Source organism: Helianthus annuus, chromosome 14 (assembly GCF_002127325.2).
Source record: "Helianthus annuus cultivar XRQ/B chromosome 14, HanXRQr2.0-SUNRISE, whole genome shotgun sequence".
Taxonomy (NCBI): domain Eukaryota; kingdom Viridiplantae; phylum Streptophyta; class Magnoliopsida; order Asterales; family Asteraceae; genus Helianthus; species Helianthus annuus.
In genome coordinates, this window is record NC_035446.2 from 153,201,116 (window position 1) to 153,273,204 (window position 72,089).

At 37.6% G+C, this 72,089-nt stretch overlaps 2 protein-coding genes and 1 non-coding gene across 3 annotated transcripts; all 3 read left to right on the plus strand.

Moving 5' to 3' along the window:
- Positions 1 to 25,765: 25,765 nt before the first annotated feature.
- On the plus strand, positions 25,766 to 26,981 carry LOC110904486 (putative RNA methyltransferase At5g10620). The gene has a single exon (XM_022150331.2). It carries the CDS (start codon positions 26,337 to 26,339, stop codon positions 26,910 to 26,912), a length of 576 nt encoding a protein of 191 aa, XP_022006023.1. The 5' UTR covers positions 25,766 to 26,336; the 3' UTR covers positions 26,913 to 26,981.
- A 772-nt stretch (positions 26,982 to 27,753) lies between these two features.
- On the plus strand, positions 27,754 to 27,825 carry TRNAP-AGG. Its single transcript has one exon. It is a non-coding gene; the product is annotated as a tRNA-Pro (tRNA).
- A 30,000-nt stretch (positions 27,826 to 57,825) lies between these two features.
- On the plus strand, positions 57,826 to 59,366 carry LOC110907629. Its single transcript, XM_022152581.1, has 2 exons — positions 57,826 to 58,403; positions 58,469 to 59,366. The coding sequence occupies exons 1-2, from the start codon at positions 57,826 to 57,828 to the stop codon at positions 59,364 to 59,366; spliced, it is 1,476 nt and encodes a 491-aa protein (XP_022008273.1).
- The last annotated feature ends 12,723 nt before the right edge of the window (positions 59,367 to 72,089 follow it).

Sequence of the window (72,089 nt, forward strand, 5' to 3'; positions counted from 1 at the left end):
ACTAATATTTGTTGGGCCTAAAGAGAACGATTGTGATCTGTGAGATCATCTCATCATCTAGACATCTACAGTTGATCTACACCTGTATTCTTCTAAAGCTAAAAAAAAGGGTGAAATTGTTAATTGTGGGACCTAGCTATAAAGTTTTAAAATTTATACGAGCTAAACTAGTAAAATTTATCGGCACGATATCTCGAGGAAAATGTACACTCATTCAGTTACGCAAAAAGTTATGGTATGCCAAGAAAATAAAGTCGTGATATGTTCAAAAGATATCGACACATGTTTAAATTGATCGAAACCATAAAAACGAATTCCGATACCGGTAAGGATGTTGTTTGGCTGGTATTGACTTGGTTCACTAATGTACCGGTACTCCATGAAAATTAAAGTCGTGATATACCCAAAATGTTATCGACACGTGTTTTACATCAATCGAAAACCTGAAAAAGAACATAGATATAGGTACTGATAATGGTTCATTTGGAATTTGTTCGGTTTGTTACGGTTATGTACTCGGTATAGCTTGCGATATCGAAAAAAACACCACATCTCCAATTTCAATAAATAATATATCGGAAATTTAAGTAAAAAATCAAACATAACTGTGTATTTATTAAGTTATGAACACAAGTTATCAAATAAAAACAAAATTATAAATGAGCTAAAAGTGTACATTATTTATAATATAAATAAATTTGTAATTAAATAAAAATCTGGAAAAAAAACTTGTTATTGTTCATGGAAACAGTTTTGTATATATACTAGTAGGCTATGCTTGTGCATTGTGTTGGTTCGTATTAAATAAAATTTATATTAATACGTAAATAAAAATAAGTAAATCGCAACTGATATTCAAAATTATATAGAACATTATATTTGAAAAGAAACAAAATATGTTATATCAATAAAAAACGAATACCGAAACTATTTTAGATAATATCGATACCGAAGTTGTTTAGTCGACAGCGGTTCAATTCGTTTTGTTTATGGCACGGTACCGACAATCAGTATAATTTGCGACATAAAAAAATACATTGTTTTGAACACTATGTCACTATTCCATTATCAATATAATACCGGACAAATGAAAACAAATTTTAAACACAATTGCTTATTTAGGTTTTAGAAAAAAAGTTAATAAACGCAATGAAGTGAGAATTTGTAACACCTCGAAAAATTCCGTCCAATAATGTCTTGACACATGTCATAAGGTTCCGGTATGTGAAAATATACTTTAGAGGGACTAAAAGTGACAAACAGTGAAAACTATGGAACGTAAGGGTCCAAAGTGTCAACAATGGATAAATAGACTCTATGATAACCCTACATAATGTTCATAACCTTAAACGGATGGTTCATGGATCATACGACGCGGAAATTGCACAAAAGTGAGGAATTACAAACTATAGGGGCCAAAAGTGTCAACATGTTGAATTTATACCTCTGAGTGAACTTTTGGCAGACACGAAGCTTTATAATGCTAAAATATACTCACTAGAATATGTGGTAAAAATTTCGTGAAGTTTCGATAACGTATGAGAAAGTTATGGTCAAAACCGTACTTGAGGGGTTAAAAGCGTCAACGTCGAATTTCATGGCTTTTCGGTTGAGCGCAAAGTTATCCGAGGACATTACCATGTTGGTAAATGTCCCAAGGTTCTTAAAAACCAAGTTTGGGGGTTTACGAGTCAAAATAACTAGCCGAATCATCGCGTGCGAAGACAGGGACCAAAACTGCCAATAATTGGCAAAGTTTGACAGCAGCAGAAGCCAGGCGGCCCGCCTGGACAGGCCTAAGCGGGCCGCGACCCAAGCCCAGATACAGAAATTCGCGAATTCAGCTGATTTGGCCCGAATTTTTAGTTGATACCAGCTCATTTCACCTCCAAATGCTCCAATTAAATCCCATGCATGCCTATGGCAACAGTAACCTATCCTCAACCTCTGATTTCCTCTTTAAATCAGATCAAAGATCATTTCTTTGGCATTTCCTTTGTGATCAAGAAGCTCTCAATTTGCAAGAACACTCTCAAGGCATTCTGGAGCAATTCTGAACGACAAGGCAACATCCTAGTGTTAACTAAGCTTCATTAGGACCTTTGTAAGCTTCTATATCAGTTTGTAATTCGTTCTTGCATTGATTAATTGCTAAAAGTCAAACCATTGTTCTTGAACTTTGCTTTCTGATTAAACGAGTTTTACTCAGTCATTTCTCAAATTGAAACCACATATATGTTGGTATTTATGTGGGAAACAAACCCTCAAAAGGGTATTCTCTGATTCCCACTTATTGCATGCTAATTGTCGAGTCGAAGGCGTTCTTAAAAAGTCAACAGAAGTTCTTTTTGCAAAAATAAGCTTAAATGGTAATGTAGAGGACATGCAATCTGTTTGATCATCGTAAATAACTTATAATATATATAAGAATGTGTTTTACCATGATCAACTCGACAATCTTTAGTATAAATACGAATCGGAACCGAAAGTCTTGTAAAACGACTTTTTCGTAGACTATTGATTCGGATTCGTACATGCATGTTTGAGATCTGTATTGGAGAGTATTTTTGACCATTTTTATTTTGGTAAAACTCTCTGGAATTTTTGTTGCTTGAGTCTATACTTAGCCGATTCATTTGCATGTTTCCGATTATGCTTAAAAGTTGACTATTTTGCCCTTTTTGATATAAAACGTGATTTTTGGAAAAGTGAAAGAGTAGAAATCTTTATTTCTAATATATAAACTTGCACCAAAAATTTGAGATCAGTTGGTGGTCCAGATTTTGAGTTATGGCCGATATCGTAAAACTATATCTTAAAGTTACATAAACGGCGCATTTCGCGTATAACCTATTTCAGGCCACGTTTTGATACAAAACTTTTTACCCACTGATGTTATATATTATTTTGGGAATTTTGATGATTTTTATTTAATTTTTGGCTGATCGGATCTTAGATCGCTTAGTCGATTCGGTTAATGCCGGTTTTGACTATTTAAGCCATAAAATGAGTTTTACACATCCTTTTGACCCGAAACCTTTTTCTACTGATTTTATATGTTAAATAAATTATTTTGAGCCTTCTGGAAATGTAAAAATCTCAGCTTTCTTATTAAAACCCGGAAACGGCTCTAAATCGTATTTTAAGCGTTTTAGCGCATAGTAAGCGTTATACCCGTTTTAAACATATAAGACTCATACCTACTGATGTATTTGGCATATTTTCATATAATAACAGTAAGTATAAGTATATGAACCCAGATTTCCAGTTTTGGCATTTTTAGCCCTTGTGAAATTACTAAAATATCCCTACGGTGCATAGTTTGATTTTAAATGTTAAGTTTGGTATATGGGTCATACCCTACTGTTATAATATGTTAAATGGAGTATATTTACTGTATAAACCAGACCCGAAACTCAGATTTCTAATTTGACTCTTTTATAATCTTTTAAATGACCAAAATGCCCTTCTAAGGCATAAATTGAGTTTAAAATTATTCCGGGCAATATAGAACATAAATTACTGATGTTATAGCATATTTAAAGCATATTATCTCAGGGAACTTGCATTTGACTCTTTTGGCTACCCGTAACGCCCTTTTTGCGTTCGGTTCGGTTTACGTAACTAGTTTGCGTAAATTGACCGAAACGGGTCAAACGTTATCATTTTTATCTCAAAATCCAGAATGTATTTAGTATACCCATATTATACAAGTATTCAAACTTGTCGGATCTAAATCACATTCTATCCGGTCTTTCGCTTAATCGTGCGCTTGTACCGTTTCGTCCTTAAAACTAACCGGTCTAAGCTAAAGCTTAAATAAAAGACCCGTTAGGAAATCTAATAGGTTATTATAAACCTTTGTTCCAGATTAGGAGGCCCAGTAAAAGCTACCTACACTTACTGTTTGTGATTCATACTTGCTCAGGTAAATACAATTTTGACTTATTTTCCCTATACGGGCTTGGGGTACGGTATTTAAAATACCGCTTGATCGGGCGCACAAGTCCTGCACCTTATGGGTGTACAGTCTTGAATAGCTTGTGCGACTCGTTTAAACAGTCTTGTCTTACTTTAGGCTTTGGGGGGTTATTGACCGTGTCCCGGATATCCTTGGCATTATCTTACGAGATGGCCACGACCAGAGCACGGGGTGTAGGCGTACACCCGGCGTGTATAACTCTTTAATGTGGTGTGTCGTTTAACCTTTAGCCCGGACAGCAGATCCCGGGCCACCATAAGTACGGGTACATGTAAATCGTTCACAAGTTTATATTGCATAAATATCCCAAGTTAATAAAAATATTTATGCCTTGTGCATTTAAATCAATTTTCAATCATTTTCAAAATGAGTCAGTCGATTTGTATTTACCAGTGTAAACTGACGTATTTTTCCAAAAGGTTAAGTGCAGGTACTATACGAACTAGGCTGGCTGTTTCCTAAGAGCGTCCACTATAGTCTCGCAAGCTCGGACGACAAATAACTGTTGAACAATTTTATCTTATTTTATTTGATCCGCCTGTGGATCCGTTTCAACTACTTATGATGTTATTATGTCATTTTAATTAAAGTTGAAATGTATCTATTCTGCTTCCGCTGTGCATTATTATATTGTGTTGTTTGTCTATGACGATGCCAACTACGTCACTGTACCCCACACCGGGCCCACCGGTGACACGTGGAGATCGGGGTGTGACAGGTTGGTATCAGAGCCAACGCTGAGTGAATTAAACACTAGTCTTTTGTGTTTGATCTCAGTTACACAATCGCACATTCCTCGATTTTCGAGTCTAGACAAAGAACTTAGGAAATGTTCGACATTTCGTTTATTTTATCTTTATTTTTATTATTAGCTTTGTCTTATATATTTTGTTGTGCAACTTGTTTAATTTTTGACAGGTTCATCATGCCGCCACGTATGCGAGGACGAGGAGGATTCGCCACATCACATGACCACGAGGCAGGACCCTCACACAGGCGAGCCCCATCAGCTTCGCACAACACTGCAGCCCATGATCTTTGGAGATCATTCGTCGAGCCAGCCAGGCACTCGGTATCTTTGAGCACCTCGCCATCCCTACCCCACTCCTTTGGGCCCCACTCTGAAAATGGGCCCCACGACTCCCATGGATCTTTCATTCCATTACACCAGTCACCTCACCACTACCCAGCACCAGCTTATCAGGGCCTATACAACCCTGATGCTTACTTGGATGAACCAGTGGGTCATAACCCACTAGGACCTGAAGACCACTTCTCTGGTGGTAACGAGATGGAGGTCGACGAGGACACTGACCCTTCCCTGCCACCGTCCGGCACGCCTAACCATCCCATCGAGATATCGGATGGGTCACCGTTTAGGGGATCACCCTACAATGGTGTTGACAGCTATGAGGAGAGGTTTAAACAACATGATTGGTTTTACACCCCCAGCCAGCACAACTCTCTCATGCACCAGTCTTACCACGGTTCTCCCGTGCACTCTCAGCACCACTCTCAGCAGCAGCAGCTTCAGCAGCCGCCTTTGCAGCAGGACCCATCTGAGGCCTTTTGGCCCGACGTGATCACTCCGTCGCCACCACCACCACCGGTTTTGCCTCCTCCGCCTCAGAGGCCAAGGAGGAACACGCGTGTATGTCTACGCGAGGAGGGATTCGCATTGCCACCCCTCGACATTCAGGTAGCGGCCGCTACTCGCCGCTCCACGAGGAGTCAGAGATGGGAGAGTCTCAGCATCCCGTCTCAGAGGTTACTTCTGCGACTATTGCGCCACTACCGCCGCAGAACTTTGGAGAGCCCATCCCTGCGTATGCTAGCGCAGCGCAGTTCAACCCTTTCGAGCCGATTTTTCCTCCCGGTTATGATTATACGGGAGATCCCTACTGGTTAGCTTCAGGCTACAACCCTCTCAACCAGGAGAGTGCTTTTGGAGGTCCCTGGGCTACGGGACAATCCGCTTTTGGATTCCCACCGCAGGGATACCAGCAGCCGCAGCCTCCACAGCTACAGCAGTATCAGCCACCGCCGCCGGCGCCGATGATGTCGCCACCGCAAGTCCAAGAAATCCTGCAAGGGATACACGACGTGCGACGGGAATTGCAAAATGATCGCCGACACAACCGCGGTATGTTCAAGAAGATGGTTGACTTGATTAAGGGTAAGAGTAAGAAGGATTATTAAATCCTTTGTTGTTAGCTCTTTTACTCATGTCCCTGCGTGGACATTTATTCCTGTATTCTACCCCTGCGTGGGTATATTTCTCTTATTCTACCCCTGCGTGGGTATGTTGTTCTGTTAACCCCTGCGTGGGTTTGTTTTGTTTTAATTATTGTTGTTGTTATTGGTTTAGCCCCTGCGCGGGCATGTTATTCATGTTATTTGGATTAAAGTCCCGTTTAGGGCAAAGATGTACTAGTTACTTTATTTAAAATTGAAATGGTTAATTTGAATTTCTCATTTTATTTATGTGCATGAATATAATAATTAAAATAAATGGAAAATATCAATTTTTATTTGATTTGCCATTTTAATAAGAATCTTAGTAAGGTAGAACCTAGCTTGAATGCCTTATTTACAGGCCTAGCCAATATGGTAAAACCTGGTTGAAAAGATTCAAATCTCTGTTAACATCTGTAAACATGTTAACATTCCTGGCCAAGCGTGACCTGTAAAATCACACAAGCCACCCATTTTAATAAATTATCTACAGATTATATCTGTACACAAGTCTGTTTATGACTTGATACCTACGGGTTATGACTATGTCATATAGTGGCAGATGTGGTTTATGACTCCCTGCCTAGTAAAGGATTATTTGTTTAATTATACAATGCTAATCCTATAAAAATCTAAATTTATAATTTAGTAAGTTGTCCGAAGTGACTAGGCCTATTGTGCCAATATATATTTCATTCCATAATATAGTTGCTAATGAAAGCCCTGAATGAAATTAAATAAATTAACTATTATGGTTCTTAATACCATGGTTAATAAATCGTCTAGAACGATAATATTGTTAGGTTTCTAAATAAGACCTTGTCCTTTTATGTAGCTTAAAGCTACATGGCCAAATCGGAGGAGACCAACAGTCATTCTGGAGAACACCCAGATAATACCAGGATTCACGTCACTGGTGAAGAATTGCAAGCACTGATAGATAACGCTGTTGCCAAAGCTATGGATAGGCAATTCAGGGAATCTAGCGGTACTCGGAGTAGGACCCGAACAGTATCGCACGTAAAACCCAAGACTCATTCTGAGGCTCATAGTAAGCCACCTTCTAAAAAGAGTGAGCCGAAGAAAGATGAGGAGGATAATCACTCCTCCAACCACAGCAGTATTCCTAAGCAAGCAGTCAAGCTGAAGCATGATACGCACAGCAAGTCCTGTACGTACAAGTATTTCGTTTCATGCAAACCCAGGGATTCTACTGGGGAAAAAGGAGCAGTTGATTGCATGACGTGGATTGATGAGATGGATACTGTGGTTGATATCAGCGGGTGTGCTGATAGGGACGTCGTGAAGTACGTGTCCCAGTCGTTCAAGGGAGATGCGTTAGCATGGTGGAAGTCACTCCTACAAGCTGCCGGTAAGGCCACACTGTACGGTTTGTCATGGGAACAGTTTGTGGCCCTGATCAAAGAGAATTTCTGCCCGCAGCATGAGGTCGAAAGAATTGAATCGGATTTCGTATCTCTGGTTATGAAGAACCTCGATTGTCAAGCGTATCTTACTACATTCAACACTTTATCTCGGTTAGTGCCTTATCTGGTGACCCCGGAGCCGCGAAGGATTGCTCGATTTATTGGGGGTCTGGCACCGGAGATAAAGGCAAGCGTCAAGGCTTCAAGGCCTACGACATTTAGATCCGTAGCTGATCTATCCCTCTCCCTCACTCAAGATGTAGTCAGATTAAGAGCTATGAAGAGCTCAGAGGAAAACAAAAGGAAACGTGAGGATGACACCTCACGAAGATCTGAGAAACGACACAGAGGGAACAACGACCATAAGAAAGGGTCGGGGTTCAAGAAAGGAGATCAGTCGGGTGAAAAACCCAGATGCAAGAACTGCAAGAGACACCATTTTGGGAAATGTCGTTTGGAAGCGAATTCCCAGTCTCATGAAAAGCGATGTGGAATCTGCAAGTCCACAGACCATAAAGCTTTAGATTGCAAGAAAATGAAGGATGCAACTTGTTTTGGTTGCAACGAGAAAGGACAAATCCGGCCAAATTGCCCAAAGAATGCAAAGAAAGCTGACGACGGGAAGAAGACTAATGCGAGAGTCTTCAGAATGGACGCCAAGGAAGCAGTTCTAGACGACAACGTCATTACAGGTACGTTTCTTGTAAATGATGTTTTTGCTAGAGTCTTGTTTGATTCAGGGGCTGATAAGTCGTTTGTAGATGATAAGTTTTGTAAATTGTTGAACCTTCCTGTTAAAACCTTAAGCGTGAAATATGAGGTGGAATTAGCCGATGGAACCATAGAAACCGCCTCGACTGTTCTAGATGGATGTGTTATATCCATTAGGAATCATTCTTTCCCGTTATCCTTGCTTCCCTTTAAGCTAGCTGGATTCGACATAGTGGTAGGCATGGATTGGTTATCGCATAACCAAGCCCAGATTCTGTGCAATAGAAAGCAAGTGATAGTGAAGACTCCGTCTGGTGAGTCACTTACTATCCAAGGAGATACTCAGCATGGATTGCCTGAGCAAGTGTCCATGCTCAAGGCATCCAGATGTATGCAGAAGGGATGTGTCATTTATATGGCACAAGTTACCATCGATGAGCCGAAGCCGAAGATTGAAGATATCCCTGTTATCTCAGAATACCCCGAAGTATTTCCTGAAGAACTACCCGGTTTGCCACCGGATAGGCAAGTGGAGTTTCGGATAGACATCATTCCAGGCGCTGCGCCTGTAGCAAGAGCACCATATAGATTGGCACCAACGGAGATGAAGGAGTTGAGGATGCAGTTGGATGATCTATTAGCTAAAGGTTTTATTAGACCTAGCTCATCTCCTTGGGGAGCACCAATCTTGTTCGTTAAAAAGAAGGATGGATCGATGCGTCTGTGCATCGATTACCGTGAGCTTAATAAGGTCACTGTCAAGAATAGGTATCCGTTACCCAGGATCGACGATCTGTTCGATCAGTTACAAGGAGCAAGTTATTTCTCCAAGATCGACCTGAGGTCAGGTTATCATCAGCTGAAGGTCAAAGATGAAGATGTGCACAAGACAGCGTTTAGGACTCGTTATGGACACTACGAGTTCCTAGTGATGCCATTTGGGCTCACCAACGCACCAGCCGCATTCATGGATCTCATGAATCGTGTCTGCAAGCCCTATCTAGATAAATTCGTTATCGTCTTTATTGACGACGTCCTTATCTACTCGAAGAGCCAAGCTGACCATGAGAAACACCTTCGTTGTATTCTCAAACTTCTGCATCAAGAGAAGCTTTATGCCAAATTTTCGAAGTGTGAATTTTGGCTTCGAGAAGTCCAATTCCTTGGACATGTAGTAAGCGAGCGTGGTATCCAAATAGATCCCGCTAAAGTAGAAGCAGTCATGAACTGGCAGGAGCCGAAGACTCCTACCGAGATTCGCAGTTTCCTCGGATTGGCAGGATATTATAGGCGATTTATTGAGAACTTTTCAAGAATTGCTGCGCCCCTAACTTCGTTGACTCGTAAGAAGATTAAGTTCGATTGGGGCCCTAAGCAGCAGGAATCCTTCGACATCCTGAAGAAGAAGTTGAGCAACACGCCAGTGTTGACACTGCCCGATGGCATAGAAGATTTCATAGTGTATTGCGATGCATCGCACACTGGTATGGGCTGTGTACTCATGCAGAAAGGCAAAGTCATTGCCTACGCTTCTCGCCAGCTCAAGGTGCACGAGAAGAACTACACCACCCACGACTTGGAACTGGGTGCTGTTGTATTTGCTTTGAAGCTATGGAGACATTACTTGTACGGAACCAAGTGTATAATTTATTCGGATCACAAGAGTCTTCAACACTTGTTCAATCAGAAGGAATTGAACATGCGACAAAGGCGATGGATGGAAACTTTAAATGATTATGACTGCGAGATAAGATACCATCCAGGCAAGGCAAATGTAGTTGCCGACGCCTTAAGCAGAAAAGAAAGGGTGAAACCAATCAGAATCAATGCCAAGCGCATTGAAATAAGGAATAATTTGAATGAAAGGGTGTTAGCTGCACAGAAGGAAGCTGTGTTGGAAGCTAACTATCCTGAAGAGAAGTTGGGAGTAACTGAGGAGCAGTTATCCTACGACAAGGACGGAATGCTTAGATTGAATGGACGAATATGGGTTCCAGTTTATGGGGGACTTCGGGAAGTTATCCTCCAGGAAGCCCACAACTCTAAATATTCCGTTCATCCTGGAGCTGATAAGATGTACCAGGATTTGAAAGCAAACTACTGGTGGATTGGTTTGAAAAAGTCAGTAGCCGAGCATGTAGCTAAATGTTTGACTTGTGCGCAAGTCAAGGCTGAGCATCAGAAGCCGTCAGGTTTGCTTCAACAACCTGAAATTCCCAAGTGGAAATGGGAAATGGTGACAATGGATTTCATCACCAAGTTGCCAAAAACGAAAAAAGGAAATGATACCATATGGGTCATAGTGGATAGACTGACTAAGTCAGCTCATTTTCTACCCATCAAGGAAACGTATAGCTCCGATATGTTAGCTCAATTATACGTCGATAAGATTGTAGCGTTACATGGTATACCTATATCTATTATCTCCGATAGAGATACTAGATATACGTCGCATTTTTGGAAGAGTTTCCAACAATCGTTGGGCACTCGTTTGAATTTTAGTACGGCCTATCATCCTCAGACTGATGGTCAGAGTGAGCGTACTATTCAAACTTTGGAAGACATGCTTCGTGCATGTGCGATCGACTTGGGTGGTAGTTGGGATAAGAACCTACCACTGATTGAATTCTCCTACAACAATAGCTACCATTCCAGCATAAAGGCTGCGCCTTTTGAGGCCTTATACGGTAGAAAGTGTAGATCGCCCATTTGTTGGGCAGAAGTTGGAGAAGTCCAACTGTCAGGACCAGATATCGTTTTTGAAACGACGGACAAGATCGTTCAGATCCGCGATCGATTGAAAGCTGCCAGGGATAGGCAGAAGAGTTATGCGGATCCTAAGCGCAAAGACTTTCACTTCGATGTAGGTGATAAAGTATTGCTTAAAGTATCGCCCTGGAAGCGTGTGATGCGATTCGGTAAGAAAGGCAAGCTAAGCCCGAGATACATAGGACCTTTCGAGATTATCGAACGTGTCGGATCAGTTGCTTATAAGTTAAACTTGCCTGAAGAACTTAGCGCTATTCATAATGTGTTCCACATCTGTAATTTGAAGAAGTGTTTCGCTGACGATTCACTGGTTATACCGCATACGGATATACACATAGATGAGAGTTTGAAGTTTGTGGAAAAACCTTTGTCGATTGAGGATCAACAGGTGAAAAAGCTTCGAAGGAAGCACATACCTATTGTAAAGGTCAAATGGGATGCCCGTAGAGGTCCCGAATATACGTGGGAAGTGGAATCCACGATGCAAGAGAAATACCCTCATTTGTTTCAGTAAATCTCGAGGTCGAGATTTCTTTTAAGGGGGTGAGGATGTAACACCTCGAAAAATTCCGTTCAATAATGTCTTGACACGTGTCATAAGGTTCCGGTATGTGAAAATATACTTTAGAGGGACTAAAAGTGACAAACAGTGAAAACTATGGAACGTAAGGGTCCAAAGTGTCAACAATGGATAAATAGACTCTATGATAACCCTACATAATGTTCATAACCTTAAATGGATGGTTCATGGATCATACGACGCGGAAATTGCACAAAAGTGAGGAATTACAAACTATAGGGGACAAAAGTGTCAACATGTTGAATTTATACCTCTAAGTGAACTTTTGGCAGACCCTAAGCTTTATAATGCTAAAATATACTCACTAGAATATGTGGTAAAAATTTCGTGAAGTTTCGATAACGTATGAGAAAGTTATGGCCAAAACCGTACTTGAGGGGTTAAAAGCGTCAACGTCGAATTTCATGGCTTTTCGGTTGAGCGCAAAGTTATCCGAGGACATTACCATGTTGGTAAATGTCCCAAGGTTCTTAAAAACCAAGTTTGGGGGTTTACGAGTCAAAATAACTAGCCGAATCATCGCGTGCGAAGACAGGTTCCAAAACTGCCAATAATTGGCAAAGTTTGACAGCAGCAGAAACCAGGCGGCCCGCCTGGACAGGCCTAAGCGGGCCGCGACCCAAGCCCAGATACAGAAATTCGCGAATTCAGCTGATTTGGCCCGAATTTTTAGTTGATACCAGCTCATTTCACCTCCAAATGCTCCAATTAAATCCCATGCATGCCTATGGCAACAGTAACCTATCCTCAACCTCTGATTTCCTCTTTAAATCAGATCAAAGATCATTTCTTTGGCATTTCCTTTGTGATCAAGAAGCTCTCAATTTGCAAGAACACTCTCAAGGTATTCTGGAGCAATTCTGAACGACAAGGAAACATCCTAGTGTTAACTAAGCTTCATTAGGACCTTTGTAAGCTTCTATATCAGTTTGTAATTCGTTCTTGCATTGATTAATTGCTAAAAGTCAAACCGTTGTTCTTGAACTTTGACTTTCTGATTAAACGAGTTTTACTCAGTCATTTCTCAAATTGAAACCACATATATGTTGGTATTTATGTGGGAAACAAACCCTCAAAAGGGTATTCTCTGATTCCCACTTATTGCATGCTAATTGTCGAGTCGAAGGCGTTCTTAAAAAGTCAACAGAAGTTCTTTTTGCAAAAATAAGCTTAAATGGTAATGTAGAGGACATGCAATCTGTTTGATCATCATAAATAACTTATAATATATATTAGAATGTGTTTTACCATGATCAACTCGACAATCTTTAGTATAAATACGAATCGGAACCGAAAGTCTTGTAAAACGACTTTTTCGTAGACTATCGATTCGGATTCGTACATGCATGTTTGAGATCTGTATTGGAGAGTATTTTTGACCGAAACGGGTCAAACGTTATCATTTTTGCGTTCGGTTCAGTTTACGTAACTAGTTTGCGTAAATTGACCGAAACGGGTCAAACGTTATCATTTTTATCTCAAAATCCAGAATGTATTTAGTATACCCATATTATACAAGTATTCAAACTTGTCGGGTCTAAATCACATTCTATCCGGTCTTTCGCTTAATCGTGCGCTTGTACCGTTTCGTCCTTAAAACTAACCGGTCTAAGCTAAAGCTTAAATAAAAGACCCGTTAGGAAATCTAATAGGTTATTATAAACCTTTGTTCCAGATTAGGAGGCCCAGTAAAAGCTACCTACACTTACTGTTTGTGATTCATACTTGCTCAGGTAAATACAATTTTGACTTATTTTCCCTATACGGGCTTGGGGTACGGTATTTAAAATACCGCTTGATCGGGCGCACAAGTCCTGCACCTTATGGGTGTACAGTCTTGAATAGCTTGTGCGACTCGTTTAAACAGTCTTGTCTTACTTTAGGCTTTGGGGGGTTATTGACCGTGTCCCGGATATCCTTGGCATTATCTTACGAGATGGCCACGACCAGAGCACGGGGTGTAGGCGTACACCCGGCGTGTATAACTCTTTAATGTGGTGTGTCGTTTAACCTTTAGCCCGGACAGCAGATCCCGGGCCACCATAAGTACGGGTACATGTAAATCGTTCACAAGTTTATATTGCATAAATATCCCAAGTTAATAAAAATATTTATGCCTTGTGCATTTAAATCAATTTTCAATCATTTTCAAAATGAGTCAGTCGATTTGTATTTACCAGTGTAAACTGACGTATTTTTCCAAAAGGTTAAGTGCAGGTACTATACGAACTAGGCTGGCTGTTTCCTAAGAGCGTCCACTATAGTCTCGCAAGCTCGGACGACAAATAACTGTTGAACAATTTTATCTTATTTTATTTGATCCGCCTGTGGATCCGTTTCAACTACTTATGATGTTATTATGTCATTTTAATTAAAGTTGAAATGTATCTATTCTGCTTCCGCTGTGCATTATTATATTGTGTTGTTTGTCTATGACGATGCCAACTACGTCACTGTACCCCACACCGGGCCCACCGGTGACACGTGGAGATCGGAGTGTGACAGGTTGGTATCAGAGCCAACGCTGAGTGAATTAAACACTAGTCTTTTGTGTTTGATCTCAGTTACACAATTGCACATTCCTCGATTTTCGAGTCTAGACAAAGAACTTAGGAAATGTTCGACATTTCGTTTATTTTATCTTTATTTTTATTATTAGCTTTGTCTTATATATTTTGTTGTGCAACTTGTTTAATTTTTGACAGGTTCATCATGCCGCCACGTATGCGAGGACGAGGAGGATTCGCCACATCACATGACCACGAGGCAGGACCCTCACACAGGCGAGCCCCATCAGCTTCGCACAACACTGAAGCCCATGATCTTTGGAGATCATTCGCCGAGCCAGCCAGGCACTCGGTATCTTTGAGCACCTCGCCATCCCTACCCCACTCCTTTGGGCCCCACTCTGAAAATGGGCCCCACGACTCCCATGGATCTTTCATTCCATTACACCAGTCACCTCACCACTACCCAGCACCAGCTTATCAGGGCCTATACAACCCTGATGCTAACTTGGATGAACCAGTGGGTCATAACCCACTAGGACCTGAAGACCACTTCTCTGGTGGTAACGAGATAGAGGTCGACGAGGACACTGACCCTTCCCTGCCACCGTCCGGCACGCCTAACCATCCCATCGAGATATCGGATGGGTCACCGTTTAGGGGATCACCCTACAATGGTGTTGACAGCTATGAGGAGAGGTTTAAACAACATGATTGGTTTTACACCCCCAGCCAGCACAACTCTCCCATGCACCAGTCTTACCACGGTTCTCCCGTGCACTCTCAGCACCACTCTCAGCAGCAGCAGCTTCAGCAGCCGCCTTTGCAGCAGGACCCATCTGAGGCCTTTTGGCGCGACGTGATCACTCCGTCGCCACCACCACCACCGGTTTTGCCTCCTCCGCCTCAGAGGCCAAGGAGGAACGCGCGTATGTCTACGCGAGGAGGGATTTGCATTGCCACCCCTCGACATTCAGGTAGCGGCCGCTACTCGCCGCTCCACGAGGAGTCAGAGATAGGAGAGTCTCTGCATCCCGTCTCAGAGGTTACTTCTGCGACTATTGCGCCACTACCGCCGCAGAACTTTGGAGAGCCCATCCCTGCGTATGCTAGCGCAGCGCAGTTCAACCCTTTCGAGCCGATTTTTCCTCCCGGTTATGATTATACGGGAGATCCCTACTGGTTAGCTTCAGGCTACAACCCTCTCAACCAGGAGAGTGCTTTTGGAGGTCCCTGGGCTACGGGACAATCCGCTTTTGGATTCCCACCGCAGGGATACCAGCAGCCGCAGCCTCCACAGCTACAGCAGTATCAGCCACCGCCGCCGGCGCCGATGATGTCGCCACCGCAAGTCCAAGAAATCCTGCAAGGGATACACGACGTGCGACGGGAATTGCAAAATGATCGCCGACACAACCGCGGTATGTTCAAGAAGATGGTTGACTTGATTAAGGGTAAGAGTAAGAAGGATTATTAAATCCTTTGTTGTTAGCTCTTTTACTCATGTCCCTGCGTGGACATTTATTCCTGTATTCTACCCCTGCGTGGGTATATTTCTCTTATTCTACCCCTGCGTGGGTATGTTGTTCTGTTAACCCCTGCGTGGGTTTGTTTTGTTTTAATTATTGTTGTTGTTATTGGTTTAGCCCCTGCGCGGGCATGTTATTCATGTTATTTGGATTAAAGTCCCGTTTAGGGCAAAGATGTACTAGTTACTTTATTTAAAATTGAAATGGTTAATTTGAATTTCTCATTTTATTTATGTGCATGAATATAATAATTAAAATAAATGGAAAATATCAATTTTTATTTGATTTGCCATTTTAATAAGAATCTTAGTAAGGTAGAACCTAGCTTGAATGCCTTATTTATAGGCCTAGCCAATATGGTAAAACCTGGTTGAAAAGATTCAAATCTCTGTTAACATCTGTAAACATGTTAACATTCCTGGCCAAGCGTGACCTGTAAAATCACACAAGCCACCCTTTTTAATAAATTATCTACAGATTATATCTGTACACAAGTCTGTTTATGACTTGATACCTACGGGTTATGACTATGTCATATAGTGGCAGATGTGGTTTATGACTCCCTGCCTAGTAAAGGATTATTTGTTTAATTATACAATGCTAATCCTATAAAAATCTAAATTTATAATTTAGTAAGTTGTCCGAAGTGACTAGGCCTATTGTGCCAATATATATTTCATTCCATAATATAGTTGCTAATGAAAGCCCTGAATGAAATTAAATAAATTAACTATTATGGTTCTTAATACCATGGTTAATAAATCGTCTAGAACGATAATATTGTTAGGTTTCTAAATAAGACCTTGTCCTTTTATGTAGCTTAAAGCTACATGGCCAAATCGGAGGAGACCAACAGTCATTCTGGAGAACACCCAGATAATACCAGGATTCACGTCACTGGTGAAGAATTGCAAGCACTGATAGATAACGTTGTTGCCAAAGCTATGGATAGGCAATTCAGGGAATCTAGCGGTACTCGGAGTAGGACCCGAACAGTATCGCACGTAAAACCCAAGACTCATTCTGAGGCTCATAGTAAGCCACCTTCTAAAAAGAGTGAGCCGAAGAAAGATGAGGAGGATAATCACTCCTCCAACCACAGCAGTATTCCTAAGCAAGCAGTCAAGCTGAAGCATGATACGCACAGCAAGTCCTGTACGTACAAGTATTTCGTTTCATGCAAACCCAGGGATTTTACTGGGGAAAAAGGAGCAGTTGATTGCATGACGTGGATTGATGAGATGGATACTGTGGTTGATATCAGCGGGTGTGCTGATAGGGACGTCGTGAAGTACGTGTCCCAGTCGTTCAAGGGAGATGCGTTAGCATGGTGGAAGTCACTCCTACAAGCTGCCGGTAAGGCCACACTGTACGGTTTGTCATGGGAACAGTTTGTGGCCCTGATCAAAGAGAATTTCTGCCCGCAGCATGAGGTCGAAAGAATTGAATCGGATTTCGTATCTCTGGTTATGAAGAACCTCGATTGTCAAGCGTATCTTACTACGTTCAACACTTTATCTCGGTTAGTGCCTTATCTGGTGACCCCGGAGCCGCGAAGGATTGCTCGATTTATTGGGGGTCTGGCACCGGAGATAAAGGCAAGCGTCAAGGCTTCAAGGCCTACGACATTTAGATCCGTAGCTGATCTATCCCTCTCCCTCACTCAAGATGTAGTCAGATTAAGAGCTATGAAGAGCTCAGAGGAAAACAAAAGGAAACGTGAGGATGACACCTCACGAAGATCTGAGAAACGACACAGAGGGAACAACGACCATAAGAAAGGGTCGGGGTTCAAGAAAGGAGATCAGTCGGGTGAAAAACCCAGATGCAAGAACTGCAAGAGACACCATTTTGGGAAATGTCGTTTGGAAGCGAATTCCCAGTCTCACGAAAAGCGATGTGGAATCTGCAAGTCCACAGACCATAAAGCTTTAGATTGCAATAAAATGAAGGATGCAACTTGTTTTGGTTGCAACGAGAAAGGGCATATCCGGCCAAATTGCCCAAAGAATGCAAAGAAAGCTGACGACGGGAAGAAGACTAATGCGAGAGTCTTCAGAATGGACGCCAAGGAAGCAGTTCTAGACGACAACGTCATTACAGGTACGTTTCTTGTAAATGATGTTTTTGCTAGAGTCTTGTTTGATTCAGGGGCTGATAAGTCGTTTGTAGATGATAAGTTTTGTAAATTGTTGAACCTTCCTGTTAAAACCTTAAGCGTGAAATATGAGGTGGAATTAGCCGATGGAACCATAGAAACCGCCTCGACTGTTCTAGATGGATGTGTTATATCCATTAGGAATCATTCTTTCCCGTTATCCTTGCTTCCCTTTAAGCTAGCTGGATTCGACATAGTGGTAGGCATGGATTGGTTATCGCATAACCAAGCCCAGATTCTGTGCAATAGAAAGCAAGTGATAGTGAAGACTCCGTCTGGTGAGTCACTTACTATCCAAGGAGATACTCAGCATGGATTGCCTGAGCAAGTGTCCATGCTCAAGGCATCCAGATGTATGCAGAAGGGATGTGTCATTTATATGGCACAAGTTACCATCGATGAGCTGAAGCCGAAGATTGAAGATATCCCTGTTATCTCAGAATACCCCGAAGTATTTCCTGAAGAACTACCCGGTTTGCCACCGGATAGGCAAGTGGAGTTTCGGATAGACATCATTCCAGGCGCTGCGCCTGTAGCAAGAGCACCATATAGATTGGCACCAACGGAGATGAAGGAGTTGAGGACGCAGTTGGATGATCTATTAGCTAAAGGTTTTATTAGACCTAGCTCATCTCCTTGGGGAGCACCAATCTTGTTCGTTAAAAAGAAGGATGGATCGATGCGTCTGTGCATCGATTACCGTGAGCTTAATAAGGTCACTGTCAAGAATAGGTATCCGTTACCCAGGATCGACGATCTGTTCGATCAGTTACAAGGAGCAAGTTATTTCTCCAAGATCGACCTGAGGTCAGGTTATCATCAGCTGAAGGTCAAAGATGAAGATGTGCACAAGACAGCGTTTAGGACTCGTTATGGACACTACGAGTTCCTAGTGATGCCATTTGGGCTCACCAACGCACCAGCCGCATTCATGGATCTCATGAATCGTGTCTGCAAGCCCTATCTAGATAAATTCGTTATCGTCTTTATTGACGACGTCCTTATCTACTCGAAGAGCCAAGCTGACCATGAGAAACACCTTCGTTGTATTCTCAAACTTCTGCATCAAGAGAAGCTTTATGCCAAATTTTCGAAGTGTGAATTTTGGCTTCGAGAAGTCCAATTCCTTGGACATGTAGTAAGCGAGCGTGGTATCCAAGTAGATCCCGCTAAAGTAGAAGCAGTCATGAACTGGCAGGAGCCGAAGACTCCTACCGAGATTCGCAGTTTCCTCGGATTGGCAGGATATTATAGGCGATTTATTGAGAACTTTTCAAGAATTGCTGCGCCCCTAACTTCGTTGACTCGTAAGAAGATTAAGTTCGATTGGGGCCCTAAGCAGCAGGAATCCTTCGACATCCTGAAGAAGAAGTTGAGCAACGCGCCAGTGTTGACACTGCCCGATGGCATAGAAGATTTCATAGTGTATTGCGATGCATCGCACACTGGTATGGGCTGTGTACTCATGCAATTGCCTACGCTTCTCACCAGCTCAAGGTGCACGAGAAGAACTACACCACCCACGACTTGGAACTGGGTGCTGTTGTATTTGCTTTGAAGCTATGGAGACATTACTTGTACGGAACCAAGTGTATAATTTATTCGGATCACAAGAGTCTTCAACACTTGTTCAATCAGAAGGAATTGAACATGCGACAAAGGCGATGGATGGAAACTTTAAATGATTATGACTGCGAGATAAGATACCATCCAGGCAAGGCAAATGTAGTTGCCGATGCCTTAAGCAGAAAAGAAAGGGTGAAACCAATCAGAATCAATGCCAAGCGCATTGAAATAAGGAATAATTTGAATGAAAGGGTGTTAGCTGCACAGAAGGAAGCTGTGTTGGAAGCTAACTATCCTGAAGAGAAGTTGGGAGTAACTGAGGAGCAGTTATCCTACGACAAGGACGGAATGCTTAGATTGAATGGACGAATATGGGTTCCAGTTTATGGGGGACTTCGGGAAGTTATCCTCCAGGAAGCCCACAGCTCTAAATATTCCGTTCATCCTGGAGCTGATAAGATGTACCAGGATTTGAAAGCAAACTACTGGTGGATTGGTTTGAAAAAGTCAGTAGCCGAGCATGTAGCTAAATGTTTGACTTGTGCGCAAGTCAAGGTTGAGCATCAGAAGCCGTCAGGTTTGCTTCAACAACCTGAAATTCCCAAGTGGAAATGGGAAATGGTGACAATGGATTTCATCACCAAGTTGCCAAAAACGAAAAAAGGAAATGATACCATATGGGTCATAGTGGATAGACTGACTAAGTCAGCTCATTTTCTACCCATCAAGGAAACGTATAGCTCCGATATGTTAGCTCAATTATACGTCGATAAGATTGTAGCGTTACATGGTATACCTATATCTATTATCTCCGATAGAGATACTAGATATACGTCGCATTTTTGGAAGAGTTTCCAACAATCGTTGGGCACTCGTTTGAATTTTAGTACGGCCTATCATCCTCAGACTGATGGTCAGAGTGAGCGTACTATTCAAACTTTGGAAGACATGCTTCGTGCATGTGCGATCGACTTGGGTGGTAGTTGGGATAAGAACCTACCACTGATTGAATTCTCCTACAACAATAGCTACCATTCCAGCATAAAGGCTGCGCCTTTTGAGGCCTTATACGGTAGAAAGTGTAGATCGCCCATTTGTTGGGCAGAAGTTGGAGAAGTCCAACTGTCAGGACCAGATATCGTTTTTGAAACGACGGACAAGATCGTTCAGATCCGCGATCGATTGAAAGCTGCCAGGGATAGGCAGAAGAGTTATGCGGATCCTAAGCGCAAAGACTTTCACTTCGATGTAGGTGATAAAGTATTGCTTAAAGTATCGCCCTGGAAGGGTGTGATGCGATTCGGTAAGAAAGGCAAGCTAAGCCCGAGATACATAGGACCTTTCGAGATTATCGAACGTGTCGGATCAGTTGCTTATAAGTTAAACTTGCCTGAAGAACTTAGCGCTATTCATAATGTGTTCCACATCTGTAATTTGAAGAAGTGTTTCGCTGACGATTCACTGGTTATACCGCATACGGATATACACATAGATGAGAGTTTGAAGTTTGTGGAAAAACCTTTGTCGATTGAGGATCGACAGGTGAAAAAGCTTCGAAGGAAGCACATACCTATTGTAAAGGTCAAATGGGATGCCCGTAGAGGTCCCGAATATACGTGGGAAGTGGAATCCACGATGCAAGAGAAATACCCTCATTTGTTTCAGTAAATCTCGAGGTCGAGATTTCTTTTAAGGGGGTGAGGATGTAACACCTCGAAAAATTCCGTTCAATAATGTCTTGACACGTGTCATAAGGTTCCGGCATGTGAAAATATACTTTAGAGGGACTAAAAGTGACAAACAGTGAAAACTATGGAACGTAAGGGTCCAAAGTGTCAACAATGGATAAATAGACTCTATGATAACCCTACATAATGTTCATAACCTTAAACGGATGGTTCATGGATCATACGACGCGGAAATTGCACAAAAGTGAGGAATTACAAACTATAGGGGCCAAAAGTGTCAACATGTTGAATTTATACCTCTGAGTGAACTTTTGGCAGACCCTAAGCTTTTTAATGCTAAAATATACTCACTAGAATATGTGGTAAAAATTTCGTGAAGTTTCGATAACGTATGAGAAAGTTATGGCCAAAACCGTACTTGAGGGGTTAAAAGCGTCAACGTCGAATTTCATGGCTTTTCGGTTGAGCGCAAAGTTATCCGAGGACATTACCATGTTGGTAAATGTCCCAAGGTTCTTAAAAACCAAGTTTGGGGGTTTACGAGTCAAAATAACTAGCCGAATCATCGCGTGCGAAGACAGGGACGAAAACTGCCAATAATTGGCAAAGTTTGACAGCAGCAGAAGCTAGGCGGCCCGCCTGGACAGGCCTAAGCGGGCCGCGACCCAAGCCCAGATACAGAAATTCGCGAATTCAGCTGATTTGGCCCGAATTTTTAGTTGATACCAGCTCATTTCACCTCCAAATGCTCCAATTAAATCCCATGCATGCCTATGGCAACAGTAACCTATCCTCAACCTCTGATTTCCTCTTTAAATCAGATCAAAGATCATTTCTTTGGCATTTCCTTTGTGATCAAGAAGCTCTCAATTTGCAAGAACACTCTCAAGGCATTCTGGAGCAATTCTGAACGACAAGGCAACATCCTAGTGTTAACTAAGCTTCATTAGGACCTTTGTAAGCTTCTATATCAGTTTGTAATTCGTTCTTGCATTGATTAATTGCTAAAAGTCAAACCGTTGTTCTTGAACTTTGACTTTCTGATTAAACGAGTTTTACTCAGTCATTTCTCAAATTGAAACCACATATATGTTGGTATTTATGTGGGAAACAAACCCTCAAAGGGTATTCTCTGATTCCCACTTATTGCATGCTAATTGTCGAGTCAAAGGCGTTCTTAAAAAGTCAACATAAGTTCTTTTTGCAAAAATAAGCTTAAATGGTAATGTAGAGGACATGCAATCTGTTTGATCATCATAAATAACTTATAATATATATAAGAATGTGTTTTACCATGATCAACTCGACAATCTTTAGTATAAATACGAATCGGAACCGAAAGTCTTGTAAAACGACTTTTTCGTAGACTATCGATTCGGATTCGTACATGCATGTTTGAGATCTGTATTGGAGAGTATTTTTGACCATTTTTATTTTGGTAAAACTCTCTGGAATTTTTGTTGCTTGAGTCTATACTTAGCCGATTCATTTGCATGTTTCCGATTATGCTTAAAAGTTGACTATTTTGCCCTTTTTGATATAAAACGTGATTTTTGGAAAAGTGAAAGAGTAGAAATCTTTATTTCTAATATATAAACTTGCACCAAAAATTTGAGATCAGTTGGTGGTCCAGATTTTGAGTTATGGCCGATATCGTAAAACTATATCTTAAAGTTACATAAACGGCGCATTTCGCGTATAACCTATTTCAGGCCACGTTTTGATACAAAACTTTTTACCCACTGATGTTATATATTATTTTGGGAATTTTGATGATTTTTATTTAATTTTTGGCTGATCGGATCTTAGATCGCTTAGTCGATTCGGTTAATGCCGGTTTTGACTATTTAAGCCATAAAATGAGTTTTACACATCCTTTTGACCCGAAACCTTTTTCTACTGATTTTATATGTTAAATAAATTATTTTGAGCCTTCTGGAAATGTAAAAATCTCAGCTTTCTTATTAAAACCCGGAAACGGCTCTAAATCGTATTTTAAGCGTTTTAGCGCATAGTAAGCGTTATACCCGTTTTAAACATATAAGACTTATACCTACTGATGTATTTGGCATATTTTCATATAATAACAGTAAGTATAAGTATATGAACCCAGATTTCCAGTTTTGGCATTTTTAGCCCTTGTGAAATTACTAAAATACCCCTACGGTGCATAGTTTGATTTTAAATGTTAAGTTTGGTATATGGGTCATACCCTACTGTTATAATATGTTAAATGGAGTATATTTACTGTATAAACCAGACCCGAAACTCAGATTTCTAATTTGACTCTTTTATAATCTTTTAAATGACCAAAATGCCCTTCTAAGGCATAAATTGAGTTTAAAATTATTCCGGGCAATATAGAACATAACTTATTGATGTTATAGCATATTTAAAGCATATTATCTCAGGGAACTTGCATTTGACTCTTTTGGCTACCCGTAACGCCCTTTTTGCGTTCGGTTCAGTTTACGTAACTAGTTTGCGTAAATTGACCGAAACGGGTCAAACGTTATCATTTTTATCTCAAAATCCACAGAATGTATTTAGTATACCCATATTATACAAGTATTCAAACTTGTCGGGTCTAAATCACATTCTATCCGGTCTTTCGCTTAATCGTGCGCTTGTACCGTTTCGTCCTTAAAACTAACCGGTCTAAGCTAAAGCTTAAATAAAAGACCCGTTAGGAAATCTAATAGGTTATTATAAACCTTTGTTCCAGATTAGGAGGCCCAGTAAAAGCTACCTACACTTACTGTTTGTGATTCATACTTGCTCAGGTAAATACAATTTTGACTTATTTTCCCTATACGGGCTTGGGGTACGGTATTTAAAATACCGCTTGATCGGGCGCACAAGTCCTGCACCTTATGGGTGTACAGTCTTGAATAGCTTGTGCGACTCGTTTAAACAGTCTTGTCTTACTTTAGGCTTTGGGGGGTTATTGACCGTGTCCTGGATATCCTTGGCATTATCTTACGAGATGGCCACGACCAGAGCACGGGGTGTAGGCGTACACCCGGCGTGTATAACTCTTTAATGTGGTGTGTCATTTAACCTTTAGCCCGGACAGCAGATCCCGGGCCACCATAAGTACGGGTACATGTAAATCGTTCACAAGTTTATATTGCATAAATATCCCAAGTTAATAAAAATATTTATGCCTTGTGCATTTAAATCAATTTTCAATCATTTTCAAAATGAGTCAGTCGATTTGTATTTACCAGTGTAAACTGACGTATTTTTCCAAAAGGTTAAGTGCAGGTACTATACGAACTAGGCTGGCTGTTTCCTAAGAGCGTCCACTATAGTCTCGCAAGCTCGGACGACAAATAACTGTTGAACAATTTTATCTTATTTTATTTGATCCGCCTGTGGATCCGTTTCAACTACTTATGATGTTATTATGTCATTTTAATTAAAGTTGAAATGTATCTATTCTGCTTCCGCTGTGCATTATTATATTGTGTTGTTTGTCTATGACGATGCCAACTACGTCACTGTACCCCACACCGGGCCCACCGGTGACACGTGGAGATCGGGGTGTGACAGAATTTGGTTGGTATCGATATGTTTCGTTAAAATAGCGGCACTCAATATAGCAACTGAAAGAGAAACCTCAAAAATAAAGTCGCATTATGACCAAACGGATAGAAAAGAATAGAAATAAATATCAGTGCCGATGTGTTCGCTCGGCATCCATTCGGCTCATCTTGGTACGTTAGGTTACTGACACTTGCTATAGTTTAAAATAAATAAATAAATAACATGTTTTGAATGCAACCATTTTTTCAACAAAATTTATACCGGAATGCGGAAAGATAGATTAAACACATAGGGGAAAATTATTGTACAAATAAAGTTAACGTACTAAACGTACAAACTGAAGGAAAAGACAAAAAAACGCGGTGACATTTTTGTAATTATCTGCTTGTAGGGTAATTATCAAAATTACTTTACAAATGATACTGTAGAGTAATTTTGATATTTTGTAGACTAATTTTGTAAAATTTTCTTGTAGAGTAATTTTGATATTTTGTAGAGTAATTTTGTAAAGTGTTATTGTAGAGTAATTTACAAAATTAATCTACAAGATTAAAATTATTCTACAGGATCAGTTTAGAAAATTACTCTATAAGATCAAAATTACTCTACAAATGATTCTTGCAGAGTAACTTACAAAATTACTCTACAAGATCAAAATTATTCTACAGGATCAGTTTACAAAATTACTCCAAGATCAAAATTACTCTACAGGATCATTTGTAGAGTAATTTTGAATTGTATGTTGTTTGATAAACTTGTAGGGTAATTTTGATTCACTTGTAAAGTAATTTTGATGCAGAGTAATTTTGATACACTTGTAGAGTAATTTTGATAATTACCCTACAAGATCAAAATTACTCTACAAGAACATTTTACAAAATTACTCTACAAAAGATCAAAATTACTCTACAGGATCATTTGTAGAGTAATTTTGATAGTTACTGATAATTACGAAAATGCCACACGTGTTTTTGTCTTTTTCTTTAGTTTGCACGTTAACTTTATTTGTATTTGATCTTTTGCCCAAACACATATTAACTGAGGTAAAAAACAAATCATCAAATGATAATATGTAAATATCAGCCCCAAGCCCCCAAGCCCCCTAAATGGTTTGATAATACGAAGAGACTAGCTTATCTTTGAGGCTGAACTGATCAATCTTGCATCCACGCAATTTTTGTGGATTTTGGAAGCGGTTTTAATCCGGTTATTCTCTGTGGATTGCCATAGAAATCGGAGCTCGAACCTAGTCAAGGTCTTGTAGATGAACAGATTATCCATTCTGTAAGTATTTGCTATCTGCACGCTATGTGTTCGACGAAATGCCTACAACAAAGGTTGCTTTTAACTTCATACCAGCACACAATCCTGCACCTTAATTTTTTCTTTAAATCTTGTATTCGTATAATACATATCAACTGAACACATTTGTACTGGTAATTTGTCATCGGATATCAATACTTGATCTTAACCCGAACCTGTAGCTCTTCAGCTTTGCAAGAGTTAAGAGTTTTTGTGGGACTGTTTTCGCCACTTGGACCCGTGATACACCGGTCGCAAGTTAGGAATAAAAGGGATTCTTTAACCTCTATGTAAGTTTTAGTCTGTTTATATTGTGGTGAAGAGAATTAGGAAATGGCTATGTATATGATGAGCGCGGTCAACATAAAGAACAACCAAGTTCCTAATATGGGTACTAAAACTAGAGGATCCAAATACGCTGGTCAATCCATAAAACCACTCCCAATCCACATCCTAACAGTTGGTAAGACCAGATCACCAGGAGTTCAATTGATAGTCAAGGACTATATAGACAAGCTCAAACCTTACTGCCCGGTGCATGACCTTCGCATCAAATCGAACCCCAAGAATTCAACTGAACCAAGGGTCCAGATTGAAAACGAAGAGACGGGTTTCATGAATTTTATTAAGTCAGATGATTGGGTGGTGATGTTGGATGAGAATGGGAAGGACTTGAGGTCAGAAGAAATGGCGGATATGATCGGGGATGCTGGAAACAAAGCAAGTGGTTCGAGATTGGTGTTTTGCATTGGAGGAGCTTACGGGCATGGATTGAAACTAAGGGAGAGAGCCAATGTGAAGGTTAAGTTGTCGTCGTTGGTACTTAATCATGAGATTGCATTGGTTGTGCTTGTTGAGCAACTTTATAGAGCTTGGACTATTCTCAAAGGTCAAAAATACCATCACTAGATGCGCATCTTGGTTCAGATCTTTTACTTTTGAACATTCATTAATAATGTAGATATCCCATCTTGAATGTAGGATTTGTTATGTTTTACTCTTTAGACAAGACATAAGTATACAAATTTTTATTTGGATTTTTTTCTTCATATTTAGTTGGTAAACTTTTGACAGATCAGTTATAGATCGAGTGTATGCTAACAAGTTTGTTTCGTATGTCTCATCATCATATTTTCTATTTTCGGTTAGTTCCACATTTGTAGTGTCGATTTAGAAAACACACACCATATCTATATCACTCATTTTATAGCACCCGATATCTTATCCGAATAAGATGCTCTCGAAAGTCAAAAGGAATACTTCACTGGTTGAAGTATAAGGCAAAACAAACCCAAACACTTAAATTTTGGGTCATAATTCATAAACTTATAATGGGTTGAAGGTAACCTGTTGGGTCATAGTGGGCCTTTTTCAATGAGTTTGTATGGGTTCAATTGAGAGAGTTGAATACTTGAATATGACTAACGATTAACAATGGTCTGGAACTCACAGGATACATTCAAAAAAGAAAAAAAAGAACACGACATGTATGGTATATCAATACATTATATCAATCGTAAAAGATATGACTGTTCTTAAATCAATGAAAACCAGTGACATGAAAATCAATTGATAGGATCGGGTTGCAAATAAAAGAAGTTTATTTATAAATGGGAGTAACGATATATACATCCTTACAAAATCTTCCTAACTATAAAATAAGACGAAAGAGCGGAATAGAGGGAAATAAATAATAATCATTTTTATACCTAAGTATGTGTATTTCGGTAGTTTATTTATAATCAACAATGGGCATTTGGTCTAGTGGTATGATTCTCGCTTAGGGTGCGAGAGGTCCCGAGTTCAATTCTCGGAATGCCCCGATTTTTTATTTTTCTATATTTTTCTATGAAGATACAAATAAACTAATAATAATAAAGTAGTTAAAAGGGCATGCTAGGTGGTTGTATCTTGGAATAAGCATATTGGATAAAGATCAAGTTTACTCTTTTTGGTTAATGATGAAACAAAGGATAACAATAAAAGATTATTATTTATTAGAGGGTGTTTTGGGGTTGAGTTTTAAAAATAGATTATTCGTTTTGAATAATTAGAATCAGATAATTAATTGTAACAAAACGTGATGTTGAAAGATAGTGTTTGGATTTGATTATATTACTTGATATCACAATAATTAGATAATCAACTATTTGAGTGTTTGGCAAATATATATTTAAAAAAATAAACAAGTGAAAATCATTTTCTAAACGTAAATAATCAATTTTTGAAAAACTGCGTTTTGTTGCAGTAGGGAGGAGCTGATTTTGGAAAACTGCGTTTTGTAACTTTCTAAACGCAAATAATCAATTTTTTAATATTTTTACCCAAACACTCAAAACTGATTATTTACGATTTCAAAACTCAATAATCTAAAAATCTCCTACAAAATTCAACTCCAAACACCCTTTTAGTCTTATAAACGAAGGTGAGTATAAATCAAGTGTAAATCGAGTGCGAATCTTATGGTACTATGACATTGATTAAAGTGTTAAAGTGTAAGCATGGATTATTGAAAAAATCCAATATTCTTATAATAAAACAAACACTTAATGTTTACCTTCGTTTAATACTGCCAAATAATAATCTTCTATTGCTATTCTTACATACATCTGTTAATTCTTATCACTCATCCAGATGAGATAACTACACTTAATAACTTAAATTAGACCGTTGTATTTGCCAGAATACTTAGCGCTTTATATAGAAACAATTACACATTTACTTGAGTTAACTGCCATTTTCGTCCCTGTGGTTTGGTCATTTTGGTCATTTCAGTCAATTTTTCAAAAATGCGCCATTTTCCTCCCCGACGTTCTGGAAGGGTGCCATTTCAGTCCAAAGATCATAACCCAGTTAAGTCGGTTAGTAAATAAGGACTGATTGTGTAAATTTGTAACATAAAGGACTGATTGTGTAAATTTGTAACACCACCACCACTAGCCCTGCCACCACCACCACTCCGCTGCCACCACCGCCACCACCGCCACCACCGCCACCACAGCCACTGCCACCACCACCACCACCACCGCCACCACAACCACTGCCACCACAGCCACTCCTTCTCTCTCTCTCTCTCTCTCTCTCTCGTCGTTATCTCTCTCTCTCTCTCTCCGACTGTGATGATGATTGCAGGTTGTCGGTTTTACAGCGGTGAACGGAGGTGCGGTGATGAACGATGAACGAGAATGTGCGGTGGCGGCGGCAAACATCACGTTTGCTTCAAATAGAAGCCTCCGGATATTACCCCGCCAAGATACGGTCTGTTTCAAGCTTTGTTCGATCCACTCAGACGACGACAAATTTATCATCATCATCATCATCGCCTCTATTAATAGCTGTTTTCCCTCATAATGTAGCCTCTACCAGGAGCAAGACCAAAAGAATACCAATATGTTTCCATTGTATTGTGGGAAATAATATTTGAAGGAAGCAACAGTAACAGCAGCAACAACATTATCATCAATCATCCTCCAATCCCATCTGTGCAACTCTCTTCAACGAAACTAAAATCTCTCTCACCGGAGCCTTGTTCCTCTAAGCAATTTCACTTTCAACTTATTCATCATACTATGGTGGTGATTGCAGAGCATACACCAATCCATCCATCAATGTTCATCAACAGTCACCGTTCATCATCGTCATCATCTCCGTCAACGATCACAACGATCACCAAGCACATCACCACCGCTGTGTTCGGAGTTCTCGAGACCACCATGCCGGATAACCACCTGAACTTAACCTGAACCTCACTCCGGTCATCGTTCACCACCGTTCATCGTCGTCATCCTCTCCGACAACCCTCGTTCACCACCGACCTCCGTGGTGAATGAGGTGGAGATGGTGGTATGAGATGTTGGTGGCAGATCGGAGTGGTGGTGGTGGCAGTGGCTGTGGTGGCAGTGGCTGTGGTGGCGGTGGTGGCGGTGGTGGTGGTGGTGGTGGTGGTGGCAGTGGCTGTGGTGGCGGTGGTGGCAGCGGAGTGGTGGTGGTGGCAGGGCTAGTGGTGGTGGTGTTACAAATTTACACAATCAGTCCTTTATGTTACAAATTTACACAATCAGTCCTTATTTACTAACCGACTTAACTGGGTTATGATTTTTGGACTGAAATGGCACCTTTCCAGAACGTCGGGGAGGAAAATGGTGCATTTTTTAAAAATGGACTGAAATGGCCAAAGTGACCAAACCACAGGGACGAAAATGGCAGTTAACTCCATTTACTTTATACGATAAGTTTAAATTGGAGTGTAAATTACGATTTTGGCCCATGTGGTTATATCACTTTTACAATATTAGCTCAAAATAGGATCTTTCAATATCTATGCCCCCATGATCTTTATAACTAACTATTTTGGCCTCTGAGTCTAACTCAACCCCTTACCCTGGTTAAGTATTTGTCACATGTTAGGCACATGATGTGTATATTTGTAATTTCTCTCCCCCTTTACCGACTTTATAAAAAATAAAACAATAATTAAATTTGATGGATGGGAAATTAAAACCTTTGACTTTTTCTGTTTTCATTTTTGAGAGTATCTATAACCTACAACTTTCTTTCTTTCCTTAAATTACAAACATGAACCTCAATAGCCTGCAACTTTTTAGATTTCAGAAGTCTTAAGGCAAAACGAGTGTAGTTAATGGAGATTTTGGTATGCACACATCACGAGATTTAAACAGTTGTTCTTGGAAACATTATCGTCGCCAAAGTTGTTGAAGATTTGAGAGTTAAGGTTTCATTTGAAGACGAAGACGATGCTTGTAACACCCCAAAACCCGAATGTTTATATTTGTCGTATGTTCCTATATGACTTAGCATGAAATAAATAACTAGGCTATTTAACCTAGTTAAGTGTGTGGTTAAAAGTATTAAATGATGAAAGTAGTGCAAATTATGTTAAGTGACAAACACGAGGGGCTGGAACAAGATAGAAGTTGGGTTATTAAAATGAAATATCACCACACACAAACACACACTTCGTATGTGTTCTTGAACGTTCAGGAGCTCCAAAGAGCCAAAACCCTAACTCAACTATAACCATCAAATTGAAGGGTGAATCAAGGCTTAAATTCACAATGGAACATGGATTAATGATCAGCTTTACAAAGGGATCATAAGGTATGTCTTAAAATTTAGATTGGTGATTATGCACGAAGTGGGTTATGTTAGAAATCGCGAAATTGTATGAAATTGAGTACGAGTATGTGTTAGAATCATCATATAGGACATGGATCATGCGTGGTTTGGGGTAATTTGATGTTTGGAGGTGAAACCCACTTCTAGTGGTGAAGATGGCGACATGGGTGTGTCACCCATGTCCAATCCTTGTTCAAATCTTGTTGTGCTATGTTTTATGTAATGCGTTCTTGTTAGGTAGATTGAATGCGATATGAATTTGTTGATGTTTTTGTGTAATTGATGAATGAAAGCATGAAGTAGGAAGTAAAGCATGAAAAACTTGTACATTATGCATAAATTGTGGCATGCACACCAAGTGTTTGATGAAATGCCTAGGTGAGATTAATAGATGAAATGGTATGCAAGTAATGGATGAAATCGTATAATATGGGGATATGATGTATTTGATGATAAATAAACATGAGAAATCTATTTTTAGATGGAATTCATGTAGGATTTGGTTGGCCATGTTATTTGGTAAAAGTATGCATTAGAATATTGTACTCTATGTTGGAGTGGTATGATGTTTACTACATGTTTGAATAATTGCTTAATCAAAATTGATAAGTAAAAGTACTCTAAGTGTGAAGCATATGAGATCATTAGAACAGGATGAAGTTAGAATGATGTTGGGTTGTTAAGCATAGGTCATGGTGTTAGTTGTAGAATTATGTTACTAGAATGAACGGAATTGAATATGTTTGGTGTGTGCATATAACTAGATGATCATGTGGTTGTATGCTTATTGCATCGTGAGTATGAAATGTATATAGTGTCATTAGTATAGTCTACTATAATGACATAGATGTATGAGGTTAAGTCGAAAGTTCATATGATAAATCATTGACTTTCTGAAAGTCAACTGTGCATAAGTAGCAATGTTAGACTTTTTGTCACAATTGTAATATTATAGAAAGTCATATGATGCGTGTTATATCCATATGTGTTATATGTGATGACGTGATGAATTATATGAGTTTGAAAAGATTGACTTGTGGAAATATGCCTTATGCTTGTTGGAATTGACTAATGAAAGTCAAATGTGAAACATGAATTTGATATGATCGTTAATATATACAATCATGTATGCTAACAAGAATGTGAATGCTATGACATGAAAGTATAGGGATCATGTCAAGATGGATGGAAGCATGGAAGGCTAACGGGTCAAAAGGAGGCGAGTAAACGGATGCGAATACGGACACTTAAGGTAAGTGATTTCTGAATCACTTCTTATTTATAAATGAAGTTTGGTATGTTGTATATAGGGAACCATGTAAGAATTTACGGGTAAGGGTAATTACCAAGGTAAGTGTTAGGGGAGGATTTTCTAACAATTAGTGATCCTTATTTGCTATCCTAATTAGTGATCCTTACTTCTGTGACAGATAATGATCCTCAGAAAAGCTTCAGGATCAGGATCATGGATCACCCTAAGGATCCTCATACTAACGATTGGCTGTTTGTGTTTCGTATTGTTTTGCAGGAGTATTGAGCTTGACTTGGTCTTGGCAACGTTACTATGGAATATTCCACGGGTATTTCGCACACATTTGAATAGAAATGGACGTTGTGGAGAACGTAGGAGCATGGCACAAAAGTCGGACAATTAGTTAGCTTAGTTAGCTTTCATTTTTAAAGGGGTGACGAGCTAAAATTAGAACACTTAGTCATTTTCAGTTACACACACACTCTCGTGCAATTGCAGTCTCAAAGCTCTCAGCAAACACTTAACAAATCTCACACTTTTACACGATTAACCATAGTGATCCTTGTACTTAGCTCGTCACTATCCGAAGTTGTAAACTTTTATTGATTTATTTGAGCTTGGTGATCGGTAGTTTCCATCACCCGAGGTTTTTTATGCCGGAGATCATTCATTGATCAAGGGCTTTTTCCTCGTATAAATCCTTGTGTCGTTTGTGCAATTTACATCGAAGTGATCCTTATTATTGTTCTTCATTTCAAGCATCATTCCCCATAACTAAGAGTTTGGTTGCATTATCCTCATTAGATTTTTGACCAAAACAGTAAGTTCATATGAACTTCGTCTATCCTTAATGTAAATTAAGATGATAGTCTCATCGTGTTAATGAAATGTTCATTATGTTGCTGAATGTTCATTGTATTAATGGAATGTTCATTATGTTGTTGAATGTTCATCGTGTTAATGGAATGTTCATTATGTTGCTGAATGTCCATCGTATTAATGGACTATTCATTATGTTGTTGAATGTTCATCGTGTTAATGGAATGTTCATTATGTTGCTGAATGTCCATCGTGTTAATGGAATGTTCATTATGTTGCTGAATGTTCATCATGTTAATGGAATGTTCATTATGTTGCTGAATGTTCATTATGTTACTGAATGTCCATCGTGTTAATGGAATGTTTATTATGTTGCTGAATGTCCATCGTGTTAATGGAATGTTCATTATGTTGCTGAATGTCCATCGTGTTAATGGAATGTTCATTATGTTGCTGAATGTCCATCGTGTTAATGGAATGTTCATTATGTTGCTGAATGTTCATCGTGTTAATGGAATGTTCATTATGTTGCTGAATGTTCATCGTGTTAATGGAATGTTCATCATGTTTGTTGGAAGTTAGTCGGTTATGTTTGTTTGTAATTGCATTGATTTGTGTTAATATGATTGTAGATAAGACTCAACTTACAAATAAGTGAATATGACTTGTATGTATGTATGTAGATAGGGATCTGTAGCGTGTGTAAGTAGTGTGAACTTGTATGTACGTACCTATGAATGGGATACGTATGAATGTACTTAGATATATGAAAGTGTATACACGTGTTGTAATCTAATGGTTGTAGATCACTGGTATACGTATATGTGAAGATGTGGGTTTTCAATATGTTTGAGATTACGTACTCCTAACCATGTTACTATTGAGAATGAAATAAATGGAGTGCAGGTATGGGAATGCCGGACTCTCGAGGAATTGATGTCGCACTCGAGTAAATAAAATTGAGAGGATGTTTCAATGGAATACCTTACGTAGTTAGAATGCGATATAGCCTTTTAAGTATATGTATTAAATTATATATGATGTTACCATGTACTAACGTGTTGGTTATATATGGTGAGCGCAGGTTAATTAGATATTCATGATGGACATGTGAACGAGGATCAAGTTGAAGATCATGGATTGTACGGGAAAGCGGTCACGTTGTTTGTAATCATTTGTTAACATAGCTACATTAAATAAATGACGAATGATGTATTTATGTTAGAAGGGTTGACCTAAAGGGTATTTAATTATGTTAGAGTAGTTAAAAGAAATAAATTTTACGGCTCATTTTCCGCTGCGTCGTTTTGGGTCAATCCATGAATAGGGTCTTACAATGCTGATGGTGGTCGGGTCAGGTGGGGGTGGTGCGATGGTTGTCGGATTTGGTGGGTCAACCGGATTTGGGGGTGTATGGTGGTGGTTTAACGACGACACCAACTCCCTACGTCCCAGATCTGAATCGGATTTGGTGGGTTTCATTCGAACACACAAACACTAAATCTGAATCACCCACTCTTAGTCTTTAACGACATCACCAACTCCCTATGTTCCAGATCTGAATCACCCACCCTTTACCAACATCACCAACTCCTTACGTTTCAGATCCGAAATCGAGAAGGAACAGGAGAGATCTGGTGGTGATATTGCGTTTCAGGTGGTTTGCGAGGGTGTTTGAATCCAAGTTTGTAAGTGTGATTTATGATTTTTGAAGATGGTGGTAGTTGGAGATGGTGATTTATGGTTTTTAAATCCATGAATGTTGATAAGTTAAAGGATGTTGATTTGATAGATATAGTGAAGTTATGATAATTGATGCTGGAATTGAATGCTTGTGTTGTGGTTTTGAAGAATTTGGTTAAAATTAATATCTCAATGAATCCTCTGCATATAGACAGGTCACTATTTAATTTATGAATCCTCTGAAGAGATTAGTAACATGGCCTCTGTCTAGAACTGTAAAGCCGGACGTCTACCATTCACGTATTTAGGCTTGAAAGTCGAAGCGAATATGAATAGAGTGGTTAACTGGAAAGAGGTTATAGATAAGTTTAATAAGAGATTATCTAATTGGAAAGCAAAACTATTGTCATTCGCAGGGAGAATTACGCTTGTCAAGTTGGTTCTAGGCTCCTTACCAAATTACTTTTTATCACTGTATAAAGCTCCGAAGGCTGTCCTAAAAAAACTTGAAGGCATAAGAAGAAGGTTTCTATGGGGTGGGTGCGGAGCCGCGAACAAAATTCGATGGATGAAATGGGAGAGGATTGTGGCATCTAAAAACATGGGGGGTCTAGGAATTGGTGGGATAAGAGAGATGAATCAGGCTCTTTTGCTGAAATGGAGGTGGAGGTATAAAGTAGACCCGAATCAAATATGGGTCAAGGTTATCAAGGCATTACATAATAACAGGAGGAAATCACAAAGTGTTCAGGTAAAAAAATCAATAACAGGTGTATGGAAAACAATTATAGGGATCGAAGATGAGTTCAAGAAGGTAGGTATTGATGTGGCCCGTAACCTTAGGAGTAAAGTTGGCGACGAAAGTAAAACGATGTTTTGGCTGGATTCGTGGGCGTCTTCTCGGCAACTTAAAGATGAATTTCCACTCATATTCAGCATAGCTAAGGAAAAGAAGAATAGAGTAAAACAAAATTACAAGGTGAATAATGGGGGGATCTTATGGGATTGGAAATGGAATAGACTTCCTAGCACCGATGATGAAAGAACTGAATGGGGGATCCTAAAAACATTATTATTACAGCAAGCCGTTGGCCAAGGTGAAGACTTTTGGAGCTGGAAGAACAATACAGAGGAAGGATTCTCAGTGAAAAGCATTAGAAAGGAGCTGGCTGGCATTATCGACATCAACAATGTACCGAACGGTTTCGAGTGGTGCAAGATCGCTATGGCCAAGGTTAATTGTTTTGCTTGGCGAACGGCTGAAGGCAAAATTCCAACGACGGATGGTCTAAGGAGAAGGGGGGTTCAATTGGGTTCGGCATTATGCAGTGCATGCGACGCAGCCCCCGAAACAGGGAACCACGTCCTCATCCATTGTCCGAATGCTAGGAGTGTGTGGATGCAGTTGTGGTCTTGGCTGAAACTTCCGTTCCGGGACCATAGTGAAGATCTTATATCTTGACTCGCTGATAAAACGGAGTGGCCTCATAACAAAGAAAAATTAATTTATGCAGTTTACCTCCTTGCTGTATGGCACTTGTAGAAAAATAGGAACAACAGAATTTTCAACAATTCGCATCTGGATCCTAGCAGGTTGGTGGAAGAGATAAAAGAGGAGTCGTTCGAGTGGATAAGGATCAGATCAAGGCGCACAAGAATAACATGGGACGTATGGAAGAACTTTTCTTTCACGGAGCATAGTTTATGAAGGTTCATGTTTTTAGTTCTTGATTTGTTTCTCGATGTATAGTTTTGTTATCCTGGTCTTTGTTACTTGACTTTGTTTCTGCGACTTCATAGCACCTTGCTATTTGTCGTTTTGTCCTTGATTTGATGAATAAAGGTTCCATTGTTGCTGTTCAAAAAAAAAATTTATAGTCGAAGTTTCTGCATGTGCAAGAGATATCTTTGTTGAAATGCATTATGATTCGAACTATTGATTTGTTCTTGTTCATGAATTTAGGTTTTATTTTTGATTTGTTCTTGTTCATGAAGATCTGAAACTGAAATGTGGGTTTTGGTTAGGGGATGATGATGATGGTTGAAGGTGGTCATGTTCTTGAAGATCTAGGTTTGAAGATGATGTGTTCTTGAAGATGATGATGTGTTCTTGAAGATTTGGGTTAGAAGATGATGTGGAGATGATAGAAATTACAAAAAGGGGAGGAGAAACTACAAATATACCCATCATGTGCCTGACATGTGACAAATATCTAACCAGGGTAAGGGGTTGAGTTAGACTCAGGGGTCAAAATAGTTAGTTATAGAGACCATTGGGGCACATATATTAAAAAAATCATATTTTAGGCTAATATAGTAAAAGTGATATAACCACAGGGGCCAAAATCGTAATTTACTCATTTAAATTATGTTTGCTAATTTTGTAGGACTTGAACCCGTAACACCTTGACAAGGATAGACACCTCTTGCTACTACCTCATGAGGCCATCAACATTACACATGTAGTAATGATATATTAGTATTAGTAATCTTTTAAAAATGAACGTTAGTTTAAAAGACCAAAGTTGTTAGGGTTAATTGCACGATAAGAACTAAATCATTAATTTCTGAAAAGAAGTACAAAAATGTAAAATACTTTTGCTAATATTTGTTCTATATGTTCTCGAATAAAGAGTTAATGTTATGTATATTCTCGAATAATTTGATGACACATTTGTATCATCCGTACAACTATCAGTTTGATGACACATGCCCTTTCTTCTTTCTGGAGTCTTTTTCATTGCCTTGGTACAATTTCATGATATGCAAAAAATCTTTAATTATTCAATTAATAATTGTGTGGCCATACGTCCAATAATTTGGATTTTGATACCAAAACTCCCTTTGATTTTAAAACTATAGTTATATACTATCTTTTTACCACCGCAAAGAATTTTTATTTAAAATTACCGGTTTTTATTTTGTTTTTTTTTTTTCTGTTTTTGATTTTTAATAATTGTTCAGATATATTTATTAAACTGGATATTAAATATGTAACAAACAAAATTGTAAAACAGCCGACAGCTCCATGCCAAGTTAGTCAAGGCCATGTTGAAGTTTCGATTCTTTAATATTATTGTTTATTATGCATAAATATTTAAACATAAAGTCAAGATTTTAATATTAATTTTTTTTTACTTGTTAAAACAACTTGTGTTACTTAGAATAAATAATATCTGATCATGTGGACAGAAAAAAAAATGTATTATTTGTAAAGTGGGTCGGCGGCAGTCGTGTATGTACACTGACTATGACAAATTTAGAGAGAGAATGAAAAATGTGATCATTTTCATCACATTGTTACCTAATTTTTTAAAGCTTGATCTTCGGAGTTCGTTTCGAATTCGAAATCGAAATTCGATTATTAAGAATTCGTTTTGATTATAAGAATTCGAATTCGATTCAATTTGAGTCAAGTAAATTGAATACGAATCGAATTCAAATTTATAATTTCAAATTCGAATAAAATTTATATATTTTATTTATTATTTATATAGGTAGAGGATCCTGTAAAAAGTGCTCAAAGTGTGAGAAGTGTAAGAAGTGTATTATAACACTATATATAATACTATATAACACCATATAAACACCGTATAACAATATATAACACCATATAATACCATATAACACTATGTAAAACTATATATCATTATATAACAAATATAACACTATAGGTTGTCTGATAGCATGTCTATTATAGATGTATAGTGTTATATTTGTTATATAATGATATATAGTGTTACATAGTGTTGTATGGTATTATATGGTGTTACATATTGTTATACGATGTTTATATGGTGTTATATAGTATTATATATAGTGTTATAATACACTTCTTACACTTCTCACACTTTGAGCACTTTTTACACTAACCTTACCCTATTTATATATATTATTTTTATATATAATACATATATAACTTTTATTGGGCTATACTATAAATTATTTACAAAATTTATTCCAAGTATTAATTTTACTCATTATCAAACCCAATACATGGCTCATAACTAAAACCTAAGTAACAAATCTATTAATAGATTTCTAACCCTAAATTATTAACTTGTAATATGGAGTGTTTATTCCCAACTTCTCGTTTTGAATTTTAGACTTCTGGTACTTTATTTGAAACTTGGGGGGGGGGGTAGTTGCACGGACCTCCCATCCGCCGAAGTATTGCAACTCCGCAAGCTAGCTTAGCCCCATAGCTGCCTGGCGGTGATTACCCACGGTGAAGAGCCCCAACACCCCATAAGGGCATTGCCGGGAATCGAACCGGTGACCTCAAGAAGAGGCGGGGTGAGGCTGGCCAACTGGGCTACCCCAGAAGGTTACTTTATTTGAAACTTTTTATTGTGATATCGTGCTTTATGGCTGCTTTAAAATTTTTGTTTCATTTTAATAGTTTTTTACATGTTTTAAAAGAATTCGAATCAAATCGAATTTATTTGAATTCAAATGTTTTATTGAATACGAATCGAATACGAATTGGACTTTTTATTCGAATATGAATTCGAATCGAATTGGATAGATTTTAATCGAATTCGAATTCAAGGAAAAATAAAGATTATTCGAATAATTCGATTCAAAGAATTCGAAAGTTCGATAGTCGATTCAATGAACACCTCTAAATCTAAAGACTAAAACATAAACTGAAACCACTAAAACTCAAATGATTAATCCCAAAATAAAGTTTGTAATCTTTTTCATTCTACATAGATGAATTGAGTTTGGTTACAATTAATGTAGATGATATACTTTTTTTCTCTAACAAGGACACCCCTCCCAAAAAGCCACAGAAAACTTTGGCGAATGCCCTTTGTTGTCGAATCGTACAAAGTTTAGGAGAAGATTTCCATTTGTCACCCCGCCAGAAAGCAGTCATTGAATGCCTACAGAGGGCTTACGCTCAGGATTTCTTAACCGTTATTTATATTGAAGGTTTGGGTCAACGTATGTCAGCGGTGGAGTACCGGTCAATCCTTAAGTACCGTTTGATGATCCCCATGTTCCCGAATGATGAAACTTGCCCAGTCTGCCGTAAAGCATGCCTGGATAAATACGGGGAGCATGCGTTACACTGTAGAGAGTTGCGGGGGTTTAAGTATCGATATGACTTTGTGCGAGACGCGTTAATGGATATTCTCAGACGAGCAGGGATCTCGGAAAAGAAAGAGGCACCGGTTAATTTTCTTACAGACCCGTCAGAGGGGAGATCCACCCTACGCCCAGCTGACGTGCTACTTTTTGGTTGGGAGGGCGGGAAACATGCTTGTGTCGATCTCACAGGTGTATCCCCACTAGCCGGGTTCCGGGAAAATGGTTTTGTGGCGGGGCAAGCGGTACTGAAAGCAGAGTCAAAGAAGGTGGAAAAGCACGCGAAAGCTTGTGAGGATAATCAGCATGCCTTTGTCCCGCTGGCGTTCGACACATTCGGCTCCTTGGCACCGGAGGCAGTTCGGTTCTTGTCTAGAGTTCAGCGTGTGGTCCACAACAACTTTTCGACCCCTCAGGGGCGAGACTTTGTTTTTAGTAGATTGGGGTTTTCTATTCAGAAAGGGATGGCGGCGCAGTTTATTGCTCGTCTACCCGCTATCCTTATGTAATTTACCTTGATGATTGGAATGAAATAACGAAATTGCTAAAAAAAATAAAAAAATTCTTAAAGTACTTTAGATTCTAGACATTCTTTTGGTATGTCGCTGGAATGAGTTTGAATTGGTCGATCACTTGATTTCTTCTTGCGGCTTAGTGGTGGAGTTTATTGATCACTTGCTTGCTTCTTACGTGGTGCCGTGGTGGAACATTTTTGTTACGTTGAAGCTTCCGATTTTCTAAGTCGGACTTTTCTTGCCAATCGGATGTGAAAACTTTCTACAACCTCAATGGGTCAAAAGATTGGAAGAAGGTGTTTGGTGCTATCTTTATATCTATATTTTTGACAAATTGCTAATATTCACCTTAAGTTAGAATTTCATAATGTAAGAATTAGAATGCATAAGGTTATATCAGTGGCGGAACCAGAATGTTAACTTAGGGGTGTTCCGATTTTTTTTTTCACCGTGCAACGGTTGCGGTTGCAACTGGTAAAAGCAAAGCTAGCTTCACTACCCGATAAACTAAAGGACAAGAACTATGTTGCTTGTTCTTGTTTGGATGAGCACTGATCAGCGTCTGGCCCCTGCACTCAGGTCGGCGTTTCGTTTCCTTCCAACACTCCACTGCCGCGCTTTGAAACTTCAAAAGGGTTATTAACTTATTTTGTATTTTGGGCTAACATATAAACTGTTTTGGCTAATAATAGATTCGGGCTTTAATAATAAGATAAGGGTTGGGTCATTATTATATATATTATTTTTAATTAATGAACAACACATTTTTCATTCACAATCCCAATAAACTTCATCTTCATAGGTCATCCGTAGTCACAAAGCCTCTTTAGGGCGTTATGCGACACGTGGCACACCACGTCATAGAGGGGCGTTATATCACTAGAGGGTGTATTCATAAAGCTCCTACCTCATCATTATTCAATTATTAATTTTCAGTTTTTTATAAGTAATTTCTAACTTTATAAATTTAAATGGAATCCTATTTTATAATTTTATAAATGGAATCTAAGAACTAGTTTTTTTTATTCGCTTGACAAGTTAAAGAAATAAATTCATAATAGTTTTTAGTTATAAAACTAGGTATTAATTGGCAAAGTTTAGAAATATATAGGGATTTAAAGTTCCTAACCTGTTTTAAATATATTAAGAATTACAGGGACTAATATTGTACAATATCAAAACTTTCAAAATTAAATAACAAACACCCGTTCTTCAGTTCATCTTCTCCGACTATTCCGACGGAGTTCCGGCAACTTCGGAATGGTTCGATCCCCTAGTGTTTAGCTCGTTTTTCCTGCACTAAAGTTTATCTCCACTCTTTTTCTAATTGATATCGCTAGTATTATCCCTTCAAGACCTTAATAAACTTCATCTTCTTCGCAATTTTTTGCCGACCAGATTTTTCATTTCCGGGGACCGGAAAATTTATTTTCATCTCATTTTCACCTACGTTTAGGGGTGTCCTCGTAGTTGTTTAAGGGTATCATTTCTATAAAACCGAAAAATATATATATAAATATACACTACCGACACGAAGTTGAGCCCTGTCCCATGCTACGGGAAAATTTATTTCTTACAAAAACCGTAAAAAAATTCTATTCGTGTTTGAGGATTGGCCGCCAAAGGTATCTATCCAGCAGTAGATCCGGCTCATAAAGAGCAAGGTCCGCCCCTGGGTTATATATATATGTTGTTTAAAATTGCTAATATTCACCTTAAGTTAGAATTTCAAAACTGTAAGAATTTGAATACATGAGGTTATATATATATATTAGTTTGCGATTAGGTAAAGTTAAAAAGATATATCATTGGATGCCATTGTAGGAGCATGTAAGGGTGTCGCGAGCCCATGTGTTGGATATTCTCGAGATGCAAATTGTTTGTCCTCAACCACAAAGATAATAATCTCTAACTTTTACCATTTACCATTTACCAATAGCATTGGTAGTACTTTCAACTTTCAACTTATTTTTCTTTGTTACTCTCAAACTAATTGAACTCTAACCCAGTTAGCTGATGTCAAATGCCACACCCAATGTTGTAGAAGGCGCTAGGCGCTAGTCGGGCGGTGAGGTACCGCCTAGGGATTAATCGGGAATAATCGGGATTAATCCGGATTAATCGGATTGGACTTTTTAAGAATAATTTTCCAAATACATATATATATATATATATCTTCTATATATAATAAATAAAAGTATTACTGGGACACGTGTCGAATTCTTAAGCCATTATTTTGATGAGTTTCCCGCTCAATCGATTGGATCCATTTTTCTGTTTGACCCGACCCTTTAGACTTCTACAATTTTTTTGGGCTACTTTCTCTCTCTATTCTGTTTCAACATTTGGAAAACCCTAAACCCAGTCTTCCCATGGAAGAGCACGCTATCGACAGATTCTGTTGATTCATGAAACAACTTTGAAGACGCCCTGATCCCCGACCGTCCGTGAAATTTTGTCTCCATTCGATTTGATGTATTCGAAAACCTTAAATCCAATCCAAAATTGAAGACGCCGCTAATCTGATCATGTAGCGTTTTGATTTTCAAGTGTTTACGAACATAATCTAGCCGATCTTGGTAAGTTTCTGTTGTTTTTTTTACATGAAATAGAAATTTGGATGGGCGTCTGGCTAATTCTAGGTTTTAAAGCTTGATTATTGATGTTCATGTATGGTCGAAACCTGGGTTGGTTCGAGGATGGATGGGTTTTGATATGGAACATTTTTTTTTGCCGTTGTATTGCACGTTTTTTGTTGTATTGGCTAATAATAATGTGTTTCTTTTGTTATATGGATTGGGTAGAATATCACAGAATTGTTATATATATGTTAGCTTCATTAAGATTTGTTGAGAATCATATAATTTTTAGGTTGGATCCAACGAGAGTTTTGAGAGGGACTTAGGTCTGGATTTTGCTATGGTTCTTATTCATGATGAAATTGATTTATTCATTTTCCTTTTTAGTTGTCTTACAATTATAAAATAGCTCAACCAATATATTTCATGATGAAAGGCCAAATTTGATACTAAAATAATTTCAACTATGATACAAGTTGTTGTTATGGTACCATGTAAAAATGTTTTAGTGATTGAACAGACATCTATTTTGATAATAAACAATGGGAAGTATATTACTATGAAACTCTAATGTCTTAACTCATGTTCTAAGGCTATAGTAAACTATAAGACTAATCGGTATGGTTAGGCTCATCCCCAAGGGATGGGCCGCCACGTTATCGAGAGTGAGGATGGGTCTAAAGGGGGTGGAGGATGGGGCTCCACCAAATTGCCCTCTTTAAACGTTGATTTGATTTTTTAGAGAGAGAAGAGAGAGAGATAATGGTGGCGTGTCGTGCTCGTCGCTGGGTAGACGGAGAAGTCGGGACGCTCCAAAGGGGGGCGGTGTGGTGGTGCGGCGCCGGGCCAAGGCCGGCCCCCATACCGTTTAGTCTAAAACAATAATACATATATCATGCCGACTAACCAAATAGCAATAGAATCATGATACTACCATTTCAGCTCTCAGATTTTTACATAATCTAAAATAAGTGTACTTGATACGTATAAATGAACTGTTTATAATCTCGGTTTTCCTTTTGCTTTACCTTCCCGTCTTCTTTTAGATCATATTCCTATGTTTTTTTTTTTTATTTTTTGAATATTATACAATTGTGTGCTTTATATTTGGCTACGATCATTTGCACTTTGATTCATTACCTTGTATTCCTTACAGTTCGTTCTATCTTCATTTTTCAAATTTTGGTCAATGATTTGAAAAACACATCCTAATTTTATGCTTTTTAAAATTTAATTTTTTTTAGATAATTTTGATTTTTTTTTTTCAGATTTAGTTAAACTGTTTAACATATATTTTGCAATGACTATAAACAAAAGCCAAAAACAACCACTATCTTGAGTTGATTTGTACTTAAAGCAACTTGTATTCATCCGTGGACAATTGTATGTTGCACTTTCGAGAGTAAAGAGTATAGCCGGAGCAAAGCTACTAATTTTTTACAAAGAGGAAGATGTTGTTTCCAAGGAAATTTTTAGAGAGTTATGATTACTTTATATTTCTATTGTAATTTATATTTTTTAGTTTTCGATTGTTGAAGGAAAATTTTGTTTCATTATTTGTTGTTTTTTTTTAATTTATTATTACTCATTAAAATTGAATTGCTCAACCCATGTATCACACGGGTAGCTAACCTAGTATATATATATATATATATATAACTTTATACTTTTTATTAATATTAATAAATTTATAAGTTTAAGAGATAACTTTGTACTTTTTATTAATAAATTTAAAAGTTTAGGAACCATATGTAAACTAGTGAAAGATAGAGGAGGTTAAATGTTAAAATATCTAAACTTATATGTTAAAACAGGTTTATAACTAAAATTTGGGCTTTAAACCATGGGACATGTTTCAAAAATTGGGTTTTTTTGGGTCAAAAAACATGGGCCCGATTAGTCCGATTTTGACCGATTTTTACCGATTTTGTCCGACTTTTACCGACTTTGACCGATTTTGACCATAACCGATTTTTTTGACCGACTAGCTTAAATTTAGGCAGTAACCTACCGCTTAGCGCCTAGACGCCGATTAATCGGCCGCTTAGGCCGATTTCTGCAACATTGGCCACACCATAAAAAAAACCATGTCACATGCCACGCCAACAAAAAAATACCATGTCAGACGTCACATCAGATGCCACGTCACTAAACAAGTGCCGCATCAAACTAGCTGGGTTAGAGTTCAGTTAGCATGGAAGTGTCAGAGGAAAATAAGTTGAGAGTGGCAGGGGTGCAGCTTTCAAGGGCCCGGTGGGGGGGGGGGGCGAACTTTTCGCTCAGTAGTGCTATTTATGTACGTTTCGTATAGAATTTTTTAGGCATATGCGTTTTCGAACCCCCGTTTTTATAAAAAAATAATTAAAAAAAAAACTTACTTATATAGCCCAAATAAAATATTTATATAGCCCAAATAATTATATTTGGGCCCAAATATTGTATTTGTAAACATGTTTGGAAGAATGTATTGATTATAGCTCAATTGCCCAAATAATTATAGCCCTAATAGAAAGCCCACCTTATTAAAAAAACCAAATTCGCTAAGTGGGGATTACGACCAGACGCAAGAACTGAGAACAGAAGGGGGAAAAATCGCTGCTTCTGGTGCCTGGTGCTGGCTGCACTGCTTGTTCAACTTCGAGTCTGCAATATATGTCATTCTTTTTCAGTCTTCGTAAGGTATGTGTTTTTAATCTTTAGGTTTAATTTAGGACTGCAATATATGTGATTTAGGTTGAAATTAGAGGTGAAACTAGGGGCGAATTTTTGCCCTAAACTTGTTGAATCTTTCTGTAATTATGTCTATTTTTATTTGTTTAATCTTAATGTGATTTAGATAGAAATTAGAGCTTGAAATTTAGGATGATTTGTTAACTTGTTGTGTTATTAGATTATGCTATAGAGAAGTATAAAAGCATAACTTCTTTTTTCAAAAGAAATAATGAAGAACAAGTAGTAGAGGGAATTGATGATGAAAACAATGAGATTAAACGTCAAAAAGCTTAAACAAGCGAACCGGTGAATGAACCGGTTAATGAAGCGAATCTAAACATTCAACAAGAGCATGATATTCCTCAAAATCCGATTAACATCAATGAAGTGGATGTTAGTAGTCTAGAAAGAGATCCCGCTAAGCGACTTGGAATATCGAAATATTCGGTTAATATAAGGGAGCAAGTAAGACTAGCTTACATATCATTAGGAGTGTATCAAATAAAGCTTGAAGAGTATAAGTCTAGATGTCCAAAGAACAATCTTCATAGATTTAAATATGTTTGGTTTGATATGTTCCCTAATTGGTTAGAGTATTCTCCAATGAAACACAAGGCTTATATTTCTTCATCCAGGTGAACCGGGTACCCACCTTCCTCTCATTTTTAATGTTTTGGTGTCTTTGTTCAGTTGTTTGTTAAACAATGTTTCCTTTTTTAATGTTCGAGAACGTGTTTTATTTGATATTAATGTTTGACCCGATCCGACCTGACCCGAATCGAATCACCAACGTCCGACCCGAACATATCACCTCGAAACAAAGCGATAGAAATTTTTTTAGGTCCGTTGACTTCCGATCCCTCGGTGGAAATTTTCAAGCTTCACCACTGGAGAGTGGTGTGATATAATTCGTAAGTTGAGAGTATTATCGACCAAATGGTGAAAATTAAGATTATTTAAATCAAATATCCCTAAAAAGTTTGTATATGTTTAAGTATTCTCGAGTCAAGTATTTTGATGAATAAACCAATCAATAAGAACCCATGTTTTCATATACCAAGAATGTATCGTGTTTGGTTAATGTTCCAACTTCCAAACAACCAATGCACGGATACCATGTTATTTTAACTTTAATTGGTATATAACCAGTCCTAATATATTTTATAATATTAAAGGAAAAAAGTTATAATGATACATAGATTACATATAAAACCCTAAAGAATGAGGAAGTATAAAGATTAATTAGAGGAAGTATAAAAATTAATTAAACCCTAAATAATGAGGAAGTATAAAGAATAATCTTTCTATACTAATAAATAAAAATCTTTTTGTATACGTGTCACTCTCTGGTACCTTATTCCTTTTAATAATAGTATTACATACTAATTTTATACACAAAATATAATATAATATTAATTAATATAGTTAGGGATAAACGTCTAAATTCAAATTTAATTAATAATTATCTATAACAAATATAATTGTATTAAATAATATAATAAGTATAATATTATTTAACATAGTTAGAGATCAAAAGCATAATTTCAAATTTAATTTTTTTTGAACGGCTAACTGCTTTCCACGTGTAAACACACCCTTTCGGAGCTATGTCCAAAGGCCAACTACTCGACCACCGCTAGAAAGCGTAGCACACCCCTGATGCGCAGAAACCCCGTGGAATAGGTAAAACTGCGCCCCCTCAGACTCGAACCCGGGTAAAACCCCGGACCAAGCCTTCACCGAGATGGGAACAACCACTGCGTTGCAGTGGAAGACCCTCAAATTTAATTAATAGTAAATTACTTTTTGAGTCCCTATGTTTTAGTGGTTTAACCACTTGAATCCAAAATCAACAAGTTTAACACCTTGAGTCTCTAACCGCTCATTCACACCGTCTGTAAAAAATTCAAAAAACCTTCTATAAGGTTGAGTTCTCTAAGTTCTCACAACTCGTAGAAGTTTTTATTTTACCCTAACCATATATATTTGTTAAGATAAAATATATTATTTGGATATAAACAATAATTACTAATAAAGTATCAAATCACATGTACAAGTAACGAATATATAACTGTTCTTTTGTTTTACTAATTTATCTAAATAAGTCATTTCATTAATAAGGATGTTATACAAGTTTATAATTTACATTTTTCGTCATTCAACCCGTGTAATACACGGGGTTGTAAGCTAGTTGATTAATATAATAATCTGACTTATTATTGCAATCTAATAATTAAATTTACAAATATATTAGATTTGTTAAAGCTATACATCTAGGTTCTTGAAAAATGTCACACTTAAGACGTAATTTATGGAATTAGTATTATTCCCTTGTTTCTAAAGAATCTTATGTGGAGATCATCTTACATTAAATATTTGATTTTGTGTCAAGTTATCTAACAACACCAACATGATTAATTTTATATCAGAGTAAAACGCAATTTTACCATCTGGGGTTTTACTTCGATGACACTTACTCCTTGAAACCAAAATCTTGCTGTCCTACCTTCGGATGAATGTCAATTGCCTCAATCTTACCTCCTGCTGTTAGTAACCGTTTAAAGTCCACGTTAATGTTCAACGGTCAAAGGGTATATTAGTAATTTTGCCGTTTATATACTTAGTCACATTAGCAAAGACCCTTAGTTATGACACCCAGTTCTGCCTTACCCCCAACCATTTCCCATACCCTTAGAACTTGTTATCGCCGGCGAAGATTCCTCTGACCATCAGGGGTTTAGCGATTCAAAGTATTCTGACCAGAACACTTCTAATCAACAAGATTGCTGATTCAAACTATGATCAGAGACATGTTGAGGCAAATGTCAGGTATGTTTCGATCTTTGTTCTAGATCGATTTCATGTGAAGTTCCTGTTGAGGCAAATATCATGCGTAACAGGGTAACATATTAGTTTGTTTATACGGTTTATCCTTAGGTGAATGTGCTTATTATCGAACAAGGGGTTACTGTTCATTTAATTTTGATAAGATCGCTTGAAACATGGGGTTAATTAGAGGTTCATTGAAACAGGAGTTAAGTAGAGGTTCATTGTGCTTGTGGATTCTTTGTTTGTGGAAACACAATGGATGATCACAGTGGATTCTTGTTGTTCGTGGAATCACAGTGGATGATCACGGTGGATTCTTGTAGTTTGTGGATGATCACAGTGGATTCTTGTTATTTGTGGAATCACAGTGGATAATCACAGTGGATTCTTGTTGTTTGTGGAATCATAGTGGATGATCACGATGTATTTTTTTGTATTGTAGTTTACTATTGTTTGATTTCGTTTGTTTCATTAGATGATCACTATTGTCTGATTTTATAGTTGTTTGATTGTTTGTTTGCAGTTGAGATGAGGATGCAAGTAATGTTATCAACCATTGTGTTCCTCAAGGTGGTCACAATGCATGGCTGCCTTTTCCTGCACTTCCAGTATCCCCTTGAGCATGAAAGGGTTGAATAGTAACTGTAGGATGGATGTTGATATTATGTTATATATATATATAGGGTCAGGATTTAGAGAAAACGGTGAAAAGTGTGAGAACGGTGAGAACGCTTATGAATCGTCCGATCAAAACAATCTATGGACTAGATTGGCGCGGTGACTTTTTCGTAAATAACACGAATTCTACTGAGTGGACGCGCTTCATTAAGGGTAAAAAGGTCTTTACACTTCTATACCAAAACGCCAAAGTAATGAATAAAACGCCATTACTGGCCAAAACACATCCCTATATAAACAAAACATTCTCATACATAAGAACACAGCTCCCCCAACCTGAAAAAGCCATATTTTCTACTATATAACATTCATCTTACAACGCCAAAAATTCCAAAACATCAAACACACCTACTAAAAAAACGCCATATTTTACTATATACCAATCATCTTAGAAAACGCCAAATCTCTCAAATATCAAAAATTTCCAAAAGATGGACGTTTCTTTCAGATACACTATTTCCTCAGTAAAACGCCAAAAATGCCAAAAATCGTTTCTTGTATAGTCAATATTGTTCTACGTGAAGTTTCGGAGAATGCATTCTTTCTTGAGGTGCTGTGACTCAAACAACATTTTGCTGAATGAGATGGACAAAACTTCAAGAAAAAGATATTGGTGTCAGACTTCTGTTAGTTTTTGTGTTTTGTTATTGATGAATAATATAATGGCATGAATAGAAGAATAACACTGATGAGTGGTTTGAAGATACATATTTAAACAAAAAACTCATGTCATATTGTCTTTCTAAACGGCCACAAAAACACAAGCATGAAAAGCCAAATCACCAGTGAACATGTTTCAAAGAAGAAAGAGACTGATGACAGTGAAGATTTGGAAGATGAACTGTTTCTATTTTAATTTTTTTAATTTTCCTTTTCTGTTGTTTGTTATGTATTTTTCGACTAAGAATAAAAAAGTTTAATAAGGAGCCAAAAAGTCATAAAGATTGGGAAACGCCATAATGCAGTAAAACGCCAAAAACTCCCAACTTATAATAAAAGTAATTTGTAGAAGTATTATTAAAAGCTAAAAATGGAAAAAAGGCCAAAAACTAGTTAAAGCCATTAAAAAAAACGCCAAAGTTGGAAGATGGAATGTCTATGACCATAAAAGCTCATAAAAAGCTGAACAAAAACAGTAAAAAATACACACAGTAACCGAAAAGACGGCTACTTTATTAATATCATTTATTATAAATAAAAATCCCGCCTAAACTACGCGCCAAAAACACCCTATAAGAGAGACGTCTCTGCACAATCAACTGATCACACCACCAAAAATAAACGCTATCTTTCCAAGAAACAATTCATTTTAAAACGCCAAAAAAGATACTTAAAAAAGCCACAGATGCGGAACCTCATTTCTACTATATTGAGTATTGTTCTGAATGAAGTTTCACTGAATGGATTCTACTCTGAGGTGAGTATATCTCTAAGCTTTTGCTGAATGAGATGGACAAATATTCAGGAAAAAATGAAGTAAAAGACACTTTTACCCCTTAATGAAGACGGGCGTTATGTAGGAAAATAAGGATCTACATAAGGTTTTCAAAACAGGTTCAAAACGCCAAAAATGTTAAAGTAGAAAAGGCTGATGACAGTGAAGATTTGGAAGAGAAATTAGATTATAATTTTTATTTTTTTTCAATTTCTATTGTTTGTTATCTAATTCTCTGATTTTATCATCTAATTCTCTACTTACAAAAAAAATTTAATATAAAACGCCAAAAACACCAAAACGCCTAATAGTGTGAAAACTGAGAGAACGGATGCTAGCAAAGCACGATGTTGCTATAAAACGCCAAAACGCCGAACAAGATATTACTGAAAAATCAACACTAATTCACAGATGAAGTTGAATGAAACAGTAATTGCTAAACAGTAAAATGAAAAGACGGTAACATTATTGCCAAACATTTATTATATTAAAAGCCACTACATGGAAAACTGAATATATTTATCTTTTCAAAACGCCATAATTGTCTGTCACATTATAGACCTGTATCCTACTTGATATAATAAACATCAAGAAAATTACTGATGTTTTTTACATCATATACATGCATCCTGATTTAAAAACAATAAAAACGCCAAAACATACTTAAAACGCCAAAATGTTTACCATGATCCTGATCTACAAACAATAAAATGCCGCGTATTTGTTAAACGCCAAAAAATGGAAACGGGATGTGACACGCGTTTAAAAAAAGAAATATGAAAGGACAAAAAAGCTCCTCCGCCCTTCTCTATGCCGCATGACACGTGCTGGGCCAGGATGCGTTCTCACCGTTCTCACACTTTTGAGCGTTTTCTCCTGATCCCGTTTCTATATATATATATATATATATATATACACACATGTGTGTGTGAATGTATTATAACTGTAGGATTGATGATTGTATTATGTAACTTTCATACTTATTGATAATCATCTTTTGGTAACTTTCAGACTTATGTTTTAATATTTTAACTGATCTTATGTTATATATCTTATGTGGGCTAACTTCACTTAATATTTGATTAGGATTACAAAATGTGATAAAATTTGATTAGGAATATGTTGATTATGATGTGCATTTGATTTTGATAGCAACATCATAATACAATTTAGGGGGTAAACTAGGATTAGGAGTTTGATTTAGGCATTCTTTTGATAATCACAACATTGATCACAGTTTTGGAATTAGGATTAGGAATTCATAAAAGGTATTGATCACAGTTGGCCATTATAGGTTGATTTTGATTACAGTTGTAGGCTTTGACTATGCTTGGGTCAACCAATTTAAGGTGTTGACTATCCAAGGTCAACTAGATTAGGCGGGAATGGTAAAGAGTTGTACAGGGGGTAAGATGTTTTCTTGTTACAAAGAACAGGGGGTAATATTGAAAGGGTAAAATGGTCATTTCGCATGACAACTAACAGATCTGGTAAGTCATCTAACAACAAGGAGTAAGATTAAGGCAATTGGCATTCGTCCGGGGGTAGGGCAATAAGACACCTCCACATCAGAATTGTAGTCAAATTCCCCGACCCACCTTCCCCAAAAGGAGAATTGTCCTCCTCATCCGAATCAATCAACGAATCTAGGGATTCATTCCCCTCCTCAGACGACTCAACAACATTTTTGGTATTTTTGTATATATAGAGAATGGATAAAAAAGATAGAGGTTTATAAAGGTCATGATATGATCCACTCTTTAATCATTTTCATATTAATTCCTAGTTGCACGCATATTATTAACAATGACCTTATCTTTCTCTGTTGACACACAATGGCATAGTCATTGCCACTTGCGGACCTACAAATGTGAGATTGTTTCACAAAAACGTAACATCATATGTTCCCAGTTACCACTAATCACTGTTGCTGAGATCATACCCTTTCATCTTCCTAGACACACGTAACCTAAAAACTTTTGGTTATTTTCTTTTTTTCTCAGTGCTTAAGAGCAGACATCTTCTTCACGGTTCTATCAATCTGACAAAGGGCAACAACCAAAACCCTCAATCCTTAATTGGTTAAACCATATCTTTACAACTGAAGTTTTTAATTTCAATTTATTACTAAAGTTAGACATGCAACTAATAGGATAGAATTGAAAACAAGGAAATAGAAGGTTTTAACAAAACTTGGAAATAGTATTGACTTCGATAACCATTCTCCCAATTCAGGATGACATTGGTATGAAACAAATAGTTGGATTAGTTAGATAATGGTTGGTAATTAGAATCCTCGTTCTAATTTCATAATTTTGAAGAAATAATACATGCTTTTTTTCCCGCTTTCATTTCACTATCCTAGGTTATGCATTTAACACATGTACCGAATCTCCGAAAGGATATGGTTTAACCAATTGTTCTTGCTTTCATAAATGTATCACACAAGAGGTTAATATTATAGCACGCACATGCCTATTGATTACTGATTAAACGCTCTATGATTCTGGTTGGCGGCAACATCAAGTGATGTGCATGTTAGAAACATACAATCATAAGATAAGTAGGGCAACCTAGCATGTGTGTGGTAGTACTCAAGGCAAAAATCAACAACAATCAACATGACCCATCACATATGTGTTCGGTTAATTAAACATACTTCTCTTTATTAAAATTTTCATATATCTACAACATATGGAACAGATGGCATCCCAATGTGAGAAATCACTGCCTTTAAACACTAGCTACTTAATGATAATGATGAATCCACCATAAATGTTGTACTAAAGGAAAAAATTCTTACACAAATAATTATTTTTAAACAACCAAAGTCTTATTAATTTTTAGTGTTATCATTCTTATGTTACAATAATTGGATTTACTTAAAACCAAATAAGAAAGTATAATAAAATATTGAAACGAGTTAGGCGATAAAGATACATAATTATTTGAGAGTATATTTTGATTCCAAGCACCATTAAACCTGTAGGGTTCTAAGGGGTGAAGCCCCTAAACATGAGGGTTCCAAGAGGCACTACCATGATGAGGATTCAAGATAGCATCCATGGCGAGGTCCAAGAATCTTGTTGAAAAAAAGTTACACTGGATTATTGAAACTTCGTTGGAAGTTACTTCTATAGAATTGATTTTTAGCAATAACTATTATCAATAGTAAGTTATTATTGATTATCAATGTTAACTAAGATTAGTGACAACTTGATCTAGTGGCGACTCATAGCATCAGTAATAAGTTACTATTGAAAAGTAGAACATATATCATGAGTGGTAAGTTTGTATTGAGCAATAATAACTAAGTTTACTAAATGCTAGCAAGATTCACATAGTTGTTGTAACTTAGGGCAGTAGTAACTATGTTGTTATTGATATAGTTTTTACTGAAGTTTCCACTGGTATAACTAATAATAACCATTACTTATAACAACCAATTGTTGTACTCCTTTACAAAGAGTTGCAATGTTTTAATCCAATCAATACCTATACGTAAAGGTCTGTTTAAGAACTTCGTTTTTTCTCTCATCCGGTTGTAGATTTCATATACTTGATATATTTAACTAGCAAACACTCGTCGTCTAAAAATACAGTATGGAGCCTAAAAAATGTATCTCATTGATAGTACTCATTGTCAACATTGCATTTAGATACGCTTGACGTGAAAAAAAGTAAAACCTAACAGGCCGACTCTTATTTTTTAAGTTCGTCCAAAAGATAAATATGTCGTTAAGAATAACGAGTAATAGCGGCGACACTATTAGCGGCGACAGCCAATATGTCGCCGCTATTGCCTTTATCCGCACCCGATGTCCCAAGTGAAACCCTAGCCACACGTTTGTTATCCTCATCCAACGGATGGGGTTTAACCTAAGTAATAGCGGCGACAGATTAGGTTAATAGCGGCGACAGGGAGTCGCCACTATTGGTCCTTCGCATAAAACAACTGAAACAACGCCAATTTTCCTTCTTCTTCCACTTTCCCCAAAACCTTTCATCTTTCTCACGGGTTCTCCTCTAAATTGCCGATTTCTCTTCATTTTTACTAATTTCTACTTCAAATTGGTTAATATTGTTTGTTTTATGTTGAATTTCTTGTTTATTTTGTTATATGTGTTGTTAATTTCTTGATTCTTGGTGTATGTATAAGTGTATGCTAGAGAATTCCAGTCATCTACAACGTCTCTGCTTCTACCACGAGAAGAAACATCATTTTGAATGTTAGTTTTCTATTTATTTTGTTAAAGATGAGAAATTATGTAATGTAGGTGTATGTTAGTATATATGTTTGTGTAAAGTATGAGAAATTGTGTAATGTAGGTGTATGCTAGTATATATGTTTGTTAAAGATGAGAAATTGTGTAATGTAGGTGTATGTTAGTATATATGTTTATGTAAAGTATGAGAAATTGTGTAATGTAGGTGTATGTTAGTATATATGTTTGTTAAAGATGAGAAATTTTGTAATGCTGGTGTATGTTAGTATATATGTTCGTGTAAAGTATGAGAAATTGTGTAATGTAGGTGTATGTTAGTATATATGTTTGTGTAAAGTATGCGAATGGGTGTATGTAAATGTGTATATGTTAGTAAATGTTTGTGAAAATGTACAATGTATGTGTACTTGGTATATGTATGTGTGTATGTAGGTGTATGTAAGAATGTAAGATTGTACATGCGTATGTTAGCATGTAAGTATGTATAAAGAGTAAATTACAAGTTTTTTCCTTTATGTTTACATCAAATTGCAGGCGCTGTCCTTTTGGCCAAAAGTTTGTAGGCGGTGTCCTTAACCTTTCAAAATCTTGCACATTTTGTTCTTTAGACCAAACCTGGTTAGAATTCTCAGTTAAAAACTATCATGTGCAATGCACATGAGGGTAAAATGGTAATTTCCCTCTCAACCCTTTCAATTCCCCCTTTTATCATCTGCATTTATGATAAATCCCTAAATCCCCAAATAGATCTATTTGGAAAGAACCTCCACCACGTGAAGTCGGCCCACCATTGCCTCTCCTATATGAATTCTGCTGATGGTGATGCTCATTATCACTGTTTGGTTGTGATCCAAACCCACATCTTGGCGATCCATAGTATGTATCATCCTTCGGGACGGAATCCATTCCAACAACATTATGTTTTTTGGATGCATTATGAAGGGACTAAAATTCTGGTTTGGAGTCGACCACGAACAATCTCCAAGACTAAAATTCCAAAACTGAACACGTCAGCCTTCACCGATAAATACCCATGCATTGCGTATTCAGGAGCCATGTATCCGCTATAATCAGAAACAAAAACTTAAAAATGTGAAGTTTAATAATCAAAAGGTCATCAAAATTTTAGAACAAGTTACTACTTACTGGGTACCCGAAATCTTGAAGGTGTTCAAATGTGTATCATCACCAGGAAAAAGTCTAGCTAAACCAAAATCTGAGATTTTGGGATTTAATTTGTCATCCAATAAGATATTACTTTGCTTTGATGTCTCTGTGAATAATCCTTACAGGGGCTTCTTCATGGAGATAGAGGAGACCTCTGATAACACCTACAATTATTTGAAAGAGTGAATTTCAAAGATTGTCCTTTATCTTTATACCCATTTTCAGGCGCTGTCCTTTATGTTCAAAATTGACGAGTTTTGTCCTTTATGTTCTCATATCATACACATTTTGTCCTTTAGGCTTAACCCAGTTAGTTTTTCAGTTAAATTTGGTCATGTGCTTTGCACATGAGGGCATTTTTGTCAATTCAAAGGTTACAGAAGCATTAAGCTGTAAATCTGCCGTTGAACTTACCTTTGGATTGACAAAAATGCCCTCATGTGCAAAGCATATGACCAAATTTAACTTAAAAAACTAACTGGGTTAGGCCTAAAGGACAAAACGTGTATGATATGAAAACATAAAGGACAAAACTCGTTAATTTTAAACATAAAGGACAATGCCTGAAAATGGGTATAAAGATAAAGGATGAAATTGGGGGACATGAGAAGTTTTGGGTTTTATATTAGGGGAAATGATCTGCACGTGGTAGGTGGGTAACAAAAGAGACATTAAATGACATATCTACCCTCACGTGACCTGCACATGGTCACATTTAACTGAAAAAACAAACTGGGTTATGCCTAAAGGACAAAACGTGATGGATTTTAAAACATAAAGTACAAAACTCATGAATTTTGAACATAAAGGACAACACCTGAAAATGAGTATAAAGATAAGGGACAATCCTTAAAATTCACTCTAAAAATAAATATTGTTATATTGTGAATTTGATATGCCATTGCTTAAACGTTTGAAGATATATATATATATATATATATATATATATATATTTTTAAGTTTCAAATTTATAATATTGATATATTGTGTATTTGATATGTCATTACTTAAAAGTTATTATATTAGTTTAAAAAAAATACCCGGTCGAAATTGAAATCATTGTTTAAAACATAACGAGCTTTGAAAACATCCGATCGAAATTGAAATTATCATTTAAAACATAACCAAATTTAAACCATCATGTAGAACATAACGAGCTTAGAAATACGCGCCTGATATTGAATTTGTCATTTTAAACATAATGAGCTTAGAAATACCCGCCCGAAATTGATTTAGAAACTAATTTCAGGTTGTGGCCGTTTAATTTGGGGCTGCTTTTTGAATACTTTTTCTCATTTAGGATCTAAATGTGTAATACATGATTGTTTGTTTAAGAAGGATTCAGTTATCATTTGCTATTTGCTCCTCGGGTATATATATTCTTACATAGATACTTGAGAGCTAAGAGGAAATGCCGCCAAATTTTTCTTAAACAAACAATCATGTAATACACATTCTATGAGACAAAGTGTTCAAAAAGTGGGTTTAGTAGCCTACCTTTGTCTTGTAAACCCTAAATTAAATTATCTTTCAGTTGCATAATTCCTATCGATAAAAGCTGGATTGATTCTCCACGTCAATCAGCTCACTACGAGCAAGGAGTCAAGTCTTTTATCGCGATGTGTGAAAGAGTGATCCCTGACCATAATGAAGTTAGATGTCTGTGTTCCAAATGTAAATGTTCTGGCTTAATAACCATGACAAAAATGAAACTCCATTTGGGTCGTATGAGTTTTTGGAAATATTATATAAAGTGGGACTATCACGGCGAAAAATCTAGGTCTCCAGTTGTAGAAGTAGATATTGTTGTGCCACAGGAGGGTATGGAAAACGTTATTGAAGACATTAAAGGGGAGCGTATGGAAGAAGATACATACCATAACCAACATATGTCGGGTGGAAATTCTAGCGGTGTTGATGACGATTTTGAAGCCCTGCTAGAGGAAGTTGAAACAGAATTATATTCTGGTTGTACTGAGTTTTCTTCCCTTGATTTTTTAGCAAAGCTTATGAATCTAAAGGAGATGCACCATTGGACTAATATTTCATTTGATCATCTACTCGTGTTGTTGCAAGTTTCAATGCCAAAAGGCAGCATGATTCCCCCTACGCATTATGTAGCTAAGAAGACATTTAAGAAGATTGGTTTGGCGTATGAGATGATGGACGCGTGCGTAAATGATTGTGCTCTCTTCTGGAAAGAACACAATTGTTGCAAAATTGTCCCGTTTGTAATGAGAGTCCATGGGTCGATAAAGAAACAAAAGGCACGAAGGTAGCTCGTAAGGTGTTACGATACTTTCTTTTGACGCCTAGACTTCGGTGTTTGTATTGTTTAAGGCACACGACAAAAGATATGATATGGCATAGTACCGAACGTTCAGAAGATGGGACTATGCGGCATCTAGTTGATGGATCTTCATGGCAAGACTTAGATAGAAAGTACCCAAACTTCGCGATGGAGCCACAAAATGTTCGTCTGGGGCTTGCAGCTGACGGTGTTAATATGTTTAACGGTAACGGATCCTCGACTCATAGCACGTGGCCGGTTATACTCACCACATACAATCTGCCTCCATGGGTATGCATGCGGGAGTCCACCTTCATGTTGACCTTGTTGCTTCCCGACCCTAAATCACATGGGAAAGACATGGATGTTTACGTTAGACCGTTAGTGGATGAGCTTAAACAATTGTGGCACCCAGGTGTATGTACTAAAGATGCAACAACAAACGAATTCTTCACAATGAAGGCGGCATTGTTATGGACCATAAACGACTTTCCAGCCCATAGTAGTCTAAAAGGTTGGAGCGGACAGGGCTACATGGCATGCCCGACTTGCAACGAAGACACTCCTTCAATGCGTGTAACTGGTAAATGTGTGTATGTTGGTCATCGCCGGTTCTTAGATGCCAACCATTCATGGAGAACAAGTGTCGACTTTAACGGGAGACCCGAGACACGAGACCCTTCGAGACAGTTTAGTTCTGCTGACATAGAAGCTCAACACGGTCGTCTACTTCATCGTCTACCAGGCAAGCATCCAGCTTTTGGAGGTGGGAGGATAAATCGGGCAGATTTCGAGCTGAACTGGTCCAAACAAAGCATATCTTTCGAACTTGAGTATTGGTCTTCTTTGCAGCAGAAGCACAACTTATATGTAAAGCATATGGAGAAAAATGTGTGCGAGAGCTTGCTTGGTACTCTCTTAATGAATGACAAGACCAAAGACATGTGAAACACACGGAACGACTTGGAAAAACTAAATATCCGTCCGACATAATGGTTGAAACAATTGGGTAGCAAGTTCTTAAGTCCCCACCCAAAGTACTCGTTCGAGTCCGATGATCGGAAACTTTTATGTGAATTTATAAAAAAAATGTTAAAATACCAAATGGGTTTGGATCTAATATTAGCAACAGGGTGGCAGATAACAATTTTAACATTACCGGGTTGAAATCTCATAACTGTCATATTCTCATGCAACATTTTATACCGATTGGGGTTAGAGGGCTTTTGACCAAAGATACATCTACACTAATGGTAGACCTTTGTATGTTTTTAAGCAACTTTGCTCCAAAACACTATTGGTTGAGGATATAAGAAAAGCGAAGGATGATATTCTTACCATCCTATGCAAGTTAGAATATCATCCTTCACTTTTCTCATATCCTCAACCAATAGTGTTTTGGAGCAAAGTTGCTTAAAAACATACAAAGGTCTACCATTAGTGTAGATGTATCTTTGGTGCGAAAATGAATGCTGAAACTTACACTAGTTGATAGTCCACGATGTTAGGTTTATGGCTGTAGGATCGGTTTTCGACTCCCAAACGATTGCGTATCAACACGTGTGACGTGCGGAATCCGTACACGTGCGTGGGCCGAACACGAAAACGTACTAAATCTGTGATTCTATTAAAGATCTGAAATGGTACAATCACGTGAATCACCTTTTGCACTTTCTCTCTCTAGACTCTCTCTCTAGCTCCAAAGCTCTCCAAAGTCTAGAATGGCAAAAGTTCTAAACTAAAGGCATAAGGTTCCTATTTTTAGGCCATGGAATTAATGAGAGTTCTCATTAATTACCAAAATGCCACCTTGCCCTTTTCTATCTAATATTACAATATAATCATGTTTTCTACTAAATCTTGCTACGAACTCGATTGACGGAGGCTGTAACAACTCTCATTAAAGTCAATAATTAGGATGATAATTAATCAATAAGGAAACCATAATTAAGACACCTAGGCATGTCAAGCAGGTAGGTAGGCATGTCAAGCAGGTAGGTAGGCATGTCAATCAAGCAAGTAGGTAGGCATGTCAAGCAGGTAGGTAGGCATGTCAAGCAGGTAGGTAGGCATGTCAATCAAGCAAGTAGGTAGGCATGTCAAGCAGGTAGGTAGGCATGTCAAGCAGGTAGGTAGGCATGTCAATCAAGCAAGTAGGTAGGCATGTCAAGCAGGTAGGTAAGCATGTCCCAAAAATTAGTATAAATAGAGGACACTGGTGTGACAACTCGTATAATTCCTTGTCACGTTTCGCGTACTATGTAAATTCATGTATGCTATGTGACTTATACATTATTTAGTGAACCTTTGTGAAACCGTAATTATTTACGCGTAACATGCTATCGGCGCACTCATATTTGGAGTCTAGAGTATAATGTAGCCTAAATTTCGAGAACGAAATTTCTGTAACATGAGGAGGATGTGACAACCTGTATTTTCAGCACTGGTTAATTACGTAAAGTTACCTGTGGAAATACTGTAAAACGTCACACTAATTTAGGGATGATGTGACACCTCGCGCTTATGAGGTTAACGTCGTAAAATTATCTTATCCTATGTATATAAACGAATGGACTTGTATGACTAATTGATTATATGCCTATCCAATTTATTTTGCGAATATTTGAAACCAAATCTCTATCATGCTGAACCGACCCGAACCATTGAACCATAACATGTTTAATATACATATATATATATATATAATATTTTTTAGCGTATATCTCTTAAAATTAGTTGTGAAGTAAAAAAAAAAACAAAAGAAAAAAAAATGTGTGTATGTGTTGCTATGGCATGTTGCTGCCATATAACCACCCCCACTCCCCATCGATATTTTTATGTTGGCAGCCCAAACCCTTTTTGAATTGATGTGCAGCCCAAACACCCCACAACTCCTTAATTCTTGGCCCAACCCCAAAACCGCCCCTAGCCCACATGCTGTACGCATGCATACATACATGCGTATGTATCTTCTGTTGAAGGGCACCACTACAAAACTAAAACCCTAGCATCTCTACCACATCCCCCTGCGGCAATTTCAGCAGCAAGACCCCCCATCGCGATCTCACTCCCTTCTCGCTGCCCTCTCCCTCGATTAAACTCTCTCGCATCTTTTACGGTAGTTGTTCATGTTGTATTGACTTGAAACTTGCTGATTTAATTATATGTATAGTGATTCTGTATGTATTACTGCGAGTATCTTGCTGTGATTATGTTTAATTTAAGATTTGAAGTGTTATGAGATTGATGTATGATCTAGGGTTCTATTGGTAATCACGTTTCTGCATGCTTGGATTCCATAGATGCTGATTTGAACTAAGGTTGTTATGATTTTAATATACTTGATGATCCTGCTAAATTTTTTTATGATGAGCCTGATATAAACAACATATAACCTGTTATGAATAATGTAGAGTTATTATTATAACGGTACAAGACCATAGAGAAACCCGGAAATTCGTTTATAAGAAGATTTATGACTAAACAGGTTCTGCCAGAACATTACAGCCAACTTCGGTTGGCTGTAACCAGGTCATAATATAACAGAAATTAGGTTTTCTTGAGTCTATAACGTGCTATTTCAAAATACGCTTCTAATGGCGCTGGATTCATGATTTTTAGACATCGTTTACTATTTTAAATAATTTATTTCGTTTCAGCAACTTAAGCTGCGTTTTCTGCAGATTTTATGCGATATGTTTTTGGACATAAATTGTTGTGTACTTAGAGTTAGACCATGAAATTTATACTGTAGATTCTCTTAAGTGTTGGGAAAACCTCCAACTGGAATTTCGTCAATCGGACTTATGATGTATTTTAAATGAATTTTTCCGTGGACTGCAGTCAGAAAATAACGAATCTGATTGCAGCCCGGTAAATGAATTTTATAAAATAATTGGTGATGAATTGGATCCCGAGATTTTGACACAATAATATTTGGATCGTTTAAAACATTCTGTAATTTTTTGGGAATTTTGTTGTGCACCGACTATTCCGGATAACAATCCGAAAACTGCCGAAAATGCACTATATTGCTGAATTTTATTGAATTGTATTTTGAACCTTTTGTGACACTTGTGTCGTCGCTAAACTATGTTGTGATAATTAGCATTGTATGATTAAATGTGCTACGTGCTAAGTACGTGTAGGAACTTTGTGCCCTATTTGAAACTACTAATGGACTAACTGGTAATCGTACTAGGACGTGACCGACCTTGACTGTTAGCTATTTTTAAGAGTCAAACCGAGCAACCAAAGGTGAGTTCACACTCTTACTAAGGCATGGGATTCCCAGGGTTTGGGAATGGGATTGAAGGAATATGGTTGAATAGAATCGTACTTACACTGTTACTAGACTACCATACCATCGTCCTCGGTTGTGCAGGACACATACGTAAAACCTACGTATACTTGTATTGTTCACTGTCCTCAGGTTGCGAAGGACACTCACGTAAAACCTACGTGAACTTATACTCACTACTGCCTCGGTTGTGTCAGGCACTTACGTAAAACCTACGTAAACCCCCGCGTACCCCTATCCTCGGTTGTGTAGGATACTTACGTAAAACCTACGTAAACTTGTACGTATTACTGTTCTCGGGATATGTAGAACACTTATGGTTGCGAATAGTCTAGTGGTTATACAACATGGGAAGCCCCCACCAATAGAACGTACTATCGGCTCAGTAGAGCCACATGTTACAAACGAACTTACTATTACGCATTTACTTTCTGTGAACTCGCTCAACTAGTTGGTGATCCTCTGTTACATGCCTTGCAGGTCGTTAGATACATGGAGCTTGCACAGGGAGGAGCTGGTCGTTGTGGGCTTGGATCGTGATTGTCTTGTTAAACACTTATGACATTTGATACTTTATTATGATGGGTTTTATTTATACGCTTCCGCTAAACAGTGATAACTTACTTATGTTTTGGAACACCTTTCATATGGATTTGGTTTGGTTTAATGGCAATTACATTTACTATATATATTGTTCTATATGATTGGTGGCTTGATCCTGGTCAGTCACGCTCCCAAGCGGTGATACTCCGCAGGTGGATTTTGGGGGTGTGACAACTGGGACTTGATTTTGGGCACTGAAACGACGATAAAACTCCAAATACACACGGAGATATCGCCTGTATACTATTAAAACACACACAGATCTCGAATCGCTGCCGCAATCAGGGTAATAACTCGATCGCTATTACGATTCAACGTCCGATCGATTATAACTATCCAACGATTGTCCGAGTGCTGCTCAAATTGAGCTTGTACTTTGATTATTCATCGTGATTTCGACTTAAATACTTGAGTGTTGTTCGAATTCGAACTATGCTCTGTTATTCGTTGTGAATCCGATTGAATTATTAAGTATCGCACTTGTTAATCGATGTGAGGGTTTGATCTCGTGAATTGACGTAACTGCTGAATTAGTTACTAACCCGTTGGTGTGTGTGTATTATTATTTAAATTAGGTTAATCACAGGCAAATCAGTAGGCTTATATCTTGCTCGTTAAATCTGCAATGTGAGTCATTCTCTTTTTCTCAAACTGTTTTACAATACCTCAAAGTATTTTCAAAAGTTATAATTACAGGGACTAAGTCGTGGATATCTTGATTTATTGGTTAGTGGGGTATTGTGCACATTACTATTTCTCCCAGTTAGGTTCATTGACCTACTAGGGAGGAACGTCACTATTAGAGTTCATTGACCTAATAGTGGTATGACCATCGTCACCATTGTGACTTGTCACCATTGTGGCAGAAAGCCAGATAAAGATAAGATGTGAACCATTGTAATCGCTCTTATGCTGTAATTTATAACTAAGAGTCATTTCATAAAACCTGAATGAACTCACTCAGTATTTCCCCGCTGACAAAACCTTTTTCAAACATGTTTCAGGTAATCTGTTGTGAGCAAAGAAAAGTGCCAGGAAGCACTACCAGCTTAGAAAAGTGGCTCAGTGTAAATAAATAAAGGAACATGTTTTAAAAATAAAGATTTCCATGGAAATCACATTATTGTAAATTACTGGGTTTTATCCCTAAATTATGTAACGAGCAGTTTTAATACTAAAGATCCTGTTTTAAAAGACTTCCGCTGTCGCCTAAATTAAATACCGCAGGATTTCTGTCCCGCGGCTCCTGAAACGGGTCAAACCGGGTCGAGGGCCGTGACAGAGGCGATAGACATTACAGCACTAACAGTCTCCCCCTTGGATATTGCCACAGTCAATCTCATAGCGTCTTGTCTTTCTCTCTCTCTGAGTCTTCTTGAAGCTTTATCACATTTTCAGCAACACAGACTCCCTCTTGCTTGAACAAAATCCCCATGGATCTGTCTTCAGCTTCAGCTCCCCCTTTCAGTAGACTCTTTTCTTCAGGCTCCCCCTTTCGTCAAGCTTCTGTGCTTTTAGGATCGACACCTGGCTTTCCTGTTACAAGCTCCCCCTTGCGTTAAGCTCGTCTTCAGACTCCCCCTTAGACTCGGCTATCAGGATCGTAATCTGGTACAACATCTATAATATCTCAAACATTTATAAGTAAAATCATTTTGAACATCCAGGATTGAAAACCCTGGCTCTCTCAGCATAAGCTAAAACATTTCAACAGTGAAAGCATTTTTGGTTGTCCAGGAATGATGACCTGGCTCTCAAACACTTTTAATCAAGAACCTGGCTCTAAAATATAATAATATGAATATATCCAGAATTACTTGATTCTCTTCCCCTATCAACAATCTTCAAAGATTTGGCAGAATTAAGTATCCAAGATCAAAAACTAGCTCTTTACAGCAGATTTCAACAATTTAAGAAACCAAATCCCTCACAGTTAATCATCCAAGTCCAAATTAATGACCTTGTAGATTTCACAAACTGATTTTGATTTTTGTTTTAAAAAAACTTTCAAGTTTCAAATTAATGAACTTGTTTTATTCTCAGAAACACATTCAGCATACTTAGATTTTCAAACTCAGCTCTCGGACATCGGTTGTCGAAAGTAAATCAAAAATTAAAATCTTTTTTGAATTTTTCTGAAACATAAAGTAGTAAAGAAATATTTACAGACATATTAACATACAATATTTTTGTTTGAGTTCGCGTCAGAGGATCATATCAGTTTATGACAAATCACTAGCACCATTGAGCTTGAAACACTTTAAGTTCTAAACGATTCACTTAGATTGTAAGTATACTGTTCCACTTAAATTTTCACACAAAGTTCAACTGATTCGAGATACGAGATTTAGTGTTTTTAAAGACTTAAGCTTATTCGCGTGTCCCACCTCAGAATATACTCCCGTATCAAAATTCCCTAGATTCAGTCTTACAGGTGAGTATTCAGTCAAAGAGATGAAGTCTCGACTTTAGGTGTGTTCCCTTTAGGGAATCTTTTCTTCAACTGCAATTGATTCATATCTTTTGATATTTTTCAATTTTTATGCAGAGGGTAAGCTTTTTAAAGCGCGTAAAGTATTATACGAGGTCTAGGCCATTGCTTCCGCAATATCAGAAGACCAGGTATAATACCCCAGATATCAAACAGTATAAAGACCTAGTATCTCAGAATCAAGCAATCTCTCAAACAAGATTTTGGGGGTTACCCATATATCCGAGAGATGTTCCCCACGAGATAAGCAAGTATTGATATTTAGGTTGATATCTCGAATTCAATCTATTAAGCGTGTAAAAACCTACTGGCATATCATCAGTGAGACCGTTTATCACATTTAACATTCCATTTCTTTAGCGTACTGTGATTGTCTACTGATGTACTATCATATCCTCTTTTTACACAAAAACTCATTTTGAATTTTATCATGTTTTTGGCTTTTTCAAACAATTTCTTACTCCCCCTAAAATTCAAAACATTTAAAGAAAATTTTGATAACCGATGTAGATAGCTTTGCCTCGCCATCCATTTTCTGCTTCACATGCACTGATTTGCAGAAAATATACCCCCATGATTTACAACACATTGATATTTTACAGTTTGAAAACCGTTTTTCAATCTTGTGAAATTAATCATGTTTGTTCAGCCGTGAGGGTTTCGGCGTATTTACTCAACATACTTTTGAAATTTTTGAATTTTTGACAAAAATTAAAAACAAACATATTTTTGATTTTTTCAAATTTTTGACAAAATAAAAACATATTTTTGGTTTTTAAAATTTTCAATTTTTAGGGTTTTGAAATATGGTTTATTTATGTACAGAAATAAACAAACTCCCTAATTCTGTTGCAGGGTTCAACAGCCTCCTCCTCTCGTGCCAGGCTGCTCTTTGTTTCATCTTGATAATTTTCAGAATTCTTGAGCACCTGCACATTCAATGTATTCAATTACCTGAACAAGTTAGCCCGGGTCTGTTTGACCTTAGGCATTTCAACACAACACTTTTCATTCAACTTCGGAAAATCTTTATCATTTTTCACAAATGAATTTTCATTCCGATTATCACTCACAGAAACCTTTTGCTTCTTTTCAATCCAAGTTTGTCCTTTAGACGCACTTCTTTTGTAAAAATGTGATTCATTTAGAACATTTTGATTTTGAACAACAACTTTTGGTTTCCAAAACTGGTTTGGTTTTGTTGCATCAACAGTTGTTTTCCAACTTTGTGTTGTTCTAAATCTGTGTGTCACTGGTTTCCATGTTTGTTGTGAGTCAGCCTTTGACATTTTCGGCTTCTAAGTTTGCTTTGAATCAAACTTGGTTGATTTCTGATTCACAACATCAGACTTCTTTTTCTTTTCAACATCAATAGGTTTTAGATTTGGACAATTTTGACTGAGATGTCCAATTTGATCACACTTAAAGCATGTTCTCTTGGACACATCTTTAACCTGTTGTTGTTGCTTTTTGTTTTGAGCATAGAACTCTTCATTAGACTGTCGTCTAAATTGGAGTTCTTTCTCTTCTTCAGAACTTGTTCCGTGAACAAAGTTCATCTTTTCCTGATAATTTGGTGTTTCATTTCTTTTCCACTTCTGTTTCTTTTTATAACCCAACCCAACCTTCATGTTTTTCTTTTTGTAACCAGGTTTGTCATACAAAGTTTCCTTGCCTTTTCTAGCAAACTTTGAAATTTCGGACTTTTCAACCTCTACCAGTTTGAAAACTTTGTTGATTTTATCTGAAATCACATTTTGAATTCGGAATTCATTATCCGAAAATAGTTTGTCCGATCCAATCATGATGTAAACCAATCCTTTTGAATTATCATTCACAACTTTTTCAGATTTTGAGTGTTTGAGATAACTATCATGAAACTTCCCTCATTTTCATCTTGTGATTCAAATTTATCTGTTTTGGTAGACTCCTCTGCTAGAACACTTTCAACAACCTTACCAACCACCTTTGAATCACTGATGTCATCAGATTTAGTGTAAGTCACATCGATGTTTTCGGGTAACTGGTCAACCATGTTTATTGCTTTTTCCACCTTCTCGCCATCATAGAATGTATAATTATTCTCCAACGGTGGCGGAACCTGATGGTATTCAGACCCAATTCACTTTTTGTTCTTTTCTGACTTTTTCCCATCGGGTGTGATGTTGAAAATAAATTCCAGAATGTATGAAGACACATGATAACTTTGTAGTTTATTGACCAACTTTTCTTTATCTGCCAATTCTTGTTTAAGCTTAGCGACATCATCAATGTATTGATTTAAAACCATTTGTTTACCTTCATATCTAGCTTCAAGAAATTTTGTTGTTTTCTGACATGCAGACAATCTATCATCTAAACTTTTGACTTTACTTTTCAAAGTTTCATAAGCTTCTTTTATGGTATGATATGACAATTTCATTCCATCATGTTCTTTTTGCAACTCTTGAATAGTTTTATCTTTTGAAACACATTCGTTGCAAACAGCTGAACATTTTTCTTTCAACATTTTATTTTCATTTTCAAGATCATCACATTTTTGTTTTAGCTTTTCATTTTCTTGTTTCAAAAACTTTTCATTTTCAATCATTTCGTGACATTTATCTTTGAAAATCTTTTCTATTTTAGTGAATTCAGTGTCTCTGATTTTAAGCTTTTCATCCTTTTTAGTACAAGCACTGCACGTTTCCATGCATTTCTTGCACTGTTGTTCAGCTTTATTATCAATTGATTTATCAGAAGAATCAGTTTTAGTTGTTACTTCAGTGATTGGCACTGTGGCTTCTTTTACTTGTTGAGTCTGATCTTCTTCAAACACCTGCTGTTTCTCTGCAACTGCTTCCTCAGATTTTTCATCAACCTTCTTTACCTTATTCACCAGCTTCTCACTCTCATTAACAATCTCTTCAACCGTCTTCTTCTTCTTCTCAAAACTTGCATATATCACCTTCTTTATGCCTTCTTCAACCTTTTCTTTGTACCTTGGAATCTCCTCAAGGCCTTTGAACCAGACACTCACAGTCGGTATTGCAGTAACTAATGCTTCAAAATCAACTTTATCAGGATCAACCATTGGGTTTCCTTGAGGATCGACAAAGCATTCCTTTTCTTTGCTCCACCTGCCTGCCTGTGTTGCTTCCTTGTAGGCATCATACACTTCATCCAGCCTAATGCGAGCATGCCTTTCTTCTCGACTTTGTTTGATCTCAGCAACCATTGCCTTGGCTTTTCCATTATCCTTGTCATGTTGACTCCAATCATATCCTTCATCATCATGAATTACAATTTTGGGTCCATCTTTCTCATCAAAGTATTCATCCCAATCAAAATTATCCCAAACAGATTTTTCATTTTGTATACTGGATTCACTACGATCACGAAGTGTCAAAACAACTTGTCTCTTTTCTTTGGAAGGTCCTTCTTCAATCTGCTTTCTGGTTGGTTGCTCGTTATTCTGATGATAAATAGCCTTTTTGTAGTAATCCTCATAAAAAGGATTCACACTATCATCAGCTTTGTTGTTCGTGCATTCTCTCTTGAAGTGCCCCTTTTGTTTACACTTGAAGCAAGTGACTTTGTTCTTATCGAAACCTATCTTCATGTCTGGGCCTTCCAAGCACTTTTTGCCAGTTATCTCCATGAATCTTTGAGCTCTTCTAATGACGCTTTCCATGCACCATCGAATGTCCATGAGTTCCATCTCTTCTGGATCGACTTGATCGTAATCCTCCTTCGTCATGTTTGGATTTCCGATCTTACCTACAATTAAACCTTCATGAGATACCAGAATAGAAGCTAAGAAACTCATGTGCTGTTGAGCAAACTCATTGTTCAAAAGTGGAGAATTTTTCCAATCCTGGTTTGGATTAGATTTTGACGATGCAGATGCAGATGAAGAATGATATCCTGGATCATAGCTCGAAGATTTTTTGTTTGATGAGTCAGTAGTCTTTTCTACACTATAACATGTTCTTATCTTTGGAGATTCGTTCTTTTGTAGCATTCATCTACGATAGTATAGATCAACGTTCTGTTGATAACTAGAGCTGGACATCTTGTTTTGTTTTTGTAATAACAAATCATGTCCCTCAATTTTTTCAATCAAGCTCTCTAACGTCATCTCATCGAACTTATCATCATTTTTCAAAATGATCACATAGGTTTTCCAATCTTCCTCATGTGGCAATGCTTCGACGAGTTTATCCACTATCTCTTCTCTCTCTTTCTGAATTCCAAATCTTTCCATTTCAATCTTCAAATGGCAAAACCGTTCTACCATTTGACGAACTGTTTCGTTCTTCATGCAACTAAACAAGTCAAACTCTTTCTTCAACAGCGATATCTTGTTTTTCTTGATATCCTTCCCACCTTCAGCTTTCAACTTTAATGCTTTCCAAATTGATTTAGACGTTTCACCATGCTGAAGTAGTGAGAAAATATCATCTCTGACAGATTGCTGAAGTAGAGTTATCATTCTTAATTCACTTGAATGTTCCTTTTTATCATCAGCTGTGGATTGTTTAAGTGTGATTAATTCATGTTTTTCATTTCTTGGTTTTTCATAACCTACTGTCAACATGATCCAACTATCATACGCATAGGCTTGCACCCAGTTTTCAAATCTTTCATACCACCAGTGATAATCTTCGATATTCATGAGCTTTGGGGGTCTCAGATGATTTCCGTACACGTTATCATGATTCAAACTCTCAGATATCACAGTTGTAGCATTCTTTGGTGTCACTGGAGTTTCTTCAGATGTAAACGCATTATAAAACGTGTTATAAAACTCTTCCCCGATTTCCAACATCTTTGAAATACTTCTTGAATTTTCCGTTCTTTGAATTTTTCGCTTCGTTATCACCTCGAATCACCTGCAAATTCACAAACAAATGATCAGTTTAAAATGAACAGTTATTTGAATGGAATGTGTATCCGATCAGACGGGGTCAACGAAAGTCAACAGAATAACAATGATCGGATGACAACGGATCGGATGGTGATCCGATCGAGTGGAGATCCGACACTTGGACAATATGTGTTGAGGATCGGATGGTGATCCGATCGAGTTCCACCAACAAAGTATCGGATGGTGATCTGATCGAGTGGAGATCAGATACTTGGACAATATGTGTTGAGGATCGGATGGTGATCCGATCGAGTGACACCAACAAAGTATTGGATGGTGATCCGATCGAGTGATGATCCGACACTTGAACCTATGACACAAGCAAATGAAGAGTTTAGGATCGGATGGCAATCCATTCGGATTGCTGTTCGACGATTTGCAAAACAATTAAAATGTGAAGGTATGAAGAGGATCGGATGGTGATCCGATCGAGTGGCGGTTCGACGATTGGCAGTTAACAAAAAATATAATGCAACGGATCGGACGGTGATCCGATGATTGTCAATAGTTGTAGGGGATCGGATGGCAATCCGTACGGATTTCCACTCGACACTTGATATCTCTTCACAAAAATTTCCAAACTTCAAACAAATCAAGTTTGAATTATATTTGACCTTCAATCTTTATAACCTGATCAAAATCACAGATGTCATGTGAGTGAATTAATGAATTAAAAAACTTCAATACAGTTCACATGGACCTGAATCAAGCACATGGATTATTTAAAATGGCCGACAATAAAGATCCAATCTCACTTCTATTGGCCGCTGATATTAAATTTGTTTTAAAAGCTGATTGGACCAAGATTATTATGGAATCTGACAATGCAAGAGATAAAAATCTTTTGAATGAAATTATGTCTTATGGAACGAATTGGTTTAGGATCGGATGGTCACCCGATCGGATAGCCATCCGATCAGTGAACATCATAAGCATCAACAGCAACAGTAACTGCCAACATATTTCACGTTTTACGAACACAAAAATCTTGATTTCTCTCAAATCGTTTAGAAATAAGTTCTGAAAATTTGTACGCTTATAGATCAACTGTTTTCGCACAACATATCAAAAAATCATCAATTTTTAACCATAAAAACCTGTTTAATTTTGCGTTTTTCAGTCAAGAAACGAAAGAGATGAAAAAATGAAGAAATTGAACAAATCTGATTCGATTTTTGATCTGATTCTGATGAATTCTTGTGCGATTTAGTGTGTATGATCCGTGCAATCGAGCTCCTGCTCTGATACCACTTGTAGGATCGGTTTTTGACTCCCGAACGATTGCGTATCAACACGTGTGACGTGCGGAATCCATACACGTGCGTGGACCGAACACGAAAATGTACTAAATATGTGATACTATTAAAG

Coding starts and splice junctions, on each gene's coding strand:
- LOC110904486 (XM_022150331.2), top strand. CDS start 26,337: ATGGCTATGTATATGATGAGCGCGGTCAACATAAAGAACAACCAAGTT.
- LOC110907629 (XM_022152581.1), top strand. CDS start 57,826: ATGACAAAAATGAAACTCCATTTGGGTCGTATGAGTTTTTGGAAATAT. Junction 58,404..58,468: donor AAGAAACAAAAGGCACGAAG/GTAGCTCGTAAG, acceptor GTATTGTTTAAG/GCACACGACAAAAGATATGA.